Here is a 67,183-nt window from a genome sequence, read left to right as displayed (position 1 = left end):
CTTTTCTATCAAAGCTGAATAATAAGGTTTTGAACTGCCGTTGTAGATGTAAAATCATTAAGGGCGGAACTTCAATAAATGTTAGAAGAAAAAGGAACTACAATGTTCTCATTATTGAAGCCTTAATTGGGAGCATTTTTCACTATATGTTAGGTGATCCGCCCATATGTATCTGAAAAGTTTTGCCATTCATGTTGCTTGTTAAATAATTAATCACTATCTAAATATGTTGTCATGCCACATTGAGCTAATCACCAGTAAAAGAAACAATTCGTGTACCTATCGTAATCGCCATTCACCCACATAGTCGGCTGATGCAATTTTGCTTCCACATTGTATTCAAAACTGGAATAAAATGATTCGTTAGCTAAAACGCGCATAGGATCTATCATAGAAATAATTTACGCGCGTCAGCTCTTCTCTCCACTTGTATATCCTTCGATATAAAACACACCAATGAATGATGAACGTGAACAAAACACCGCATCTGGGATGGACAGAAAGTATGTCCGTAAAATATGTTTCTTATGTCTCTAAATAGGCAGAGTAGGGTTGACTCCAGGTTCGTGTAAATGTTTAGCGCTCGCCACAATAACAGCGCCTAAGTAAAGAGCTTGTGTGTCTACGAAGCCATAACACCCATTTCCTCCTGAATAGCAGAAGCCTCATGTTGCGCCTAGAATGAATTGCCTGCCCCTTCCGTCACCCGACGGAGTGGGCAGAGTTTTGCGTTTTTACGTACCCGCATTGCCCCAATGTAGAGATGGCAGGGTAAACCCTACAAGAGTTTGGCTATGGCACGTAATTGATGCAGCAACGTCTAAGGAAAGACAGTGTTCCTACTTACACAAAAGTGTATAATACAACAGCGTGGCTGAGGACACGTGTATTTGCAACAATGTGATCAAGCAGAGGACCCTGAGTGCCAACATGAGATACATCTGCCTTGTGCAGAAAGCTAATCTAATACGTGACCGTCTGTACGACACTGCAAATATTAACTGGGATGAGTGCAGACTTAAGGGTACCTAGCCGACCGTCTTCTTGGCGTCTCCGAATCTGACAGTGCGACTTAACCAAACAACATATATTGGAAGGAGTACACGCTAGCCCGACCAGAGCAAGCCCAAAAGCCGAGTTAGTTATTTCTGCAAAAGCGTGCATCTCAGATTGGTATGTTTGTTATTCATGAAGGCAGTCTATTCAGCGTTATTATATTCTTACAAAATTATTGGAGCTTCTAATTTTGGTAAAGAAATCAGGGATTAAATGCACCACAAATCTTACTCGAAGTGTTGAAATACTTTAATACTTACAATAAGTGTTTTAAATACTGCGGTTCTACCACGTAGATCAATTATTGTATTGTTTGTTTATTCACTTTTTTGTCGCGAGACGCGGCTTTATCATTTCCCTTATCGCAGAAGATGGTTCGAGATCTATTTTGAAAAATTACAGCCACGCCCATGTGTTTCTACAATGTTCCAGGGTTTGTTAGTCATTGGTTGCTGTTTTATCTCAATATTTTTACAGCGCCTTTAAATCTAACACTGAGGTGCAATATAGGCATTCCTAGTTGAGCGACCGACGAACACATTTGTTATTAACACCGCCACCGATTCGCTTAGTTGTTTTGTGGGCACTAGTCAGCCCATTGAAGAGTTTCATTCAAATGCTATTCCGTTGTCTTCATTTGTGGCTACTGGGCTTGTCACCACTACTTGATATCTGGTGGAGGTGGTGCACTTTGGGTTTCAGCCTACCACTTAAAGCGAAGACCCAGCATCGTTCCTGTCACCCTGGGGGACCAGCTTGTATGTCACCAAGCCAGCCGCCGACTTCAAGGACTCCAACCCGAACGTGGTCTGTTGCCGTACCCCGTTCGAACCTGGAATAAGGGCTTAACATTGACAAAGGCTCAGTCTACATTACCGGTCGTTTTCATCCAGCCTTGTGAGCCCCCCTGCTTCCAAGTACGACCGGATGAGGATGCGGAAGACTGTTTGAACACGTGTCAACTTATAACGCCTGGATTGAGAAAACGAGGCTAGGCAATTCTACTTTGCTCTTCACGATTTTGCCCGTATTTGGTTCGAAAATAATGAAACTGTGTTAAAGGCTTGGCGAACATTTAAAACGGAGTTCTTGACGGCTTTTACAAATGTCATCCGAAAACAGAGAGCCCCAGGCCCCACCTTCAATCTCGCATTCAGCTCCCAAATGTGTCGGTCCTGTCTTATATTCGAGAGATGAAACGTCTCTTTCACCGCGCAGAGCCCCATGTGAACGAGAAAAACAAGGTCAACTTCCTGATGCGTGGTGTAAAAAACCAACTTTATGCGGCGTCCAACGCCAGCCATCGAAAACCGTGGCGGAATTCACGTAAGAGGCGGCGATCATTGAAACAACTTTGACTTTGGACTCCCGAACCCGCCAGTACAACCTGCCGCTTTAAGCCTTCCCTGCTAGCCACTATGACGTCTCAACGTACATGCAGAGATAACCTGCGGTAACTTATACAAGGTATCGTCCATGAGGAACAACGACGACTGCTGCCATTGTCCCAACAGCCCCGGATAGCCATGTTTCTGGATGCCGTCCGCGAAGTGCAGCATGCACTGGGCGTCCCTCAAGTGACGGCTGTAATGGCTCCCTCGGGTAATTCAAGAGCCCACTGCCAAAATCTATGCGGGTGCTTTATGCCGCCCTAAGTTACGACGAGACCCGCCAAGCCCCCCTGTCAAGAGCAGGCCGCTTCAGAACTTCATTTTAATGTCATGTATATCGACAGAAAAGACACGTGTAAGTCCTAGAATGAGCGCCCATGACCCTCGAAACAATTGAACTGGTTTTTATTGCCACCGGAGGCCATATGGCGCTTTTTCGAAACATGGCTCCATCGATTAGTTGTGTGTAAAAAGAGAGAGAGTGAGAGAAGGCTTTAATGAAACAGATTTTAGCCGGCGTTAATGTTCGCTGGCATGCTACTCTGCATAGGGTGGGAGGTTCTGGGTATAAAGATTGAAGAAGGGTTAGAAAAGAGTGCGGTCTTTGATGATAGATGTATGGCTTTTGGATAAGACCGCAGTCCAGCAGTGTACTTTTATAGCGGAATGATCAAGTTGGCAGGTAATTTAGATTTTCTTTTACATACCAACAACATTTGAAAATGCCAATAAGAATGTTTTTGCGCGGCGCTGCTGTCTGTAGCAGCCTAAAGGAGGTGGTTCGTTCGAAACCCGTCGCCGAACACCCACCGGTTAAAATGGTACAAGCTTCGCCCGACCTGGCGCCAAGCTCTCACAGGTGTGTGTGCTTGGAAGAGGCTCCGCAAACCCCGCTGCGCTCCTTCTGGGTCAAACTAGTTTAGAACACTTTAATCTGCAAAAGTGGTTCGAGTTACCGTGTTTCATGGGGTTCAAAACTGAAAAACAAGTCGTGTCTTGCACACGCGAAAACTAAAAAAAAAGCCGTGAAGTTTCAAGTGCGAAACGCTCTAAACCAGCGTGTCGAAAGACGTAAAGATTCACTGTCACTGATGAAGTTTATTTCTCAGAGAATAACTGCAGTCCTGGGCATGTCCGGATTTCCGACTGTCTGACTTTGCGAGAAGTGCCACTTTGAGCGGCGCTTGGGTGTTAGACTACATGCGTTGTTTATAATGCGCATGTACATGGCGTACGCATGACATTCGCGGAGAGTATGGAGTACAGTCTCAATGGAGCCGCAGTTGTCACAAAACTTTGCTTGAATCGGGGTCGTAGACCGTCCATAAATGCAGCATTGAGACGAAGACGATAATAAATTATTTCTAGCTGACGTCGAAGTCCGAGTGGTAGTCTTGATTTGAGATGTGGGTCAATGGAAAGGAGAAAGGGATAATGACGACTTGGCAAGTTCCTGAGGGGGTTCTTCTCATTATGGATGTATCGCATGGCGAGTTGGGACGCATCTGATTTTGTGAAGTAGGTGTGCTTATAGTTGTGAAGTAGTAGACCTTTTCAGGCCGCTTCGTCTGCTCTCTTGGTCACCAGGATGCCGCAGTGAGCCGGAATCCATTGAAAAATTAGAATGTGACTTTCAGTAACAGCCTAGTATGGCAGGTATCTAATGTCTTTAAAAATAACCTGGCAATTTGTTCTCTTCAATATATGACACTAAAGTAGTACCCTCTGGTGCACTTCTGTGCGATCTGCTTCCTTGTCAATGGCTGCACATTAGAGCTACAGTCTTTTACTAGTGGCTACGTAGATGTATCTGACTTGATGTCGATCTCCGTCGTGCGTGAAACATTTTCGCGCCTGTGTATACGTACATAGTGCCTGGGCTGTGCAGAAGTCCTGAAAGCACAGGGCTCTTGTAGTGGCCCAGCTAGGATTTACACGGTACTATTGCGATTAACAGTACTGATGCCACACTAGTTAAGGCCTGCTGAGTTTCTTAGGTGCAATATATTCGCGTCCAGATTTTCGGACATGATAAGCCAGTTACAGCATCCTGACACCTGTGTTAAACGGCTTTTTTAAAATGTCCTTGAAAATCTTGATTTCAAGCTCTCATCACTAGGAAACAAAACAACGTATACAAACGTTTAAAACTTATACATATCCGCACCCAGTTATGGTGAACCACATGTTCCCTGAGGCCAGAAGTGATAAGAGCAATATTTGTGGGGCCAGAGGGAATCTCAACCACAAAATATGGGAATGCCCCTATTCTCCAAGGAAGACGCACAATATAGGCAGTAGAGACACTTGGGGTACTCTGCTGCGCAGCTCGGACCCTGAGTTCCAGCTCCTGTTCGTCCAACTGGCTGAAGATGCTTATGGTACCCAAGACCTCCCAGCCTGCATCTGAGGCGGCGGCAGCAGCCCTCTGACCTGCGTGTCGGGGGGTGGGTAGATCACCTTATGCGTTGGATATTAAGGTTTAGTCTATCTATCGCTATGAACAGTGGCTAGCTGGACTGTTGCAGGCATGGATGACATCTCCAATTGCTTAGTCACACGCTCGTTCAGAAAAAAATGCATTTTGTTTCAACATGACGCAAGTGAATGTTCTACATTATATAAAGAAAGACAAGCAATCAAGCTACGAGTTAACTGCGACATAGCTATATAAAAATAAATCGTTAGATTGTGGGCTGCTCCCTGCGTTGGATGTTCTCTCCACCTAGAACTATTGTTTGAGCCACCCGTTGCACAAGTGTGCTAAAAAGAAACTGCGTCCCTGTACACTCAGGAAACATTGTGTGGAGCGCGTAATTGATGATATATTAACCTTTATATTAAGCTTGTGATCACCTTCAGGTGTATAGCATGTTCTTATTCCAGAGTGCAGATGAAAATCAATCATTAAGGGAAACGAAGCAAGCCGCTGATGCCTAAATTTTGTCGATTGCTAGTCCAGAGTAACTCGTGTGATCTCCAGTCATGTCACCAAAGATTCTTTCGCCGAGGTCGAATGCCGATACTAGTATTTATTGGCAACCAGGCCAAGCAGGTACCATAAGCTTGGGGGACGCCTTAAAATGCTAGGGCAGTATGTACGCAGCATGTGCTCGTATGAGAGACGACAAATAACGCATCTTCCGTACATCACAAGGCGCAGTGTGACGAGATTTGTTATCTACTTTTTTTGTTTTCACCTGGTATTGCAATTAGTAAAACTGCATTGCCAGAATAAAACAGCAAAATGCATTCACAGCATGCAGTGCCTTACCGATGACTTATCATCGTAGTCAAGGTTGAGCTCCCCCTCCCCAATCAATAAGGCATTGCTCCGATAGGCTCCTATGGTAACTTCAAAGCTGCGAGTCCGTCAACGAGGAATCATAAAGAATGCCATAGGACCAAAAAATACAGATTTTAGACTACAATTATGAGTTTTATAAAATACGGCCTTATTTAGGTCTGTTTTCGAACTAGTTCTAACCGGTACATAAAATACAGGGTACAGTAAATTATTCCCCGCACGCGAAATGTTGGAGAGCGAGGGAACCTTAAACAGATTAGCTATAGAGCGCTTTCTGTAATTTCTCAAGACCGCGTTACATGGCCGCCAAGTGTTGCAAAATAAATGTTACTGATACTCTGTAAAATACCAATTTTTCTGTGACTGTTTATACATATCACTGGTTTTTCGAGCACGCACCTTGCAAAAGCGCCAGGGTTTTACACAATTTATTTCGGCGCACTTTATAAGTACAACGCTTTCCACTTCCCGTTTCCAAGCGCCGAATACCGTCTGAGTAGTAATAACGCTTGAGAATTACAGGGTTGTTTACTGAGAACGCTCTTTGTCGAACGGTGGCTCCAAGGTAGAAGTAGGAGGGAAAATGGAGAAGAGAGGTCGCAGCTAATGTGGATGAGGAAAGGTGAGGGAGGAGAGATATGTGTCGAATAACAAAGGTCTTAGACAACGCAACAAAATAGCTCCATATTGGGAATGATTCGGTAAAATAAGGTCGTACAAACAATCTGTGTTGCAACTTCTTCACTGCATAAAAAGTGCCCCTCTGGCATTTCTAAAGATGGCCCTATTACCTTTGTTTTCGCAATATTACCAGTGCGCTGAATAGCATTTTCAAATGATAGCTGTCGATTTCAATGGTCTATTACATAGTCGCACAGACTTGAGCGTGATAATTAGAACGATGACCCTGGCTGTGCCCTGTTACCTTCATTATGCCAGATGAAGTTGGGAAGAAACACTTCTGACTGTTGCCTCCGGCTCTCCTATACTGTCAATGCTATTTCTAAACAGTAGCAGCCCTAGGCCATCGTTTGTCACCCAGTTTTGGACTTCTTCAATAGCAACGTTACGATTGTGTAATACAACCACAATTTCACAATGCAGTTTCATTTTGAAAGCGTTGCGCGCGCGGTCGCCATCTATAGTTTATTGATAGTTATAATTAATTAACGTCGCGTGAACACAGAGGAAACGGAGACAGCCAGATAGGGCGGAAAATATACCATTAAATTATTTTCTGAAAGCTCTCGCCAATCCTTGAAAAAAAAGGAATAGCTGCTGGTTAGGCCCACAGGAAATGAATTGCGTATAGCTCAGACAAGCTACTTACCAAGGAATTTATTTCTTACCTGAGGTGTGAACGCTCAGCATTCATGCAGTGGTGCTTGCCTGATTTATGCGCATAATAGCGCTCATAATGATTGATGAATAAGATTCCTTTGATAGCATTTTTAAACTATACTGGCGCGAGTGCATCCGAACCATCAATAATGCGCTTCACCATAAAATATGCACTTCCACATTGTTCAGCGACCGTCAATGTAGTAGAGGAGCTGCACCAAAATTAATGGTTTCTTGAGAGTGTTTTGGCTCCTACGCAGTTTCAGCGACGGTTAGAATTAAAGCAAATATTTGGGTTTCAGTCATACAAGTTGTACGTGCGCTAAATATGCGGTCAGATTCACAAATATAGACAATCATATTATAATGGATTCGTGACTTGTGTACCCGGCGCCCTTTGTTAGCATGTTATGGTATCTCGGAATCATGTAAACAATTTTTCAACCTGCTTATGGGATCTGACAGAGATGCGTCATAGTACCACAACCTCCGATGTGTTACACTGTGGATATATTCTTACGCAGTTAATGATATTATTCTTGACTTTACGCTGTCTAGAACTAGTGCAATCATTCTCCCTTGGTCTTACTCACGAGGGTGCCTTTCTTCAATTGAGTTCCACACTTCACTGTCTCGTGTGACATTACGGCAGGCAAACTTTTTCTCTCCATCAGAGTAGTCTCGAACTGCACTAAATGTACGCAAAGAAGTTCGCGAAAAGACTCTACATGAATGCATGTTCGGGTAATTATCATAAAAACCATATCTTTCACGGCTTAAAGTTTGCTGCATAGTGTACAGGTGAAATGGCAGTGAAGTCATGAAGGGCCAAGGTAAAAAAATCTGTTAAGCTTTGAAACACACCTTCAAGACACGCACAGTCAAGCTGTGCTCGACTAAGCCAACATGAGAGATGAAGTTCGGCGAAAGGCAGGTGCATTTTGGGTCTTCTTACATAATAAATGGACTCTGTCCAGATAGACAAATAATAAAGTTTGCCTCCAAGCAAAAGCTCGCATCTTAAATTTCGCGATGGTAAAAAAGTACACAGAGTACAATATAAGTTGGGTTCCTTCCTGCTGCATAGCTGCAGCTTAAGAAAATGCGAATGTGCCGTGCTTAATAGTCCTGGCATCAAATTACATTTGATCCAGGTTAGCGTATTTTGTTTTTCACACGCAATGTTGTCCTAACCGTGGTGATTTTTGTTATTTGTCGCAGCTCACAAGTGAAGCAAAAAGCGGTGTTTTCCTCTCTTTTTGTGTAATACGTAAGGATTGATACACTCATATTTCAACACACTTTGGACAAGCTGAATATATGTAGGTGAAAGGTCTCCCGCGCAGCAACGGCCGATTCAAAGAGGTCCACTTCTTTAGGTCACGTTGTGTATGAGCTGACTAGGGCATACAGCAGGAGGCACAAAAGTAGTTTCGAATCCCTGGCGCTAACTCGACCAGCAGATGAATCCTTCGCAATCTGCCTCGTATCCAAAATCCCACTTTTTCTGCTTACTCGGAGAATATTTCGCTACATGCCTCCCTTAATGCTCTATCATTTGTTATCTCACGAGTTTCCAGGACACACAATGACGACCATAACGACCAGTTATTTTGCTGTGATACAATCGTGCTCGGCGTTTTCAAAGAAAACTGCCCTCTTCTCAAGTTTGATACCTGCGTATATGCAGATCACTCGCAACTCGGCGTGACAGTAGCCAGTAGCAAGTGCAGCTGTGATGCTTCACCACTCGACTCTGCAGTTGACAGGCATGTCTAGTGGGCTGTTCCCAATTTTTCAGCACACAGGGGTGGAGTGGACAGGACGTAACCTTTATCGAGCATGTAACCGCCCAAGCGGCGAAATACCGGCGTTACGCGAGTTTGCATGTGCCCTTTCTTTTTGAGCCGGTCGTCATAAGCAACCATGACTTCTTTTTTGTTGCCATGCCCAGCCATTCCATGCAGGGGCCGAATAATAGGCATGGCGGCCCGGTTCAAAAATTTAAGAAGGCCCGTGCTTACCTTCCCTCCCCCCCCCCCCCCACGCCTGATCGAAGTTAATAAAGCTAAGTTCCCTTGCCGAGACTTTGGCTCTACTTGCGAACTGAGACTGCCCACCCACTATCCTTATTAAATGCTCTTTGACAAAGCGTATCAAGTTACCCCACCTGCCCCTCCCCACCCCCATACCACCACTCTACCCCACCACCTGTTTGTGATGTTTAAGACTGGACACGCTCTAGAATTTCCTACAGGCACACGCCGCTTTTGCTCGGACATTCTGCGGATTCTTTTGAACATCGCCTTAACATATACTTTCCGTAGAGCACGCGGAGAGACCGGCATTAGACAAAGCCAGTCTAGAAAATGACTGGGCACGCAACAACCCCCTTAAAATCAAAACACGCATTATTGATGGATAATTTTTTTTAGGTAGTTATTTTTTGGCGGATTCTACATCGCAGGACGACTTGCTGCGTGTGAGCACAGACAAAGTATACAGATGGGACTTGTTCATAAGGAGGAGGAAGAGCAAGATGAGGAGGAAAGGCAGGGAGGTTAACCAATAAAAGCAACCGGTTTGCTACCCTGCACTGGGGGAAGGGAATGAGTGGATATAAAAGTTGTGAGAGAAGGATAGTTGAAGTTATTATAGTCACATAACAGACATGCCACATCACATCCCGTGACAGTCATGTCATAGCAAACTCCTAGTCTTTCCATTAGGCCTGTGCTTCTCATAAAGCGGAGCATGCATTGCCTGGGAGGCCTTCGCCACAGACGATCGCCGTGGCCAGAGACTTAAAATCTTAGTTTCACTCAATGGGCGTCCATCTAAATGCTCCAGCGAACGGCACATACACTTCCTTTCCTCACTGTATATCGGGCACTCACAAAGAATGTGGCCTATAGACTCGTCGCATCCACAGTTTGTACATGTAGGGCTGTCTGCAATGTCTATCATAAAAGAATATAAAAGTTGTGAGAGAGGGATGGGTGAAGGCAGTACAGTCACATCACAGACATGTCGCATCAGTCACATCAGATCACGTTACAGTCAGATCACGGAACATAACAGCAAACTCATAGTCTTTTGATTAGACGTGTGCTTTTCATAAAGCGGAGCAGTGCCTAGGAGGCCTCCACCGCGGAAGATCGCCGTGGCCAGGGACCTAAATTCTTAATTTTAGTCATTGGGCGTCCAGCTAGATGCTCCAGCGCATGAAGTCGACATTGTGTATCCTCACTCTATATAGGGCACTCACACAGAATGTGGCCTATGGACTCGTCGCACCCACAGTTTGTACATGCAGGGCTGTTTGCCATGCCTATCATAAAAAATACGAGTTTGTGAATGCTACACCAACCCCCATTCGGCCAGCAAACTTCCTTCGCGTCGGGGTAGGCCAGGTGGAAGCCGGAGCTTTAGGTCAGGGTCCACGGATTTTAAGCGCCAGTTTGCAAACTGGCGAGAATTCCACAAGGAGAGCGTGTGTTCCCGCGCAAGTGCGCGAAGCCTGCCCGCTGCGTCTGCCCTGTTCCGCTGCTTTTGCCGCTGCGTCTGCCCTGTGTTTGTGTGACCTCGTCCGCCCGAAGATTGCCCGCTATGCCGCTGTGTCCTGGAAGCCATTGGAAAATGATGTCATGTCCTCCATTAATTGCACAGTGATTAATTTTTCGTATTTCCGCAACAAGTTGTACATGGGCTCCACGGCGAAGAGCCGCTTTTAAAGCTTGCAGGGCTGCTTTTGAATCGCTGAAAATAGACCCCCGCTGGGGCTCTGCTGACTGATATGCCTAATTGCGACACGAAGAGCGGTTAGCTCTGCAGCTGTTAAAGCAGTCTGGTGAATTGTCCTAACTTTTATTTCTGTAGTAGTTGCGGGTATGACCATGGAGCCTGAAGAACGCACGGCATTCACTAAACCATCGATGTATAGACGTGCAAACGATTTGCATGGTACTCATGGAAGTATTCAAGAGTGATTTGTTTCAGTTCTGTTGTCGATAGCTCGACCTTCTTCCTGATCCCGGGTATTGAAAGAAGCACGTATGATTTATGTAGGCTCCATAGTGGAGAGGACGGTCTAGATGCGGGTGTAAACTGAGACGGCAATATTGCGCGACGCGCATCAACGGTCTTTGTAAACGATGTACGCGGCCTGGTAATGAGAAGACTGGCCGAATGATGACAGGGAACCCGAGAGATGTGTCGGAAATGTGCCCTCAGGGAGTCAGCTGTTAGGTAGGTAGATATGGAATGCTCCTGTGCAATTAAAATGGTAGCAGCCGTAGAGGTACATTTCGGCAATCCCAGGCAGGTTCGCAGAGCTTGAGCTTGAACGCTCTGTAGAATTCCTAAGTTGGTTTTTTTTTATATTTCCAAGTGCAGGTAAGCTGTACCGAAGAAATCCCATAAATAATGCACGGTATAGTTGTAGCATCAACCGCACGGACGCTCCCCATGACTTTCCCCCAATAAAGGCAAGTACGTGAGTAATTGCTGTCAGCTTCTTTTTTATGAATGAAATATGGGGAGTCCACGAAAGATTTCGGTCGATGATAACTCCAAGAAAGCGATGGCTGCTTTCGTAGGGTATCGTTTTTCCATCAATGCGTACGGTGTAAGGTGACAGGTTCTTTCGTGTAAATGCAACTAGCGAACACTTTTCAGTTCATATTTGCAGACAAATATAAGCGGGTCAAAACTTCTTGCCGCAATTACGCTACCAATCATTTAATTGTTTTGTGAATTCATCCAGCAACACCAATCAAAGCTCACATAAGGCAGTGTTTCTGCAGAAACGTCGATATCGTATTTTATATGCTGACTTAATGTACGGCAAATGATGTTTTTTACTCCGAGCTCTGTCATAACGCGGTAACTAAATCTTTTCGAAATGATGGCGCCTGTAGAGAATGACATAGCTGTTGAAATGTCGCGAAATAAAATTTTAACATGTTGAGTGTTCAGTAATATATGATCTCATTTATATTTATTGTCCACACTTATGAAGAAAGTATATTTACATTTTACAAACAATTGCCACATTTAAGAAATAAGGACGCATAGTTGCATCGCACGTGCTTTCTGCTTTCACTTAACAAAACAAAAATTATATTTTGCGAATAAAAACCTGTGCAGCTCGTTCCATCGAGAAGCCACCGCTGCCGCAGACGAGTGTGGACACTTAAGCTCTGTCCATAAGTGTAGTATGGTAGAATGTGTATGGCTCCTGTTTGCCGGCTCCCCATTCAGATCGTCGGTCACGTACGGCCCCTTTTCTTTTAATGTATAGGGTGGACACTTTAGCCCTGCTTTCGCGTCTAGTACAAGGCAAAGCTTAAGCGCCCTCTTAATGTTTTACAGAATCATTACATTTTTACCCAATGCAGAATATAAATTTAAGTATTTTATAGGATTTCAACTTTTGAATAGGGCGTGTATTCGTATAACATGCCTTTTTTCATTCCACTTTTAAGCAAGTCTATAAAGGCATATATGTTTTCGAGCCCTTAGCTGGGAGAATTTCTTAAGTGAGATCAAAGTTGACCAGCCTGAGAATTTCGCGTCTCCATTTCCAACAGCGATAAATTACTGTGGCAGCTGTCAATTATAAGCAGTCAATCTCTAACTATTAATGTATTGCTTTTGTCACAGCTTTCACTGATTACGCTTAGATTAATAAAACACAAAACTAACCTCAAAAACAGTAAGGACAGATGTCAGTTAGTTTACCAGATGGTACAAACTCACAACTGACAGCCAACTAGAACCCGTTCATTCAATTTGATCGCCTAGTGGTACTCGCTCACTTTTAACTGGTAGGCATCAGGAGCCAGTTAATCCTAGTTTAGCGTCAGGTTGGACAATGCCAAACCATCTGAAACCAGTTAAAACCAGTTAAACCATTTTATTTCTTTTTATCTATTTTGGCATGTACAATGTTTAGTACTCTGACTGGCAAAGCATCAGGCTGACTTTAGGATTAAGTGTACGATACGACGAAGAGCTTTTGAAGCACTTGACATTGCAATACATAAGATTCATTTTGAATCATGGCAAATAAGAAAGAATATGATTTGACCACTTTTAGAACAAACTTCATAATTCGCCATTTTTTTCCATCGCTAGAGGGGCATCTGAGAAAGGAGGGCCTGGTTGATTTGAACCTTTTGAACCCTGGATAATCCGTCTCTTTGTCTACGACGTCTATTGAGAAGATACTCGTAGGAGCAGTAGATGATAACTCATCTTCACGCCATTTTGAAGAAGCCTGAATTGCGAAAAAGAAGGGACGTGAGAGACACACAGATAGACGTCCCCATATTTTTGAGCACCCTAGCACAGAGCCAAATAATCAGCCTTCATTTTAGCCAGTATTATAGACGCCCGACAATGACATAGAGTTTATTATTTCAGTGCAACCATATAACACCAGTCACCTTGTTGGGAATGTGTAGTAAGAATAATAAGAGCCGCACTGTCCCTTCAATTCGTAAAAAGAAATAAAGACAATATAATCAGCGCTCAGAAAAAAAAAAAAAAGCTCAAGGCACTTTCAAGCCGTTAAAGGCATTGGAGTGCAAGCAGGTTATGTCAATGATTACGTGTGTACGCCCCAATGACCCTTGCTTTGAAGGCGCTCAAACAACACAGTTAAACCTATATGTAAGAAACTTGAAATAACAAACTAGAAAACGATGTTTTAGGTGTATGTAATAAAATGACTTCTGCAGTGCTGATATTGGAGGTAACACTTAAGGCAGAGTTCATGCCATACGAAGTCGTTTTTATATGAGCTTCGTAGGAAACAGAAATCAACTTTCCCTCGAACCAGATCAAAATCCAAGTCTTCGGTGGCTAGTGCGCTTCCACACGTTAATTAAGCGTCGTCCGCTGGATGCGACGGCAAGCGGGAACTGCGGGTAATACCTTCAAAAACTAAAACTGCAATTTGTCTGACAATATCTGAGCTTTTCTTTCCAAAACCCCTGCATTGTTAGAATAAAGTAAAAGAGTGCAATTTCTATTAACTTCTCCATGCTGGTTCATAAATATAACTGTTGAAGATTACACTGATGCACATAAACACCATAGCTATTAGGGGTGAAAAGCATAAACCTCAATGAACCATCTAATGAAGTTCACTACACAAAGAGCACTGGTCATCGTCACTGGCCAGATCAATTTCACGTCCTCGAGGGACACAAGATAAAGAAGAAATCGAAATAAATCTTGAACGTTTTCTCGCGCACTTACGAAGCACTGACCGGCGTCCCGAGGTGTCGCTGCTGATCCGACTTTGTGGGGAAAGCCGATTCGTCAGAAAAAACAACTGCTCTCCAATCTCCTGCAGTCCAATCGGGGTGGCTCGTGGCAAAGCCGAGACAGAGTTGTTCATGATGTGCGGAGAAAAGTGGTCTTCGAGAAGATACGTGAATATTAAGTAATCCTTACTACAGCCTTTTTTTAGTCGTCCACGAAGAAACTGGCTGAATGCTCAATTCTTCCTATACCTCCGCATATGTAATATAGGAGCTGCGGAAGGCAGCGCCTATGATCGGCCCTTTTCCTCCTAAGCTAGGTCTCTCGGACGCAAGCTACGCTAGAGGGATCTATTAAGATGAGGTCGAGCTAAGCTTGTCACCCAAGTCGAGGGCAGCTCCTTGAGACCGGAATAGCTACACCCCACACTCTGTAGGGGGTGAAGGAATGTGAGCACTATCCAGCTGCACATCGTTAATAGATATAAATATTATGACGCGCTGTGCCACAGCTGACGTGGAAAAAGTGAAAGCGGTTGTGTGTTTAGAAGAGGAGGTTGACCAAGTGCGAAGGACATTGGCCCTGCTACCGTTTCTGCCTCGAGTCCATCACCACATCATCTTCTCTCATCATCTGTGAATAAACTCAACCCTTCCGTAACAATTTTAATGAGTAAAGGCAAGAATCAAATACGCTTTGTTAGACGGCGACAGTTTGCTGAATTACCCTTACAGAGGAATGGAAATGGTTGGACACTCAAGTTATCAGTATCTTCGTCAATTTCAGTGCCCCGCGTTGTCATTTCGGTGGTGCAGTGATGCGTCACATGTGCTAACCTATTTTCCTCGCAACTATATCATTCAATATGGCTAGGTTGCTTGCCGAGCGGCGTTGCAGCATCAAATAGCATTAGAAAGACGAACATACTAACATAAATTCGTGCAAGGACAAGCTTACCGTATATGTATTGAACTGCGTAAATATTCCTCAACAGCAGCATCTGTTCTTGCGTCCTAGAACATCACCGCCATCATCATCATCATTATCATCAACATGACTATACCCACTGCAGGGCGAAGGCCTCTCCATATTTGTCCAATTAACCCGGTTCTGGGCTAGCTGCATCCACTTGACCCCTGCGAACGTCTTAACCTCATTCGCCCACCTAACTTTCGGCCGCCCCTTGCTACGCTTTTTTTTTCCCTGGGAATCCAGAGCATCGTGTTACCAGAGAATCTAAAGCATCGTGTTACTAAAAATATTGGTGTTGTCACGATAAACATATTCAGTATTTCGCACATTTCCTTGTCACCATCACGCAAATCTAGTGTAGGTCACGTAATATATTCGCGAAAGTGAACTGTATCACGCCTATATTCCATCTCAGTTCACCTCTTCTCAAAAACCCTGATAACCCATATAAACTATACGTAATCTTCATGTTGCCCGCTCTGTACACCAAACGTTTAAAATCAATGACATGTCTTATAAATCCTAACGCCCTGGTAATATTTACCTGATTGAGAATGAAAGTACGCCTTGTGATACCTTCTGTTGAATCATCGGAAAGCTCGCAAGCAGTAATATTTTCACTTCATCACAAGATATTTTTAGCGCCACGCAGACTCGCAACACGCACCTAGTTGGATACTTCTGCACATTACTTCATGCACTAGCAAGCGACAGACCGCACACCTGCAGATATCTACTCTCACTAAAGCTGTGATGACATTTTCTAAGGATCGCTGATTACTTTCCATCAGACGACAGACAGAAACATTAGTCTAAAGCCTAATGGTCAAACAGTTTGGACAGAAAGCTAGTTATGTGACGTGCTGCTCTTTGCTATAGAAATTTGAGAAGGCGAGAAAAGGGGTCTTGATTGATGATGATAATTATGATGCGATGAAAAGAGTGACCTGCACATTTGTCGTGATTGCGATCAAGTTTAGACTGCCGTCTATGTCATACGTCGTTGAAGCGCTCGCATTACTGGCGAGCTTTGCAACTCGCCAGCCAAGCGCCAAAACAGTAAATCATCCGAGGTAGACTAGCTTTGAGAACAATAAAGCAAATATACCAAGAACACGACGCGCACAGATATGTACACACTTCTTAGCGTATTGTAAACGCAGTATTCACAAATTAATACTCCAGAATATGCGGACACCCTGCAAGGTGATCATTTAGCTGCTACCGAACTAGGCTCTCTCCAGGACAGAATCCTGCGGTGGGCATAGCTAAGCCTGCTTCTCCACTATGAATCAAATATGCTCTATCTGACCAGGAGGAGTGTTTCACCAGGAATGCTTTCCTCTCTGCACGTTTGCACCTGAAAGACTGGGACCACAGAAATGAATTGGATGAAGGGCAGAGCTTGTTTTCCTGCATTTTAGCACTAACTGCCTCAGAGGTTGAAGCGCGTGCAGTAGACGAGAACACAAGGAAAGACGAGACGCGCGAGTGCTGACATTAAACGATTTATTTCAAACCTTGTTCGATTTGGCTGAAAGAACGCTTTAGCTAGAATTTTATGAGCCATAGTTTTCATTATCGGTCAGTTGCATTGAGAGTGTCTTTTTCTGATGCTACCACGTTATTTTGCTTTTCGATTCATGTGCTTGACTAAGCATCCCACATTACTTCCTGGTTTAGGGGCGGCAATATTTTTAATATTCTTGCCCGGCAGCTTACTGCGGCAGAAATTAGAGTCAATAAGGCTCATTGTTTGTTGAATTTATGGATAATATATGAATATCGCAAAAGATATTTTAAACATACTGGAAAGAACCAGAACCTGCTTTTCCCTTGAGATGAACTATTCTGTCCATCTCTTAAATTTACAAAGTGCCGCATGAGGTGCAAGGAAGTATAATTCACAGATGTGCAAAAATCTTCAAATGCGAATAATGCTCAGTGCATTTATAGCCGGCTACTGTCGAAGCAAAGAGCAAGGCTCTGGAATTCTGCTTGAGATTCCTCGCCCAAATGTTTTCCATTTGAGCGAAACATTCTTTTTTTTTTCCAAGAGATGCTTTCAAAGCAAGTGGTTCATCGCTCCTCTGTTATTCAGCCAAGCAAATATACGGCCCGCTTGGAGCTCGAGCAGTGTATGGGAAATGAATATGAACAGAAACACGGATGAAATCAACGGCGCCATGCAGCCCAGAGAGTTTAATGAACTCTTGAGAAAAGTCGTTTCAGTAATCTGATCTTTGTGTGTTGCGAGAGTTCAGAATTCATCCGAGCGTGGTGATTTGCCAAAGGAGAAAGAACAAAGATTAGCAACAGTGATAAGAACAATAAAGAAAAATAAAACTGCGCGCCTCTACAAATCGGAACCATGCACTTGATTGCCTTTTCGATCTTCATGCGAACGAGAGGTATGTGAATGAACAGAGGACAGGATAAAATGCTATAGTTTTGAGTGCGAGCAATGACAAAGGAGGTAGTGCGAAAAAAAGAAAAGATCCAACTGTGCAGGGCAGCCAGTCCGTTGGCCCTGGCAGTTAATGAGTTCTTTGTAAAGGGAAAGGCATGACGCGCCTATAAAGGATGTGCTCTATTTTAAATCAATAAATTTCTTTCATTGAGTTTCAATGTAGTTATGCATCTTAAGCTTTTTACAAGAAATTTACTTCCTGATGCGTGATCTTATCGCCAAAAATGAAGCCGCTTTCGAATAAATGATACGAGGAATACTAAGGGCAGTCGCATGAAACGAAATGAAAACATAAAAGTTGCCTACATTCATAGGCTAGGAGACTGCGTGAGCGCACCCTCGATTGATCTAACAAAACGGGGAGTGATATGTGTGACCAAGGCGCAGTTAAATTTGGTCACGCTGCTTAATTTTGAAACTGTAAGGTATCTGATTCTGGCATTGCGCTTGTAGCTCTTTTTCGCCCGTTTTGTTCTTGTTTGCTTTTTCACCCCTCCTCTTTTAACATCCCACGTGGGCTTTCAGGCAACAGCCTTACTAGCCTATGTTGGTGCCGGAAGTGTCCAAAAATCTCGCGCCACAAGTTGATCCCCTCGTGATGTCATCAGGCACTGACGTCGTATTTCCTCACACTTCGTGTGACCGGAAAGTGCGTCCATAAACGTTCTTCGCATTGAATCTTAAAGAAAAAATTGCTTGACCGTCTAGAGTCAAGCCAAGATCTCTCCGAGTCACACCGAGCGCTATACGGCAGGCTTGTTTTCTGTACTGCATGAACTAATCAACACTTAGTGCTTCAAACCCGACTTAATCAGGTAAAATCCCTCAAACCATCGTACATAATCACATTAGCATGCAGCTCTCACTTTGCCCATACATGAAAAATTTAACAGACATACACATGCATTGAGTAAAGGCAGAGTAAAACCAAGTTTGTTTGCGTCTTTCTTCACTACTTCAGCGCCTCTTAGAAGGGGTCTTTCATTTAGCATGGGACGTGTAGTTCGCACATAGAGACACGAAGGACGACGCACTTGCGGCAACAGACGAATACCCTTATGAACAATAACAACACGAAGTGTAGAAGTCATTTAAAAAAGACAAAGACGCAACTGTTCTGCAAGTGAGGCTGACTGAAAACAGAGACATTCCGGGAGCTGGCATGCTGCATGACACTCGAGCTTATACCTCTCCTACTCACAACTTCGCTATGCAAGGTCTGCCTGCTACCGCTGTCGGAGCGTCGTTCAGAAAGAGCTATCGCCACGCGGCGTCGTCAGAAATTACCGCCACTGAAAATCCCAGAAAGGGGAAGGGGTGTTGAGGGAGATCACGAACACTGCAGCTCTCCCGAGGCTAAGCTCCTCTTTTTCGGCCCGCTTGAAAACTTGGAAATATCAGGATACCATGTTCTGCAAGCGCAGTCTTCTCGAAGTCACGATGTGAAGGATAGGGCCTCTGCGATGGGATGTATGCGTCTGCGAACGTTCCTTCTCGCCTGCACGGCAGTCGGGATTGCGCGATGGGACGCACTTTCTTTTCCGTGCGTCTAAATGGTTCCACGTGCGTCGAGTTCTACGGCGGCCGTGCCTAAAGAGATAAAGAAGTACCACCGCGGCCTTGCAGGTAGTAACGTCGATCCTGCGCGGCGTATAGCCGTCGTATCACCGCGCACCTTTCTCTGAGCAGAGATGTAGATGAACGTGGTGCATTTGCCTGGTGATATGTCATGCGGCTCTTCCAGAGGCGAAACGGTCCGATAAGCATAAAGCGATCACAAGGAAGTTTAGAACTTTTCACTTTAGGCAATATCTTATACTATAGGGGGTAATATCAATGCCCTTTTTGCGAGTCCGCTAAGAATTTCCTACCTTCCCTCCCCCCCCCCAAAAAAAAAAACAACAACAACAAAAACAAGAAAACACCCCTCAAGACAATATATAAAGTGGTGACCTATAATTTCTTGATGCTGACAATACTTATATCATGCCCCATCAATGTATATTATTACCTACATTATTGGGGACACTTAAGCTGATCCTTTAAGAGTATGATTTCGAAAGCATAAGCTACCAGCCTGCACATACATGAAAAGGGTACAATGCTGCTGAACGGAATGCGGAGCGAAAGCATTAGCTTCCGGTGACCAAGCGTTCCTCTTCTTCTCCATTTTCATCTTCTTCTTCTTCTGAAACCTTGCTAGGCAACGGCAAAAACCGCGGCTACGGCCGGTGCTACGCGACAAGGCGAAACCTGGAGTAGTATTGTTAAAACAATAATTTATTTGCGGCCACGTGAGTGTATAAAGGTTGCACTAGATTTATTACACTGCTGTCTAAAAATCAGAGGTAAGCCTGCTAATACGTCGATACGTCTCAGTCAGTCAGAAATTTTGTCATCTTTCTACTGGATAGTATAGGTATTCTAAGGAGAACTGTAGAGTGAGGGGAATGTGTCGGAATCTTCCTTAAAAAAAACACTGAAAGGCACCCCACTGCTATTACCAGTAGGTGCTACACCGCGCTCGTTAGCATGGTTAAGCAATTGTCCTTGTCTAGTTTAAAGACTACATAGGGCACTGAAAGAAAGAACAGCAGCACAAGAAAAAATCTAACTAAAAAAAAATTTTCAAACAGTTGCTGGAGAGTCAGAGTTGGTGCAAATCGCATTTATGTTGCCATTGATTCGATTGTTTATGATTTGGAGGCTATGCAGAACCGCGCCGGTCGTTACATACTTTCTAACTATCACAGAAAAAATAGTGTAACTTCCATGAAATCAACTTTATCCCTTCCATCTCACCAAAGGTAAGTAGCATCATTATGCCTTTTTCATAAAATGTATTCCAACAGCTATCTGAAAGACAGATTCCTAACAAGACCATCTTACATATCGACACGTATTGATCACCACCATATATTTGGGGTTCCATCTTGTTACATAAAATGTATTCATGATTCCTTCATACTCCGAACTTGTGTCATGAAGATAGTACCCAGGTGCACGGGTATGTGCAGGTAGATAATGGTAAAGAACAGGCGGCGGCAGTGGCTACTGGTGGAGAATGACAAGCGACGGACGCGTATGTATCGGTGGGCTCTCTATGTGAAAAAACAATGGAGAACTTTGGATAAAGGACACGTTGTATGTCTTCGCGGACAGCCTCCAAGAGGGCGCAGGGTGCAGTGCCTGCAGCAGGCGGAAGCAGCTGCCAAGGCTTGCCTCGGAACAATTCGCGGATGATTTCGCACAGGTGTGCAGTGTCGAGAGAATCAGTCGGAAAACGGGCAGCGGAGAGGTCCGAAACACTGGTAACTCCAGAACTTCAGCAAGGCGACGATAATGATTCGTCCGCGTAACGAAGGCTCGGTCAATGTTCTTCGCCTCTTTTACGAAATCTGCCGCTGTGTTCAGTGCATCTCTAATAAGGCCACCGAAAAGTTTATTCTTGGCTACCCGCTTTAGGGTGCGCACCCTTGTTTCTCGATGGTTCGGTGGTTGGTCCGAGCACTAACTCGCAAGACATATTGAACAAACCTTGTCACTGATTCATTAAATCGCTGGACGCTATTTTGCAGGTTGTCCCCAGCTTCTTGTCGCTGATATTGCTTGGCGAAAGGCTTCCGTAGCTTGTTCTTAAAACCGTCCCAGGTTGTGAGAGAGGTCTCATGGTTTTGAATCTAGAGACGAGCAGTACTGTGCAGGCAAAAATACAAATTTATTGGACAGAGTTCGGCAGTCTAACCACGGGGACGGGACACACGTTCGTACTGCTCCAGCCAGTCTTCCACATCTTCGGAGGCATCACCATGGAACGTAGCATCCGAACGAGGAGTAATCGATTGACCACCCATGGTGCGAGAGAACAGACCGTCTGCTGACATCTGGTCGTGGTAGTCCAGGCGTATATATATCTTAGCGAATCGCTCTTGCTTAAGTACTGCAAAAGGCCCTTGAAGCCGCCGGCTGGCACGTATCTCAGGCGCCTAGTCGTATGGGCGGCGGCTGAGCTTGGGAGCGGACAAAAGCAGACGTTGAGGAGATGCGCTAGTTTAGCCTGCACCTCCACCATATAATTAAGGGCTTTTTCAACTTGCCGAGGTGGCAGGCCAAATAAACGTGGTAAAAGGATATGGCCGGGACATTGGGGTGCAAAAGTCAGAAACAGGAGCTGCAAGCAGGCAAATCAGTGGAGGCCGATTTCACACGCACTCCGCACGATCTTCCTCTCCATTCTCTTTATCGCCGATCCGCCCTATGAAGGCCGTATTAACTATTCTTATCGCGAGTGACAATATGTCAGCTTTAAAGGCTACCCTTAGCAAAAAACAGGCACACTAAAAATGTACTTCAAACGCATTGTATTTATTTCGTATTAATTTCGCATTTTTTTGTCCCAATGCCATACAAATATGTTATAAATATACTAGGAGTACAACACTGCATATCTTAATATAAATATGTTTAAAATATGCTTTTCGCCTATTGAGCATATTTCTAACATACTGAAAATGTACTTTCTTCAGCTTGGCAGGGTTCACAAAATCTTCCACCGATAGACTGACAATGTACTTTGAAAGTATTACTAATGTACTTGACCTATTTTTCATGCTGGGAGAAAGTACCCTTGGAATGGATTAAAAATATATGAAAAATAAAATGCGCTCATATTTTTTGGAGCATTACAAATATGTTGCAGTTATATTTTCCAAACCAAGAAAAATATACTAATAATATACTAAAAGCATAAATTTATACCATTCTCGGAATGCACTAAAAATACATGAAAAATGTGATGCGCTCATATTTTTGATGCATTACAAAAATGTTGCAAAAATGCACCAAAAATATAGCTGCCAAATGCTGAAAATACGTCCGACATTTTGAAAACTAGCTACCGAGAAACATAAATGAAGGGCAATACCGACAAACACCTCAATGCGACATTTGTGTCCATTGTCATGACCCTTTTTCATGCTCCTTGGTTGACAGTTTTCAAAAGTCAATGTTACTTAAGCTAACTTACCGTTATTTCCGTCCGTATTTTACCCACCCAGTCTGAATATATGTGACACAACTTCCTTTATATCTTTATTTGAAGCATTTGAGTACAATGACCCACCGTGGTGGTGCTGTGGTTAGGGTGCAAGACTTCTGTGCCCGAGGATGTGGGATCGAATCCTGGCCGCAGCAGCAACTTTTCGATGGAGGTGGAAAGCAAGGCGCCTGAGTGCTGTGCAATGTCAGTGCACATTAAAGAACCCCAGGTGGTCGAAATTTCCAAAGCCCTCCACTATGGGGTCTTTCATAGTACTCGCAGCAACCAATTTCGGCCATATCATATCACACATTAAATCACAATACAGTCCATGGAAAAGAAATACGCCTATGCCACTCAATATCTATTTACAGAGTTTAATTTTCAAGAAACAGTGCTACAATACACCAATATATAGAGTAACAAAACATTGATCTCGTGCTAAACGAAAGCGAGTAGAAAGTCCGGACCGCAGATCTGGATAGGTTCCAGACTTTGGACGCAACGTGGACTGAAAAGGAAGAAAACAAGACACAAATTAAAGTAGGCTTTTTAACATTCCAATTAACAATCATATACTGCTACAAGAACAAGCTTTAGAAACCAGATGGTTCGTTCCTTCTTAACATGGTTATGAATGATGACAAAACAAAAGTAAAAAAGCTGAGCTGGAGTTGGAAACCGCAATGTCTGAAACGCCGTATTTGAAATGTAGACTATGGCAAAGCCACCAACCTGTAATGGAAACCACAATAGGGCATTCTGTTTTTTTATCTGATCCTGACATGAATATAATAGTTCCATTTTTCAGAATAAAGGAGTGCGGGTTAGAATCTTGGAAGCATATTTTTTTTTTTTTATCAGAGAATGAGAAATGAAACATACTTCCCGTTTATGCATGAGGTTCCATAGCGTGCATCAAAGAAAGGACCGAACACGAGCGCTCGTGTTCTGTCCCTTCTTTAATGTGCACTATGGAACCTCATGTAGATTACCCACTAGCCCGAACCCTGACCCTTCCTGTTTATGATTCTTTACTTGCTTTCTTCAATGCACTCGCTGCATTGTTGAATTTGTGACGCAAAAAACTCTGGACCATAGAGTAAGGTAGGTGGGGAAATTTTGACATCGCATGAACTGAAGAGGAAGGAAACAAGACACAAATTAAAGCCCTCTTTTTTAACATTTAAAACAATCAAATACTGTAACAAAATAATAAATACTGTAAGCTGTAACAAATATGGCAGCCCCTATTTACGCAAAATAAGTGAATAAAATTCTCAAATGCAGCCCAAATCTGGCCAGGTTAGATATACCAGTACCGCCCTTCTAAAAGCCGGTGTCATGATCACAGCTGACCGCATGCTTTCGTTGATTTATAAATGCAAGAATGGACAACTCTCGCAAAAAAAAAAAAAAAAAAAAAGATAAATGTGCCGCTTCTTAACATTCGCATCCACCATAGCTTATGCTACTCCGCACGTTCAGACGACAAGGACGGTCGACTCTGGCAAAAAAACTAGAAAAAAAAAAAAATCTCCGCTTCTTAACGTCCGCCCTAATCCATCCTAATTTACAACGAAATTTTGTTTTTACACAGCAGCATTTATATAAAAAAAAAACACTGTTATATTACGAACTTCACTGCATGAACAGTTTGTCTTTTAGCGGTGTAGAAAATACAAAACCCAAGTTTTCAAACCCTTCCCTTTCCGCTTAATCTTGAATGCATGCATTTGCGACTATAATACAAGCGAATTTGGAAGAAACAGCAAACGAAACAAGTAAAGCTTTGGTAACATACAATTGCATACCTCAAAATATCAGTACAGTTGAAATTTTCTGTGGAGCCAAGCTGCTCCAAACAGGTGCTCTACCATTAATTTTGCCCACAGAAAACCTTTTGACCAAACTTGGGACATCTCAATTAAAATCCTGACTGACGGCTGGAGGTACAAACATTGCCATCAAAAATTATCATGAGCTTCATGTGTTGATACAACTGCCATGAAATGGGTGCTCCCACTCAATACGAAACCAATTGGCGCTGTGAATGTTTTAACGGTGCCTGAAAGCCTGCAACTGCATTGCAGGTATAATAGGAATGGGATGTGCAAACTGAAAGTCTCTGCAATACAGACCACCAAGTTCAGTTTGATTCTTGTATTATAAGTTCTCAATGGTTTTCTCACATGAATGCAAACTAGCGCCCATATTGTAAACGTGCCTCGACTCGACGCTCTACCACCAGTGCTTGGAGTGGAGAAAACAGCCACTCCTCCACTTCAGGGCCAATTAGGATTCATGAATCCAACTCGGCATTTCCTCTGACAAGTTCTCTCTCTACTCGAAGCAGCGCAAATGGCGTATGGGGATGAAATTAAGGCGTACTTTTGGCCCGAAAACTGTGTGCTAAAGTAGCACGCTTAGTTTTTCATGTTGAGTCTTCAACAACCTTCGCAAGCAAGTTCGATGTTAAGAGCATAGTGGAACTTGTTTTGTGGGCTAGATGAAAAGGGTGGCTGTGAAAAACTACCAAAAATGCTTTTGCGCCTGGCAACAGTCGCTGCTGGTGACAGAGTTTTATTTGTTTGGTGTGAGATGTTCTCGCCCTTTGCTGCTTTGCCTTTTTTTTTTTATTGCCATGCTTTGACAGACATCAAAATACATTTGAAAAAAAAAAAAAAAAAGTAAAAGCCGGCACTTTCTATGAACATGGCTTTGGCCTTCAGAGGGCTCGGGGGCAAACGGTGAAAACCTTCATGCTGCTTCACAGTGCGTTTCAGCGCATACACACTGAATTCGGAGCCCTAACTGAAAATGTGCTTGAAGAGAATGCCTTTGCTGGCAGCGAATATCCTTCCGTAGGACAAGCACACCAATGCACTCCCTCGACAGTGCCGCGCGTCCGAAGACGCACTACGTACCCTCAGGTGACAGGCAAGCCATTGATGCGTGGGGTGCAGCACAGATGTCCGCACAGCCCCACCGCGCCTTCGGTGCACCCCAGCTTACTGCATGCGACATGCTGTTCCCCCACGACAAGTTTGCCGCCGCTCATCAGACAAGGCGAGCTATGGAAGGAGTGCGCCTCCCCCACAGCTCGAGTCCACCTGCAAGCAAGCTCACCATTAACCGTGAAATGCGCGCCTCAACTCTGCACTCAGTAGGCTCCGAAAAGTTGTTCACTTCATCGGCAACGACTTGAAATGTACCCACACCACAGACGCATAATGCGATAATCAATTACAGTACTGGTACCGGCGGCTGATCACAGTTATAAAAGCTCGGCACGGGCAGCAAGAGGCTACGGCCACACCTGTAAAACTATAACGTGCCAGATGTCCTGGGTCGCTGTCACTTTCAGCCAATGCTTTAGAGAAAGGTTTGGTGCATCCTCGTCATATCCACTTTCGTGAAGTTTGGTATACCGGTAGAACAAAGTCCACACAGCGAGCAAACGATGTGATGTCCTCAGTGTTTACAAGTGGAGTGGTCGAGGAGCGGCGCCAAGGCAGCGGCGCTGCGGACTAGAGATTCTTGAGAAAACTCGAGTTCTCTCTGCCACTGTTGGGAGTTATTCGAGTGGAGGTTGTTTTCTGAAACGAAAAACGGGCCTCGGGGGCCGCTTGGAGTAGAAGTTAGAGTGAAGGCGCAGTCGTGAATATGGCGGTAAGACTAACTGCCACATTCACGACATGCCTTCACTGCAACTTCTACTCCAGGCCGCTTGGAGCGGGAGATCTGTTTTTTTTTTCTTTTTTTTTTTTGCCAGAGTCGACCATCCTTATAGTCTGAACGTGCGGCGTAGCATAAGCTTTGATAACTCTGATCAGCTGCCGGTACCAGTACTGTAATTAATCATCGCATTACACTTTTGTGGCATGGGCACATTTCAAGTCGTCACTGGTAAGCGAAAGTTTCGTGGCTTGCCCTGCGCGATGGCTTCCCCAGACGACGGTGGACTTGCAGGGAAGCAGTGTGTTACATGCAGTAAATTGGGGGAACTGGAGGTGCGGAGAAGCTGTGCGGACATCTGTGCTGCACCCCACGCATCAGTGCCTTGCCCATCGCAGTCGAAGAAGCGCATTCATTTACTCATCCTACAGAGCGATATTTGCAGTCAGCAAAGGGCATGGCTTTTCAAGCAGGTTTTCAATTATGGCTCCGAACTTGTCCGAAAGAGACTGGGCAATCAATGAACAGAAGGGTAAATGAACATCGGGCAGACACAGGCAAAAACCTCCCAAAAGCAGCTTCCCAGCATTTCAATCAGATGGGCCGTAAGGTTATTGAAATTTATTTATTTATTCTCCATGTTGGGCTTTAAATCTTCAAGGGACACAAAATATAGGGTGGCATATCTAATCCATAAATTTAGAAGATTGGAACCAACAGGAGCAAATATTGTTACGTGGAAACTATGTATTTACAGTATATTTACAACAGCCTCAACAAGCATAGCCGCGAGCAGCAACATGGAACCAGGCCCACTTTGTTGTCATCTCCTTGTCCCTTCCAAAAGGCAAGTGAAGGAAACACTTCGTTGTCGTTATCTTGCAACAATATCTTGAAAGAAGCATTAGTATTCCTTAAATATATTTCCTCTCTGCCACAACTAGTCATGACAACAATTCCATAAAGTGTAAATAGTACACTTTGTTCATAGCATATGTACAGGCTGTTTCACACTTAGGGGAAAACTCGGAGCGAGTGGCATCGCGAAACGGCGAGCGCTGCAATCGGGAGCCGCCAGCAGCTCGAGCATGCGCAGACGCTCGAGGGGCGGAGTCTAAGCCGCGTCGTCTGCTACGACGCTCGGCGCTCGCCGGGAAGGGCACCACTCTGGGCAGTGCGCGGTTTTCGTTGTTTTGCGGCAACTAAGCCGATATGCTGCACTAAAATTTTGCGACGCCAGCATGTAGGCCTTCATTGCCAATAATGGGCCTGTAAAGACTTCCCTTCAGAGCATGTGTCACTTTCTCTTTATTAGGAGGGCAAGGGTACTAAATGCGAGCAGCCCTATCCCCAGTGTGCGTTCCCGTAATAATCCAAGAACTGACACTAAACTGCGCGCAGTGCGTTCAGCCTTTATTGGACCACGAAATGAAAAATTACTAAACGCAAAATAGCCCATGCGGCTGTACGAGTCTAATACAATGAAACGATCTGATACGATTGAAAGAAATGTCTAGAGGAAGATATGGATGCTGACGGTGCTGCATCTCGACAACACTTTATTACCCCCAGACAGCCGTGCCCGCCGGCCGGAAAACGCACACGTCACGCTTGGAACTTCACTTAGTATATCTTCATGTCCCCAGCCACAGCGATAACAGTGCTCATTCTAGAAGGCAGCAGTGTGTAAATTGTCTCCGTCAGGGACCTCAAATCAAAGTACGCGCCATGAGGTATTAGTGGTGGACCTACTGGTGATTTTCGTTTTTTAAACTGCTTAAGGTCAAAAGAAATAGTGCTGAAAAGCCAACAAGCCTCGTCATCTTCCTTCAGTCACTGCTGCGAAAATACTGGCGTGACTCGATAAAGATACCGGTAGCTTTAAAAGATTGAAGACTGCTCTCGGCGCTCATCTTCCCTGCCTCATTCCAGCTTTTTTATTTGACAAGAGCGGTACTATACCGTCGGCGATCAGATTTTGTCTTGTGCACATGGCCCGTATTCCGGAGAAAGAGCGATTCAAAATTGTAGAACTATATTGCAGGGACTATACTCAAAAAAAGATAGCTGATATTATGGGAAGATCTCTAAAAGCTGTGAACAGGATTTTACAAGCATACAAGAAAGAAGGACGCATCAAGGATGCTCCCCGTGGACGTCCGCCAAGGGCCACAACAGAAGATGAGGATTTGTGGATAGTTGCGGCTGCTGCATACGCCCCCCGCGCATCACTTCAAGAAATAAAGCAAAGCTTGAAGCTGAAGGCATCGAAGGCTACCGTCAGGCGGAGACTGAATGAAGCAGGCCTGAAGAGTAGAGCGGCAGCTCAAAAACCTCTGCTTCGGAATGAGAATAAGGCAAAGCGGCTAGGTTTTGCAAGAGAACATGAGAGGTGGTCCATTGAAGAGTGGAAAAATGTTGTCTTCAGTGACGAATCCACTTTTACGACCACTGGTGACGAAAGAGCACGAGTGTGGCGCCCTGTCAAGACACAGTATAGTCTTTACTGTATACCCACTAATTATTCATTTGCTAAATCTTAAGATTAACATATAATATTTACGTTTTTCTAAAGAGGTACGGCTCTAGCCTTATTTTTTCAGCATCCGGCAGATGAATCATAAAACGTCAGAAAATAGTCCTTGGTCTAACAAATATTTAAATATATTTGGTTACTGGAACTGCTTATTAAATTGACCTAAAGCGCCGCAATGCATCACTTATTTCAGTCTGTATTGCAATTTAATCACCGAGTCTACGGAGGGTGCATGAGCTTGTGATTTGAACCAGCACTCGCAACGGTTCTGTGAACATGAACCAGTAAAGTGAAGCTAGCCCAGATTCGAAGAAGGGTTGAGGCATGTGGTTTAAAATATCGGAACTCAATGGACGCTTTTTCGCTTTTTTTTTTTCAGCTACATGTCTCAGTATCTGCAACGGGTCGCGGCGAGCGGGCGTACAAGTGTCAGCGTTTGGGCATGCATCAGTAAAGATGGACTTGGACCGCTAATACGTCTCGAAGGAAAGTTCACCGCCGAAAAGTACGCGGGAATTATAGGCGACGTTTTGATTCCTTACATTCTTGACGGCCCATTCCCAGAAGGCGACTACATATTTCAGCAAGACAGGTCGCCCATCCACACCGCTCGCGTTGTGAACGAGCTGCTCGAAGAGCGCGGTGTTACTGTGCTCGAGTGGCCGCCCCAGTCACCGGACCTCAACATTATAGAAAATGTTTGGGGATCGTTAAAAGCATCTTTGGCGCGCCACGCTCTGCATGGGCTGTCCGAGGATAGGCTCTGGTCCACAATTATCGCCGAATGGGAAGCGTTGCGCATGAACCAGTCCCTTACCGAGTCACTTTACGCCTCACTGCCATCCAGAATGAGCGCTGTCATTGCTGCTGGTGGAGACATGACGAGATACTAAGTTAAGTTCGGAGCTTGACGTGCGCCTTTTCCCGCCGGCGGGCACCGGTGTGTGAGGGTAAGACAGTATTGCCGAGACGCAGCACCGTCAGCATATGTTTCCTTCATTCGTATCGGTTTGTTTCATTGTGTCTTACTCCTACAGCCGTTTGGGAACTGTTTTTCATTTATTAAATTTTTCTCTCGTGATTAAATAAAGACTGAGCACACTGCGCACACGTTTCTGTGTCTCTTTCTAGTCGCGGCGTATTACTGCAGCAGACACAGTGGACAAACACACCTGCTCGCGGTCAGTATCCCGATGATGAAAAAAAAGAAGCATGCTGTCAGGGGAAGTGTGCACAACCTCAGTTTCGCAAATGAAAGCCAAGAGGCTGGCGTCGCAAAATTTTAGTGCAGCATATCGGCTTAGTTGCCGCAAAACAACGAAAACCGCGCACTGCCCAGAGTGGTGCCCTTCCCGGCGAGCGCCGAGAGTCGTAGCAGACGACGCGGCTTAGACTCCGCCCCTCGAGCATCTGCGCATGCTCGAGCTGCTGGCGGCTCCCGATTGCAGCGCTCGCCGCATCGCGATGCCACTCGCTCCGAGTTTTCCCCTAAGTGTGAAACAGCCTGTACATACTCTGTATCCCCGCCCCCCTCCTGTAATAGCAAAAGCTCCAAGTGTTTTTTCAAACATGTTAGTTTCTCATTACTTCTTACTTTGGTTCCCCCTTGAATCGTTTCAGATAATGCCATGCTTGGCAGGTATAGTATACTCTGATTTGTTGTTATTTTAATTTTTTTTGTCCTTCTCTCCCCTTTCCAAAACCTCTTGATAGCTGTTCCCATGCAGCTAGCTGTATTGCTCATCAGGTCCCTTTGGAATGCTTGTCCCTTTCAATGTATGAAGGAGCACTGAACAAGGGTAAAAGGGGTACAAGAATGCTGAATTGGGTGAGTTGGTGCGTTTGCATTTGTCCTTGTCTTCTTTGCGCTACGTTTCCTAAAATGTAAAAGGGGTACATCTCAGTTTGCAGGTCGAGCCAACGTTTCGACAAGTGGACTTGTCTTCGTCTGGGCAAAGCGATCATCAGTGGCAGGGGTTTAAATACGCTGTTGCTTCCAAAGAAGAAAAGCTGTGGAGGTGAAAGTGGGTGAGAATAAAGCAGGTGAAGGAGTGGGGAGGGGAGGATGAGTGAGAAGATGAGAAGAAAGTAGGTCATGGAGTGAACAAAAAAAAACATCTTCAGTATGTATTTCTCAGCCTGGAACCAGGGATCCTGTGGCCAGCAAAAGAAGTAAAACAGCATACCAGGAAAAACTACAATACCGGGTAGATGATTAGTCACCACTTAAGAGAATCCCTTAAGTATATTCCCTATGCAATATAACTATTCGTGGAAACAATCCCACATAGCGTTAATTGTACAGTTTATTCACAACGCATGTACAATCTATTCCCTTCTGCAATAGCATAAGCTGTACATGCTTCTCCAAACACATTTCCCCCTTATCACTTGTTGCTTGAGTTTGTCCTCAAACTTTTTCTTTTGCATGTCATTTGTGGTTCACTGTGCAGTTATTATCCTGTGACTTTGTACTAACCTCCCCCCCACCCCCCCCCCCCCCACCACCACCACCAGCTTTGCAGAAAGTTTTAAGAATTGGCCCCCTTAGATATATTCCTTATCAGGGCCCTTTGCAAAGCCTGTCCCTTTGTCAGGTGTATCTGCACCAAACCCTCTTAAGTGGTGACAAATCATCTAACCGGTATTTTAGTTTTTCCTGGTATGCTGCTTTTACTTCTTTTGCAGGCCACCCCAAGATCCCTGGTTCCAGGCTGAGAAATACATACTGAAGATTTATTTATTTTTTCACTGCATGACCTACTTCCTTCTCACCCATCCTCCCCTCCACACTCCTTCACCTACTTTCTTCTTACCCACTTTCCCCTCCTAATCTTTTCTTCTTCGAAAGCAAAAGAATATTTAAACCCTTGCCAGTGATAATCACTTTGCCCAGACGAAAACAAGTCCACTTGTCGAAAAGTTGGCTCGACCTGTGATCTGAGGCGCACCCCTTTTACCCTTGTTCAGTACTTCTTCATACCGGGTAAACCATCTTCCTTTCGTTCTACCTGTCCCCTTTCAAGAAACACGTGTCAGCATCGAACCTGCTTTAGGTGCTGACAATCGTTTACTTTGCATATTAAATTTTCTTGCTGCTGCTGCTTTTCTTTTTTTTTTTTTTTTTTCATGCGATGATGAAAGCACTGGTTCCATGCTCATAGAAATTCATACCCAAGGAAACATTCTTTCACTTCTCGCCCTGCTTCTTTCTCCCCCCCCCCCCCCCCTCCCTAGATTGTCTTCTTCGGAAGCAAAACCGTATTTAAAACCTCCACTAGTAATTGTGCTGCCCAGACGAAGACAAGTCCCCTTGTCGAAATGTTGGCTCGGCTTGCTAACTGAGGCTCCCCCTCTACACTTGTTCAGTGCTCTTTCATCCTACAAGCGAATTCCCTACTTTGATCTAATAGATGTGCCACCTTCATGGTCCCAACAGCGCAACAAACATTGTTTAGACTTGATGTTAAACTCTTCTGTTCATAGTAAAACTGAAGGTGTATCTGGGCCGATTAGATTTCTTACTGCTTAGACTGTGCAGCTCTGTCAGGTCAATTTTCAGTGCCCCAATGAGGCATTTACACTACCCAACTTGACACACAGTACTTTCTGAGAGAATAATGCTTAGCAACGGGTATAAAAAAATAATGCAGAATAGGTGCCTCTTATAAAGGGCTACAGGTTAACTTAATTTTCATTGCATCAGTTGATCAACACTTACAGGACAGCCAAAACACTCAGTACCTCCAGTATTTCCTGCTGCTGCACCAGCCATCCCAGAAGTATTGAAGACGTCAACAAGTTCTGGCAACTCTATAAAACAACAGAACATTACAGAAAGAAAACATGAGCAACACTGCACATTGGAGCTTCAGATGGGTGAAGTTTAAATTTCGCAAACTTATTTAGCTACCGACAGCACAGAGCAACACAAAGATGCTACTCAGCTAGAAATCATTTGCACTACGTCGTGCAGCAACCAACAATGCTACTGAGTAAAACTTATTTGCCTTTGTCTGGGCCTTAGAAAATAACCTTCTTTTTTTTTTTTTTTCATTTGCTCCTGCACAAGGTCTGCAGACATAATCAGAAAGGTATCACTTGCAGAGTTTAGAAATCGTCCTTGAGGTGGCACCACAAAAGGCAGCTATGTATTGTACAACCAACGCCGAATGAGCTACCACTGCACAGCACCAACTATAAGATTGGAATGCAAGGAGGCAGTGTCCATATTCCAGTGCACATAAAGCAATACCTACAGGAAGAAGGTGTGCCTACATACGCACCCGCCAGCTGCTCGGTTAAATGGACTCACTTGCTCAAAATAATGCGCAATGGTCTCAACTGCCTCAGATGAAACAGACAAAGCGAGCACTCAGATTAAAATATTCAAGGTGCATTCTGAATGAGTGAGCCCAAGAAAATTTGCACTTTTCTTTCTAGATGCAAGATTTCTGGTTCCCAATTCAACGAAAATGTTTGTACTCTAAAAAAGTAGTCGCATACAGTGCTAAGTCTGAACGACAAGCACTGTATCGCAACAGTGCTCAGATAACAACATTTTAGCGCACATTATTTGGATTACATAACTGGTATCAAAGCCTCCCTTGACCTTCACCCACTGGAAATTCTGACGGAAAATTGCACAACTTTGTCCTCATTGACCAAACTTGCTCTTAGAGTTGCCACTAGGCACTTCTTGTTGCCATTATAATTCAATGAGCGTTCAGAGTCTTCATGGTCACACTGATGCTTTCAACAGGTCCTTTTTTCCTAGACCAATTGCAGCATGGAATAAATTATCCGAATCAATAGCCTCCAAGCATGACATTTAAATTTACGGCTATACTTGCTGCCGATCTAAACGAACAACTACAATAGTTTCCTTTCTGTGCAATTTTTATTCTTTCGAGTTTATGCGATTGTGGTCTATGTTGCATTTGTTTTTGCTCTTATACTGCCATAGTCTGTTTTAGGAGTTTTTGAATTGTGCTCAGGTACAATTTATGGTATTCTTGTATTGCTGTTGTATTACTGCATTGTAGTGCCTGTTCTCGTTTTTCATTTCCTGACCGCTGATACATATGTTATCGATCCCCCCCCCCCCCAGTGTAATACCCCACTTGGGGCCTTTAAGGGATAGAAAAGGATGATGATAATGATGATGAGACAGACTATTTGGCTGGCAGAAAATGTCTGCTCCTTTCCAGCTCTTCAACACAGTAAAGGTTATATGAACGCATAACTTTTTCTATCACGCAAACAAGACAGGCAGTCTTGTGCTCGTGCCAATAACTTTGGCATGTAATTATGCAACATAGTACAGCTAGAAGCAATATAAGAGAGAACACAGGAGCACGTGGCCTCCACACTTTGCAAAGTGCTGCCACCGACATGTGATCAGAATCAGCAGTAAAGGCGCACGCAAAGTAAGCTTGGACGGCTCCTTTTTCCGAGGATGCCCTTTACATTATTTCTTTAAACAAAGAAATAAGTGGTCAGTGGTACCATATACTCATGGATTGACCCATAATTTGATGAAGATTGGACACAGACATGGCATCCGGATTGTGTCCTGCGACATAAAACAGAGCCAAAGGCAAGTTTGCTCGAGTGAATAACCAGGAGTTTAAGTCTAGATGCCAAACTGCGCACCAGACAAGGTACTCCGATTGTATCCAGGGGATTGTCTACCAGATTCCCTTACATTGTGGGAAGCAATACATTGATTAAAAATTCCTGCTGGGCGAGTTGGTAGTTCATCTTGATGTAGGGTTGTTTTTTTTTTAGCGCAAACGTCTCGCCTTTCTTGTCTTTATTTGCGCTAAAAAAAAAAAAAAACCTACATCAAGCAGTACATTGCACAAACAGGAAGATTCATTAATGACAAAATTAGAGAGCACGCTGCAGCAATATCGGAGAAGTCAGACACCAACCTCGCAGTGCACTGCAGAGGCTGCTTTATTTGTATTTGCAAAGACCAAAAATGTCCAGCTGACCTTCACAATGTGAAGGTTTTGAGAAGGAATAAGGACAGGTTAACAAGGAAAATTTTCGAAGCACGTGCAATCAGGAGCTCGGAAGACCAGTGTGTTACCACGCCTTCAGTGGTACGGTTGAAAAAGGAATCAGATTACGCTTGTTGGCAGGATGTTAAAGATAAGGAATAAGTTAGCTGCAGAGGTAAAGTGAAGGGAGAAAAGATGCGCGGGTTCAGATCAATATAGTTGTCAGTGCAGCGTTGTCCTTGTGTCTGTGTGCGCTTCTTCGGTTTTGTTCCCCTGCTCTGCTGCCTCCTTCCAAGATGTTACACCAATTAGCTCAACATTCTACTCTATTATTGTTCAACTGAGTGATTTCATGTGAAAACCAAAGCCTTGAATGTACACGGCATTGCGCTCCACTGTTTAGGGCATTTAAAAGGCAATAGATGAGAAATGTATGTGACAGTCAAGCACAGCAAAACTGAACATGCCGCGCCTACATTTCTTGCCATCACTTCCTTGTGTTTCGCCCTGCAGCTCGGAAATTTCTTTCTTTCCCTACTTCTTGCTACGCTTTTCCGCTCTTTTACTTCTGAGTGAACTGCACCACCTTCCTTCCATATTCATAGCCACCTTTACTTTTTTTATCCTATGCACTGCATTCTTTCCTTCACGGTTCTAAGGCTTATGTAAAGTTGGCTCCTTAGTGTTGGTGAGCCTGATGATAAAGCCATTAAAAAAGCAGTTTTTTTTTTTTTTTTATCTGCCCTTCGATTCTAAGTAGTGCGTGTGCAGTGATGTAATTTCAAGGGAAGTACATCCCCGTGGCCAGGTGCACTTTACGACAACTGATTGTTACCAAAAATGTTTTTACCATTTAGGCAAAAGATGTCACTTATGGAAGAGGAACTGGGACTTCAGTTTCATTTTACTATATCCGAGTTTACTATACTGGGGTTCCACTGTATTAGCACTGCGCTGCGTGTTCGTTTATTGTTAGTTTCGCTGAGCTAAGACAGTGCACTCTTAGACAGGCCCTCCAATGGTTAACCGGCTTCAAGACATAACAATAAATGAACCAGCTGTGAATGGACCCCTTTCTAAGTCAAGCCAGAGCTTTGAAATCAATACTGGGTTGCAGGCAGTCACAAATTTGCAGTGATGGCAGATAGGACTGGGACAGGCATTGAAAAACATTCCTCATCATATGTCTAATTCTGCACATGCACCATGCCAATCATTTAATGTGCCAGAGAGTGCCATGTAATGATTGATCACAGGCCTTTAATTGTGACACTCAATTGTACCATGAAAATCCTTCCCCATTTACAAAAGTAATCATTAGCTGTAACATGACCTGTAGAAATTGACACAGAGAGCTGAGGCTGTGTGATCACTACATGCATAATATGATGATGCATTCCCAGGCCATTAAAATTGCAAACAAGCCATTCATTTCTCCAGTAGACACAATATGAAAAATTTTTGACTGATTTTAACTTATTTATGTGGAGGATCATAATATTGCAAAAGTGTATTTAAATTGCCAATGACAATTTTTTATTCAATATGAGTTATGCATAGATAAGCCTTCTAACTACTTCAACATAGCCAAAAACATGTAGTTGCTTACCTTTTGATCTAATTCCAGCCTAAGATGCTGTCTCCCCCTTTCCTTTTCCTGGCTTCTGTTATACAAAAAAGAAACACCATAACTTTTTTTTCAAAAATGAGGTTTAACTGCTTAAACACAAACAATTTAGAACTGATTCCTAGCTTTTAACAAGCAGCAGTCATTCATCAATAAGAGGCCTGGAGGAATGAAAGAGACTAATGGTATAATGAAGAATGCAATTTGAACATTATTTTCAATAGCAAGCTGTGGTACTTAAGAGAATAGTGAAAGCTTAGCATCAACACTAAGGCAACAGGTGATGCCACCAAGCTGCCCATTAAAGCTCAGAAAAATAATTTATTTTGCCAATGTACTGCATGTTAAACTCGCTGAAATTGGTGTGCCAGACTTACTGAATAACATAAAAAGCTTTCTGCTGAATAATTTGACAATCTACCAGCTCCAAGATGCTGTGGAGCTGGCCGATACACATGGGGTTCACGACCACCCTGTACAGGATTTCTGGCTCAAACAGGCTTCTGCAGCACACTGCTAACTCGAATAAGGAAGTTGCTACATGATGATCTTAAAACATATCTTAATGGCCCGCAGATCTATTTAATTTCTGACTCTGTCTCAGGGATTAGATTGCAAACGTAAGCATTTTATGCTGTTGTCAAAGAAGGAAAACAATACATTTTTACAGAAATCTAAAAAGCAATACAAAACATTTTCTCATTATGGCCTATAACACACGAATGGAAGGTACAGAAGACAGAAACCTTGCTGGTCTTCAGTCGATGGGCATCACCATATCCCTCCTCTTCCTCAAGCATTGCATTCAGTAATATTTCCAGATTGCTGCGCACAGCTAGGAAGAAGAAAACCTATTAGCAGACATTCTCATACCCGTCTTTGCTTCACTCTATATTATGGCTTGTGAATGACATCACTTGCCTTAACATACAAATGGCACAGTTCAAAATTGAGCTCTTGCTCTGAAAAAGCAATGACTACGTTCATATTTGTTTTTACATATCGAACACCCTGGGCGGGGACACTTATGTCCCCACCCACGGTGTCCGATATGCAAGAACAAAAATGTTGAAGCCGACATTCACCACTTGCTGTGGGACTGCCCAGCACTGAAATTGACACGAATCCGGCACTTGGCGATAGCTAGCCTACCAGCAAACAATCCTGCCTCGTATATCACTTGGACGGAGGGACATCATGCTCACTCCTTCACTTCATAAAATCACCCAACCTTTTTCCATTAATTTAATCATTTCTTCATTCTTCACCTCATACCCTACTGATGCCCTTAGGCAGTAAATATCGTTAAAAAAAAAAAAAAAAAAAAAAAAAAACAGACGGCACAAGCAGGCAATGTACTTTCCGGTTCTAACCAAAAAACATTGATAAACATTCGCCGGTAAAAAAATTACGGCATCTGAAAAACCCAATAACGCCGGTTTTTGGTATCTAGGACCAGTTCTTGACGAAAAACTTTCCTCTTCCGTCCCTTCAGAGTACAGAAACAAGCATAAAGTATTTTAACCATGGCTCCACTTGTTTACGTCACTGCAAAATCCGGACACTGCGATATGTGCCAAAAGTCTTTCTGTGGCGTGACATCGTATTTTTTTCTCCCTTAATACCAACGTTGGGGAAAAAAAAAATTACTGCACTGTCGACATGTTGAGTACTACGTGCATGCCCCTTCTCCCCAAGGAGGGCCGTAAATATAAATAACCAAAGAACCTGGGAGACCCTGCACAGCTCTGACCCTGAGACCCAGCTGGGCGCGATCAACCTGACCGAAGAACAACGCGCACCAGCCAGCATCCGAGGCGAAGCGCCAGACGCGGGTGGAGGAGATACGCGAAGTCTATTCCTCCTTCTTGATAAACATGCATGCATACCGCCACAGCGAAATAGCAACGCTATCTGGCTCAATGCAAGGGCGCCAGTTCTACATCTGCAAAAAATACAATAACAGTCTGTATACTTACGGTTGAACTTGACAGCTTGCGCGACGAACAGCTTTGATGAGCCAGTTGCCCGCCGTTTTTTATCCTCTCGAGCCAGGCAACGTTTATCCGATTGACCTTCTGTGAAGGGCCGCTGAACGTCGGCAAGGTTTTTGAGTTACGTTTGACGACTGCGTCGTGCCCCTGAATTACATTAACATACTCTACAGCAAAAGACTCATCGGGAAATTGGAACAGCGCGAACTTGAACAAGGTATCACATGTCACCAATGGATCCCAAAATGGCCTAATCGCACGTGTGTCGCACCCGCCACCTATAAGGAGTAAATAATGTTTCTGTCTCTTCTTTTAGTAGTAACTCACACCATTTAGCCCAAATATAGCCCTTGTTATTCTATTTTAACGATCTTTTTCCTCATTTATTTTTTTTTCACTTATGACATCTTTTTACCATGTATACAAGCATGGCCTCCGAGATCACCAAATGGTGATCTCGGAGGCCGTAATACAAGCAACCTTTTTATATATTTATTTTTCAAATTTTATAGGCCTACACGACACATTTTTGTCTCGCTTGACATTGACACACACAATGTTCTTACACAGCTCCTTCTGCATCTGCTTTTGTGTCTGCTTAGGTTTTGTAACGCACCATAATGTGTACAGCTTCATATACAAAGGCGTAGCAATTTCATTATCAACTCCATTCTTATTTTATTTTTATTTTTTTGTCAATTAGCGGTCGCCGTCGTCAGACAAGTCGTACTGCATGTTGCTCCTTTTGCCCGGAAGTTAACGAAGAACTCGCCCGCAGCGTTAGGAGGACGATTGTTCGAGAGGATAACAATTCGGCTTTCTCGCTGTCTCGGCATCATTTCACTAAACTGCTAGCTGAGAGGCGCACACGACCACAAAACATCAGTCATGATGTATGTGCACCCCTCGAATGTATTCAGGAAAACAAAAGGGACGCAGGAGGTTTAGGAGGTATGATCTAGTCCTGAAAGTGGTATACGTGAGTCCCTCTTAATCACTTGAGTAAGAGACAGAGAAGATCGGCATCGTGGCCATCGTGGCCACGGACGTTCCGCCACGCTACGCTCTGTGGCCATTTCAACGTGTTAGCAAACACATCGCAAGACATCGTCGCTGCCGTATTCAGCTGATTGTAGTACATATGTGAAAGAGCATATGTGTGATCCGTACTAAGCTCGCCATACGTGTCTGACACGACGTCCCGTATATTTGCTTGTGTTATATACGTGATCGGGATTGGGGCAGGGGGTCGGTAGAACACTGCATGGGAACGGACCGCGGGCCGGGGCTTTCTGTGTATACAGCTTCTTTCGGAAATGAAGGAAACCTGCCGCTGAATTTGGTCCAGTGATTTATTTGACGCCGAATAAAAGAAAGCGTATTGTAGACAAAGGAGTAAAATGTCTTCCCAAAACTCTCCCGACGAAACCTTTGCTTCTACAGATACTACTGCCCTTAATTCTCTGTTGAGAATATTATTACTGTAAGTTTCTTTTTTTTTTTCTCATCTTGGCTTATTTTTATGTACTGGCGGTAAGCAGTACATTTTTAAGGCGCCTGCGCATGCAGACTTTGTCGGGCCTGGGGCGGGCCTATATTGGAAACGCGGGCCAGGTACGCGCCTGGTTCATGTGTGCATGGGCCAGGCCCAGTCCCGGGCTTGGAGTTATGGGCCCGGGCTGGGCTCGGCCTTTAAACGGTGGGCATGGGCCGGGCCCGGACCGGAAAATCAGGTGCAGTGCTCTAGTCATGGGGTCGAGCGTGTGTTAATGCTGGAAGCACGTAGAGCATGAAAGCTTGCAGCGCGAACCCAGGACCCTTTTTGCAAGAAATTTCTATTAGCCAGCCAGATATACCAACTGGGAATTAAGTTCTATAAACAAATTAGACCATGCAATTTACCATGGGCAGTATCAAATAACTATATATGGTCCTTGAAGAAAAAAACTATGGCAATTAGACCATAATCGTTCAGCGGTTCAATTGTGCAAGTGCGTTACTGCAGGAAAACCAAATTCAATTTCGAGCGACCCGGGAATTAATCTTGTGCCCTGAACGTCCGTTTCAACTTGGATACCGCGGCTGCGCTCATGTACCCATGCATGCGTGTTCAACGGACAGTCCTTCACGCTCTTCAGCGTTTGAATTTTTATGCCGAGAATGAAAACGAGTGAATTAAAACGATGTAGGCCAAGGATTCTGTGGCTTAAAGGCTACTGTTGCAAGGTAGTTTTCACAAAATACAAAAGGCAGGTGGCGCATAGTACCACTTAATTTCAGTGGTATGTACATTTACGTTCATGATCTACACTATTCACCAGATATGTGGCAGTTATCTATTTAATCACCACACCAACCACACCAAACCATAGATCCATAGAGTTAATCGACAAACACACACCGCTTTGCCAAGGGAAGGCCTAGGCCTAGCTGTAAAGGCAGTACGATTTCTGGATACGTTTTATTGGACTGATTCGTCGATGTGCGTTCTGTGACAAAAGGGGGACTGTGAAACCTGTGGAACGACGCGTGCTATGCCTTTAAGGTGCAAACGCCACCTTGAGCAAGATATGTGCTCATGCACAGAAAAACAGAAAATCGGCGGTTCAGAATGCACATGGCTGCCGAGACCTCTCATGCCTCTTCGAGCGGTGGAGCTTCTGACTTCGACGCCCCCAGCTTGGCGAGATCTACGACGACGACAGTTCTACCGACCACTCTGCAGTAGTACAAGGCGGCCGGAGAGGTAAATATATACGTTCGAACTCGGTTGGCTAAAGACGCGCGGACAGACTTTACTCAAATCTGGGCTTGCTTTCATGGTGTTAATTCATTTCATTTGAAAACATAGAGCCGAGTCTAATAATTGTTCTGGGGTCGGAAAGCGCGATCTTTGAGGAGCGCCTCATTTGCATAAGTGTGTGCGCAGTCGAGATCTCTCGTAACAAAAAAAAAAAAAAAGAAGTGGCGGAGGGGGGGGGGGGGGTATAAGTACGCCAAACATCCCGGAAGTTGCTACTTTGAATCTCTCACTGCCTGGGCGCTGGACATTACACTGACGCCATGTTTACTGACCTTTTACAGTAATTGGCACGGTATTCCGTACAGCACCTTCATAGACTAAGTGTCATCTTAAATAAGCTCTCTGCTCCCAGTGGGCTGCAACCTATGAGAGTAGGAGGAGGGGGAGGGAGGGGGGGGAAGGGACTTTGTTTTAAGCTGCATCATATATGCAATCACAAATAATGGAACTTCCAGCAACAGGCACTTAGAGAGAAAACCAGAACACCGCATAATCTTTGTTTAGCTGTTGAGAGACCTTGTCGAGATGCAAAAACAGGATTTCTAGGAGGTCCCTTTTTGTGAGGTGATCTGCACTTCCTTAGTGACTGGAGAAGTGATTTTAATGGTTTACTGTGAATCTCACAGTCCTGTGGTGATAGACAACATTGAAAAAATGGAACTGCACAATAAATGAGATAATGAGGAAAATATTTTTCTGCCACCACCGTCACAATTACCCTACATCTCTCAAATAGTTCCATCAATGTTTTTCTGCCGCTTTGGAGGAGGAAAACAGGCCATATCAGTGTGAGTCCAGGACTAGTCTTTTATGCATTACCTCCACGTCTGATTGTTAAATAGCTTGTGCTTGGATTCTGTGAGCTGAAATTAAACTAATGCATCACCCTTGCCCTAACTCTACTATTTTAGTTCCATGCGGTTAACATACGAACCAGGATATATTATTTACATTATTAGATATATAGCATAGTAGGAAGGGCCGCTGTGTGTGTGTGTGTGTGTGTGTGTGTGTGTGTGTGTGTGTGTGTGTGTGTGTGTGTGTGTGTGTGTGTGTGTGTGTGTGTGTGTGTGTGTGTGTGTGTGTGTGTGTGTGTGTGTGTGTGTGTGTGTGTGTGTGTGTGTGTGTGTGTGTGTGTGTGTGTGTGTGTGTGTGTGTGTGTGTGTGTGTGTGTGTGTGTGTGTGTGTGTGTGTGTAAGGGGGGGGGGGGCACATGCACTTCAGCATGTTGCATAGAGCTCTGCATTCGAAGCTTTACTTGAATGTATGTTAACGGTGTGCCCGATGTTTCATGAAGTCGGCTGATTTAATGTTTAACATCTATGCTCTTTGTTACCAGGTTACACAGAGCATTGATGAAGACGAGGATAGAGAGGTGCCCCTGGATTGATGCCAGGTATGAAAAAGGCTTTTGGCAGAGAAAGAGAATGCTCATGGCACAAAGTTGTCAGTGTTTAATTACATATTTGTTTCAGTTGCCCCCACTACAAGGAACTTCATATTCGCACAGTACGAAGTTTCTTGATTTATAATCTGGTATCTAATTTTCAGCACAGTTCAAACTAAGCACAGTTAGCATAGTTTACACATGACATCTCACACTGCATTCTTTCCTTGATGGTCTTTATTTTGAGATGTTTCAAAATACCTTTTATTTCTCTGTTGAGAAACTTGGTGACCTATTAGAGCTGCCACTAAAAAGTGATAAATGTGATAACCAATAACCCTGCCTTTCTTACACCAGGCCAAAGCAAGATATTGCTTGCCAGTAGGCACAGATGTGCATGACACTCTCCTGGAGCAGCCGGCAACAGCGCATGTAAAATTGTAACATTTTAGTTTGGCCTGTCCCAGAATTTGTTATGGAAACGTTACAGTAGCTCTTGTGCTTGTTTTTTTTTTGTTTGTTTTTTTTGTAACCTATTGTGCTGCAAGTAGAAAAAAAAAAAGAAGATTGAGGTCTAAAGATCTAAACTAAAACTGCAACCAGGGTCCAAGATTTCAATTTTTTTTTGTCAAGTTTCAAGTTTATTGCACTTCATATATGATAGCATTACATACATAATAAATACAAAAGGAGTCCCATAGTGAAATGTACTGTACTGGGACCTCCTCAGCTAATTAAAACGAGTTATGAAAGGGAGCAGTGGTTACAGCAAATGTACAAAGTAAAAATATAGTATGTTATAACAATAATAATGTTTTCCCTTGCCTCTATAACAAATAAATGTTATAGAGGCAAGGAAGAAAAATTCATTCTGAAATTATAGAATGCCCCACAAAGAAGTAGCCGTAGACAGAACGACAAGTAGTATCATATCATAAAAAAAAATGAAAGGAAGAACAGCAGCATAGCGTAAAGTAATACAAGAAAATACAAGTATCCATTATTCAAATATTAATACAAACAAGTGAACATGTGCAAGAAAACAAGTTTTAAAAGTAACTTTTTACGAAGTGTGTATGAAGTATTTCATTAGTTGGTGGCACTGAATGATTGAAGAATTGAAGAACAAAATGAGCGCCATTAAACAAATGTATCAAAAGACTTGATTTGATGTCCGGAGGTATGTTATTCCATGCTTTGACTGATGTGAATCCAACTACGGTAATTAGTGCACACTCTTGGCAGGAGAAAATTACTTCTTGATGAAAATCTAATGGTATTGGGGTCAGTAAGATCTTGACGATATATAAACTAGAGAAGATTGTTGTTAATAACAAAAAAATATGTGAAAGTGCCTAAGTTATACGTGAGTAAGGCAGAGATGGGAAGAATGTTAAGTTGCTGAAAAAACTTGGGAATATTGGCACGGTATGGGCTGAATGTAAATATACGTAAAGCTTGGTTTTGTACGTGTTGTAGTGGTGTGATGTCACGTGTGAAGGATATCTGAAATCCCAAGTCGTAATGCAGTAATTAAGATGACTATGTATGAAAGCATAGTATTATGCTCATATTCATGGAGAAAGGACCAGGTTTGCAGGTTTGAAATCCATTTATCGCTCTGAACACTGATAGCCTCAGGCAAGAAACAGGAATTAGTGGCTGAGTTGCTGCTAACGCAAGGAAATGGCTTGACAAAAGCTGAAAAATGAGAGCACCTGTAGGAGGACAGGGTTTCCAATGTCACCAAGTTGCAGTTTCCAAAATACACAGTGTTATCAAGTGTGTTTACCATGCTTAGGGGACACCCTATCTGAGGTTGGTCATCAATAAATATAAGGTCACTCACTAAAGTCTGTTAATTTGCTTCTGTCAAGCTTTATTGATGACTTTAAAATCATAATTTTAATGCCAATGACACCTATAGTTGTATGGATTTACTGAAAAGTCAGTGGCTCTTCAGATACTTTTTATTTTTTTCTTTCCCACCTTTTATTACCTGACCCATATCACAAAACAGCACTTTAAGCCCTGGTCACATTGTTGCATAAACAGGGATGTGGCTTTGATATGCACCACGCTGAAGGTTTTTTAGTTTTCTTTCAGCTTGAGTGTCACTCGCGCTACCAAGAGTGAGATTCTGTGATCAGTAATGCCTGCGATAATTATGCAAAAAGCAGTTCAGTGTCTTGGAGAGGTATGTCACTGTGATTTTGGAGGGAAGTGGATAAACAAAAATATGCTTCAAGGCTTAGTCAGGGCTTTGTCACCTTCTATGCATCAAGATTGGTAGGGCCTGAATTACTCTTTTCTCCTCTAATTTAGCAGCTGCGCAAGATGGAAGCAAAGAATTGCTAAATATATACTTAAATATTGTTTAGCAGAATCAGATCCATGTACGTATCTAGCCTGACCATTAGGAGGAGCCATGTGTGGCTCTGGAAGAAGCAAAATCATGGTCAGTCAGTGCTACCACGTGCATCTTCAAGTTTTTGCTGCAACAAGAGCACGCCATAATTACCCCTCGCTGCACACAATTACTCGTGTCTGCCATAGGATGCCACAATGTTAGGAGACTCAGGTTATCATAAAAGACATAAAAGATGAGTGCTTGACCTATGGCAATGTAGTTGCTTAAGATTTACACTTTTCCAATGTACATTTAGTTATTTAAATGTTTAGTTCTGGAGAATTGCTGATTTTAACTCTAATGCCGCCAAGACTACTAAAAAAGGTGCTCTTCCTGGCTGAATATCGTTCCAGATACTGAAATTACGAACACTTTTTGGCTTGCAGTTGGCAAGCGGCCATGTAGCAAACTTGGTCTTCCAGCGTTCACCATGTAGCATTTCTCCTTTTCCTTCCATTGACTCCCCTTAACATCCAAAGTGTTTACATATACGGCTTTAGGTGGGTGTTTCAATCAATTTCAGTTATAACAGTTGCTTTTAAAATTATAATTGCCATATGAGCGCTTAAGCCTTTCACATGCAAGTGAGAACTCCAGCAATTTCTGCCGGAGTAACTAAAAAACTTATTTTGATTTAAAAAGTAATTGAACAAATTTTAGTTAAATAGGAAACTAGCAGAGATAGCTATTGTCTCTTTAAACGTTTATCGAGCCTCATAAACTGATTATAAAAATGAATTGCATGTAGTGGCCATCCTCTCTTTTTTTAAAGAATTGGTTCTGTTGTGTCCACTTTTCTGCTCCCCCTCTTTGGTTTAATGAAACTGCCATGCAACATTGATTAATATGCTACTGTCATATAATAGTTGTAAGTGGCGTGCAGTGCTGTTCATGAAGCTTACCATGATATGAATATTTTAAGCTTCAGTAATTTCAGAAAGGAAAGCTGGGCTAAGTTCTTATTGAGTGAGGCAAGATTTTCTCCTCTGGACTCACATTTTTTTTTTATCAAAGCAGGAAGAAGTGCCAGTACCTTATCCTGTGCCAAGTGATGCAGACAGCTCAGGTTCTGATGAAGACTGAGGTCCTCAAGTGAGCATGTTTCTTTTTTTCTGAAATGCTGAAGATTTAAATGCCAGATAATTCCATCTTGACACCAAAAGCTTTGAATCAAGTGCAAATGTTAAGCATTTTGGGCAGATAACCTTTCTCTGGCTTGCATGTTCAGTACATGCTCACCTTTATGCTGACCCTAACAAATGTAAAAAAATGGAATTTATCATGCAAGGAACCATATCGCACTGTTTGTCAGTAAAATACACCTGTCATTGTATCAGTTAGACTCTGCTATTTGGCACTTATGTATAAGTGGACTGTAGGAAAATTTGATGTGAACTAACATTTTCCTCCAATTAATATTTGTGGAATATCTCATTTATTTTAAGATGCTGACTGCAGAGCTCAACAAAGTACTTTGCAAGTTGCTGATGAGAGGACACAAGTTGCAGCCCTTCTCATGTCCTATGTGATGCACCATAAAGTCAGCGACCAGGGGGATGACAGACCCGCTGGACCTGCTGAATATCATCTAGTACCCAGGAAAAGCTCAAAAAATTGTAATATACTTGCTTTTCAAAGCTTTGGGTGTACGCATTCCTGAAGCTGAGAACCACTTCTATTGTCTTGATTGTACCAGGTACGTGGGTATTACAGCTCAGATTGAGATTCACTGCGAGAACTGTGAATGGGATATTGACATAGCCTTTTGCTCTTCCTTTCTTGTAATTCCTTTGAAAGAGCAGCTTCAACGAATTCTTGGGCAGCAAAACTTGAAGTTGCTTCCGCAAAGAATCAGAGGAAGTGTGATGACGTAGTGGATGACATAGAACATGCCAGGCTGTCGGCTGATTTTTCAACTAACAATATTTCACTATTGTGGAATACAGATAGAATTAAAGTGTTTTAAAAATTAACGTTTGACATCTGGCCAGTTCAGTGTGATATTCTTGAGCTGGACCTTGCAGTCTGAAAGCAGAACAGGCTTATGCCTGCTATTTGTTTTGGTTTTTCAAAGCCAAACATGACCACTCTTTTTACACTCTTTGCAAAGGAGCTACAGAAGCTTTCCTTAGGATTTCCATTAGTTAAACATGGAGAACAGGTCCAAATAAGGGTATTTGCAGCTGCATATTCAGTGGATGCCATTCGTTCAGCAGTCGGAAACTATAAACAATTTAATGGCTTTTATGGGTGTGGCTGGTGTTACTACCCCGGGGGCTCTTCGTACGAATATTGAGATCCTGCTCCAGTGTGCAGGACTGCTGTGAAGCATATTGAAGTGGCTAGAAAAGGCACATCTTAAGTGCCTGTTTATTAATAGAGTCAAGGGACCTTGCCTTGCCGTGACCTCGTTTTGATGTGGTGGATGGTTTCATCCCCGATTACCAGCATTGTGCCTGCTTTGATGTCATGTGACAGTTACTCAAACTGTGGCTAGAAAGCGAGTATGACTGCCCTTGGTAGAAAAGATACAAATTGACTCAGCTAAATAGCCTGGTGTTGACCATCTCACCTCCAATAGAGATCACCTGCACCCCAATGAGGTTTGAAGACTGAGCTAGGTAATTGGAAGGTGTCAGACCCCCTGCAGACACCCTACCATGCTCTGTACAGAGGAGGGCTCCTGCTTCTTTGTCGAGCAAATAGGTACTTTGGGCATACCACTTCTTTCTTTTTATTATTATTTCTTTTATTTTCTATTATTATCATTTTTTTGCTGGAGGTGCTGCGATGTGCAGGTCTGAGTTACTCCTTTAGACTGAACCAGCTCTGCTAGATGCTTTAACAATAGTTCCACGAGTTGTGTCGATACATTTCATAACTCCTCTGTGGTGCACTGTTATTCACTGAGGCTTGAGCTCCAGAAGCCTGCAGTATTGGTGCAATAGGCATTACCTTTAGTAAGTGTCGGTTTCCTCTTTCACTCCTTGTTTCCACTTGTGCAGCTTTATGCATTTTGGAAGTTTTCCAGTCATGGATGCTTACTGAGTTTTTTATTGCCTTTACTTTTACATTTGTCATTTTTGCTCATTCTTTTTCCAATTGTATACATACATATATATATGTACATTTTCCTTCTCCCTGCTAAATGTTTTGCCATTGTTACAAGTAAGCTTGTTTTTTTTTCCTGTCATGTGGCTTCTATGAGGTATGTATTTATAGTTGTGCTTCATTTACCCTTTCATACATCTTTCCTAATTTTGCCTGCTTGGCGAGTATTTGGGTACAGTTTAAACCTGATGTAGTGAAGGATGTGTTCTCTGTGCATCTTCTTTTTCCCATTATTTTTTGTCTCTATATATATATTTTTTTTTTCACTTTCTGGCCTTTCATTTTTTTTTTTTTCTTTTGCACCTCTTACAATTGTAGTCTAACGGGCCTGGAGGAAAGTGGTGGCACATGGAGCACTGAATGCAGGGCTCCACTTGGGAAGAAAGAGATAAATGAAATAAAAGTTGTTCCTCCTCCTAAATCTGCTACTAATATATCTTTGTCAGTTAATGAGAGTGGGCACGTTCCAGATATCTTGTCTTTGGTGAAGTGAATTCCTCGCTGCTGGCTTACTCAGGCACATTGACAAGATCTTGCCTTTATAAGAAAAAGTTGCTTGCCGAACTGCACTATAAGCACTTGCTTCCACTCTGATCAGCTTTTGAAATGGTAATGAAGGCTTGGAGCATCATGCTTTGAAAGGGTGATATAAAACAGGAGAGAGGGGGGCAAGTGATCTGAAAAGGCAAGCTGTTGGGTATACTTATGTTCATCTTGACATCTATTCATTAATAGCTTTCTGTTGCCATTGAAAGTCACAATCAAGGAGTCCAGCAAGGTCATATAACATTCACTGCTCTTGTGAATGCTTGAGGCAGCGAGGCTTGCCGATTCTGAAAGTCGACAGTTGGAACTTGCATGTTCTGTGCAGGGTCGGTGCCAAAGTTGGCTAGAGCTGTTGTGTCAGTGACAGAGTGGCAGGGTCAGTTGGCGGCAATATCAGTAAGAATATTGTAGATTATTTCGTCTTCATAACAATATTGTTCAGCGATTACCAAGCCAGCGGCTTCCTCCCATTTGTTGAGTGTTATGGCAGCAGTAATGGGGCAAAGGGGGCAGGTGGGCATCAGCTTCTTAGGCTTTGACTGTCTAGGCTTTTGGCAAATATGGTCAGCTACGAATGGGCAGGATGCTTTGAAGTTAGTGTCTTTTATTGTGCCTTATGTGAGCATGAATGTATTTAGCACTAATCCAGCGGTTCAGGGCATAGCCAAATTGTCTAATGCTTGTGTGTCTGCTTGTAGTGCTTTCACACTAAAAAGAAACAATGGGGACATAGTGGATTCAAACCCAGGAATTACTCATGGGAAGCAAGTATGAAGTGCTGTAGCTATAACTGCAGTGGATCCCCCCATGTGCAGACTGCAACACACTCTTGCACTGTGCACTGGATGTCCTCGTCTCCATCAACTGCCACCTGTGCACAAAAGCTTTCGCACGTCTTACTCGATTGTTAAATTTTTTTTTTTGATGCTCAAACAACTGGGTTACAGGGAACTACATAGGATGGCTAAAACAAAGGCTCATAACGCAAGATGAAGCCGTGGTTGTCTCTGGCTTCGTGAATGGGCTAAGCTTATTGCTTTGACTCCATTGCTCTTCGGGTGTCACTTGGCTGATTCTAATGGATGGCTCGTATTCTCACTCATTTCATTTTGTAGAACAGGTGCTGTTATATTTTGATTCTATTATTTTCTTTGTGCAGTCACCATTCTTTGTTGGTTTAAAATGTGTAATAAATTTTTTGAATGTCTTGCAACCTTCGTGATTATTGTCCTACAATGATACATACATCACTGAGCAGCTCATAAGTTGCAAAGGGACACATGAGTCATGATTTCCACTTTTTCTGTGCTTCCATATATCCGTAAAGTTTCAACACATAGTTTAAATATGATTTCAGCCATGCCTACTTGATGAAGCAGCGAGTCTAGAGCTCGAAACTTCACAGCTTTTTGCAGATTCATTAAAATAAAGATGCCAGATAAGAGATTTCCTTTTTTTTTTGCACAGAAAGGAACAACTATAGATTGCAACAAACACTTGTTTGGAAAGTTAGAGGGCATAAAGAAAAGCTGTTTTCTTTTACCATGATGAAAATAACCACATTTTGCTCAGCCTGACTGGATTTTGAGCGTGAATTTTCTGTCTTTTGCAGAGTTAAAAAATAGCCCTGGGCTAAAGCGCTTACCTAGACCCCCCCCCCCTTTTTTTTTTTTGTCCTTACTCACTTTTATCCTACACTTCTGCAATATGCCCCATTTTATTCTATATGTATTAAATTTAAGAAGGACAAGATGTGATTATTGCAATTAGTGCGAGAGTGATGCATTAGTTTGGCACCACACAGAACAGAAGCAAAGCCATTAACAGTCAGACATGACTAGTCCGGCACTCACTCTGACATAGCCCATTTTCCTCCCCTAAAGAAGCAGAAAAGAACAGACAGAACTATTTGAGAGATGAAGGGCGATAGTGATAGGGATGAAGGTGGCGGTGTAAAAAAAAAATTACTTGCATCAGCTCTTTCAATTACATTTTTTTTATGTAGTCCACTGTCACAGGATGGAAACCCGTTATACTTTGTGGCACGGGCAGAGGCTCTTTATTTTTCTTTCCTTTTGCATGCCTCAACATAATGTCACAGGATGGAGGGGAAACTATTAAAACTTCTGTGATAATATAAGCAGGTGCAGATCACCTCACATGAAAGGGGCCTCCGAGAATGGTGGGGAATCCCTGCTTTTGCAGCTCGACAAGGTCTCTCCTGTTGCTAAACAAATCAGTCGGATTAAGCAGGGACCCCGTCTCATTCTTAGTTTTCCTCTTCATACCTGTTGCTAAGTTACGTTATTTGCCGTCCTATATATGAAGCAGGTTAGAATAAATTGGCCCTCTCCTCCTATCTTCGGAGATAAGACCCTGGGCCGCAGCCTCCTTAGCCCACATCTTAATTCAGCGCTGCTTGGCCACCAGCTCATTAATGGCCAGACATTAAGACCCGCAGTAGCAAGAAGTCCCTTTTAAATGAAAAAATATTGGGAAAGATGGTCAGCTTGATGAATGTAGCTCATTTTGACATTATCAATATTTAAAACCATGCAAAACTTGGAAAAAAAGTGTGTTCCAGAATGAGTAAAAAGCCCGACCTGCTCGGTCTCACTTTGTGCAAGAACTTTTTGGCAGTTTCTTGGAACAGGAGCTTGTGGGTAAATGCAACATTGAATGGAAGGAAGGAACAGCTCAAACGGACCGGACATAGGAAGGCGAGACAGGCACATGAGCAGCTCATGTGTCTGTCTCGCCTTCCTACACGTCCCGTCCGTTTGAGCTTTTCCTTCCTTCCATTCAACATGAACCAGCCAGCCCGACAAAGCTCTCTTCTTGAAATGCAACATTATGTCTTTTGCTTGTCACCATACAGTGCAATAGCGCCTATGTGTGTGTCAATTTTTCTGCTGGATTAAAATTTCAGAAATTGTTGAGCACTCTTTCTGGGAATGTAGCTTTGTTGCATATGCAAAAAATATATCTTTCATTACCTTTGAAATAATCCACAGAAGGAATTAAGGGTTGAGCAATGAATATGGGTTCTGCACACTATTCGAAGCACTGTTTTATGTGTTTAAAAAAGCTCGCGCGGTAATAGGTAGTGTAATGTCTGTGATATTGTTAGTGGCCCCAGGTCCACCAGGAGCCAGAGACAGCTTGAACACACATGGCAATGTAGTGGACCCACGGACGGCAATGAAAATGACAGGAAAACAAAACAAAAAGAGCATCCTACATGAATGGCATTGTTTAATGCCAATGGCTGGCAGCGAGGTGTGGGACAGCAGCGTGCGTCGCCTGCATGTGGCTTGGAGCACTGAGCGCTTGCGTCAGATAACATACGGGCTGGCGGCTGGCAGGGTACCATGATGCGTTGCCGAATGCCACTCTCACGCGGCCACGTTACCTGACCGTTCCAGCTAACAACGGCATCACTGTTCGGATGCGCACGTGTGGCCAGTCCGCACGAGCTGTCATCCACATCTACATAATTACAATGCATTTTTATTTGCACAAGGTTTAATGATCATTAAATTTAGTCCCCAGTGTCCGTTTATTAAAATTGTACTTTTGACAAATTAAATACACATTTGCAGAAATACATTTTTAGTTCATTGCCAATATGCTACCCCAAATATGATTTTGAGCACTGATCTTTGAAGGCAGCTTGAAGTGTGCTTGAAATATATTTTCAAGGAATACCATTTTCATAATTGAGGCATACTTTAGGCGCATTGCTTTCACATTTACAAAAGTACATTTTAAATTCATTTTCAAGATGCTGCCCCAAATATGATTTTAAGCATGGTTTTTCTAAGGATGCTTGAAGGGTGCTGCAAATATATCTTCAAGGGCCACCCATTTACTATACCTGAAGTGTACTTCAGACAAATTTATTTCATATTTGCAAAAGTACATATTTAATTCATTTTAAGTATGTAAAAAATGCCTACATATCTTTTCACCTATTTGAACTATACTCGAAATGTACTTTAAGATACGATATTTTTGACACATTTTAAAAATACATTTTGAATATTCAGCAAGGAATTTGATGAACATATTTCAGACATATTTTGAGCACATTCGTGAATACGAATTACATTTAAAATGCGTAAAAAATATGCCGCTGTGTATTCCAAACGTACTTCTTTTTGCTAAGGGTAGGCTCGCTTCATTCGTTGGAGACCACCGCAGAGCTCCGTTCGAAGGCGTTTTTAAAAAGATCTAAAGGCTGTTCGCACTCAGTATTGCGTCTTTGCCGTACGCACTGCTGAAATATTTTCGTTCTGAACATTTGCTCATTAAAACAGCTCTTAAGGGAGACCGCCCCGTCCTCGGCGGTCTACCAAAGGAGAGAGCACTAACCAGTGCATATTAACTTCCTTACTGACAATTTTCGGCGTTTATGCAATTTAGGAAAAGAGGGCTCAAGACGCGTCATTCTCGCAGTGCCTCAGTGTAGGACGACTTCATATCATACGGCGACTTCTTATCAGCCCGTCGTTTTAGCGCGTAACAATCTAGAGAAACTATTTGGCAAGCAATTCACACCAAAATTAAAATGGTTTCTGTAGAATCTTGCTGGGCTATTAAGCTCTGTCGTCACCATGCTCGGCTAACTTGAATGCAAAAACAAACAAACGCCAGCATTTCCTGGAAGCAAAATGAGAATTGGGCTCTAGTCTTCATCCTTCGCAGCCCCTTTTTTCGCTTTGTTTCCGCGTTACGTCCAACGGATAATAATTAAATTCTGCATTTATAGCCTGCGAAATGCTTACGCACCGCACCTATTTTAAGCAAAACAAGCCCAACATTTGACGGAGTTTTACTGAGCCTAGTATTTATTGGGGGTGTGTATTAACCTCTGTTTCTTCAATTATTTCCCTATATAACTCATGCGTCTCCTAGGTACACGACAATCTAGTAATACTACACACTTTGAATTAGATGCATTGAATATACCACACAAATGAAGTTTAATTTTGTATACTCATTTTATACGCTCACCATAAGTCGCTTGTTTCTTACAGTTTACAAAAGTGCGCCTGAGCTAGTTTTTATCGTGCGAAAATCTACAGTGATATTCGTCAGGAGGCTGGTTAGATTCTTATTTTTTGCAGTAGTAAAGGTATGCTTGGGACGATCCCAACGAATTACTACTTTCTTTTTTTACATCTCAACCTAGAATTCCTTTCTGTACTGACAATTTGTGCTAATTTTGGGTTCGTCAGAATAGTATGATTCTGGTTACCAGGAATCATATACATCGCGAGCATCTATGATGTTGGTATAAACTTTGTAATTAATATTTCACACACTTAGGCCTCTAATTTCTTCAAAGGACAACATTGCTCTCGAACTGGCAATGCGATTCACAAAGAAAAAAAACGATGCGGCAGTCTATTCTTCAAACTTAGCTTTCTAGAAGCAGGACAAAAATCACAGCGGCAACAAAAAAAAATATGTAAACGGAATCCTGCCGGAGAAAAGCCCCGCTGTTTTCGAAATCCGAAGCCGGCGCAATTTGGCATAGCATGTTGACATCTTCTTACACTCTCCAAGGGTGGGATAACAGAACTCTGCCGACCTATTTCTTATTTTCCAAGAAATTGAAATCAACAGGTTTCGTTAATGGCAAAAATCGAGCTTCATATTTTCTCGCGAGGCTGGACTATAGTTTGCTTTTATTGATGCCAAGACGACAGAATGATTGCGGTATAGTTTGCGTGTTTTTCTACAAGTCAATGACTTCCTTCCCGAATCGTACAGAATCGCTAAACATAAAAAGAATCATATTATGCTTCAATGAAAAACACATATATGCATACTTCTTTAGAAAATAATAACTTGCAAATACTTGCGATGAATGCACAATGAGGAGCTTAATGATGTTGTGAGTGCCTTTTCTTTTAGCTAGAGACTGATAGCGTGGGCTGATTGAAGAGCAGTTTCATTCATTCTTTTTCGAGGGCTATTTTGAGATTCACTACGTTCGATATTAGGCTAATGGAGGAATATGACAGCTAAAAAGGCGAGCAAAACAAAGAGATTATCAGTTTCGTCACAGATAAACTAGATTCCCTTCTTGAAAAGTGTTGAGATTTGTGTTTTTAAGCTTCTTGTTTTTAGGCTTCTTTCAGTAAATACGTTCGACAATATGTGCTTCCAAACAAAGCAGTTTATAGAGAAATTCGCAATGGAAAAGAGAAATTCCGCACCCAAGTTACAGAGCTGAAAGCGAAAAATCGCATAACGAGTGACTAAGAGTTAATGTTTGGAAAAAAGGAAGAATGTGACAATTTTCGCAAAACTACCGAAATTGAATTTCACATTTAAATGGGCCAGATCACATATCATGGCGGCAAGGGTAGGCATTGGAATTGTCGATGGGTTTAAAGAACTGTAAGATGAAACAGACGAAGCTCCAAGAAACAATGTGATTGTTGGCGTATATTGCGATAACATATAGCCTTAAAACGAGGATTCATTGCTGACTTTAGAGGACGGAGGTTGGAGGGAGGTTGGTAAGGAACGCTGGAAGAAACGATCAAAGGTTAAAATAGCTGTCCTTGAAAATCTGCAACCTCTTGCAACTATCGTTCTGAAGAGAGTGATTGCTCTTGAAAACATTTCTTTAAAAATGTTCAAATGCTGTTAGAGCCAGCGGAAATAAAGTTACCCTCGTGCCTGACAAGCTGCGCCCTGATGGCGTCCCGTATGTGTCAGGTGTCATCAATAATGACTGCAATATCATTAGGAAGAAGTATACCCGCGCGCTCCAAGACATGATTACTGCTTCAATCATACAGCCAACATACGGCTGATTTTGAAACAGTAAACAATGATTATTTGAACTCAAGCGTCAAAAAGCTTGCCTCCTGTATAAAAGGAGAAGATGAGTCGGCGGAGCTGTAAATTGCTATTTTATTGCACCTGCAATATATAAAACTCTGTGTGTCGGAATAATTGTGTAAGGAGATGCTGCGGGCTTTTTTTTTTTTTTGGAGTACAGACCACCACATTCGGCACTTGGCATTTCAACATAACATGCGCACGAAAAGACTCAGTAGTCTGAAGCTTATTGTGGCCGGATATTTTAATCTTCCTTGTATTGATTCGAGGCTTTTAAAATCGGGCTTTCTTTCTGACAACGTTCTGACAAAACCTTTCTCAATTTGTTTGAGCACAACCCAATGCAACTCTCAATTCAACCAACTCCTGTTACTTCTTTTCCATGCTTAGTTCTTAACATTTTATTTATTCATCAATCCATAATAAATTCGATATCACGATCGATCCTAGCACATCACGCCAATAAATTTCTTCTGTGACTTTCCCCCTGCATCAACAAAGAAATGCAGGAAAAATAAGGGGCTTCGTTTGACACGGCTGGCTGCCTTCTTATGTTTTCCATTGCACGACATTCATGCGATATTATGCCCCCTTTGGTGAAAAGTGTAAGAGATGACACTAGAGCTGACAATGGAAGCATAACAATTCACCTTAATTCGTACATCGATAACTTCGCTGGTAACGATTTGTGCTTGTTACGTAGCAAGGTTTGATGTTTCTCTCTTGACCTATTCATGCTCGACAAAGGTTTTTTAAGAAATTTGCTAAACGCAACGCAGGCACGACTAGAGATTTACTATATCTAAAGGAAGCGGGACGTACATTCAATAAGCCTGAGGTGCACATCATTTTACGAAAATTCGCTCGGCACTTTAAATGCCTTGCATTTTACCTAATTTTATTAATTAAGGTATAAATAATTTTGCAAATTTTGTGGCTAAATAACCAATTCCTAAAAACCCGCGTGAGGGTGCGATTAGCTCATCCTGAGGAATTACACTTCGATCGCTATTTCAGCTGCCTTTTCTTTACTAAAGCAATCGTAAATACACCACCTGATACTGCTGGCACTAAATTACGTGTTAAAATGGAGTTGTTAACATGAATTTCTGATTTCAACTAAGCCGCCCTAGAACAGTACGGTATTCCGAATGCATTTTTGTGGCGTTACACGAAATAATTAGCAAGGTGCATTTTAATATTTAACGTTTCAGTCTTTCCTATGCGAATACTGCAAAATTAACGCTAGTAGTGCATGCTCAGAAAAGGCAGCCAACTGAGTGTTGTCATTACATCATTGTCATTCCTTTATATCTTTTACCAGGTAAAGGTGTTCAGGATATTCTGAGTATTCTCATCACCGTTAACTTAAATCAGCACTGTATTTGGTCTGCTTCCGAGCATGGCTTCGAAAAGTGGTTATCGCATCACCATTTATCGATGTACAATAGTTCGTCCAATGTTCAACCGATATATGTTATATTTCTTCACGTTAATAAAGGTTTTTATTATATTCCTAATTCCAAATTTCTGTCCCCTATAAAACAAGTCGAGGTTGAAAGTTTGCTGATTGCCTGGACTTCCACGTAATTACCCGATTGTTCCCAGCATATGCATTTTTTCAGCTCCAACTCCGCCTTCGAGTGAATTCCGTAGTTTCGAGGCAGTTTTTAAAGCTGCGTCATTCGTGACCTTTTAAAATTTAATTTGATCAACGACATCAGCTCAATTTGGGCGAATACGCAGTTCGCTGAAGACTACCTCATATTTAATTAAATTATGGTATCTGGAAATCAAAATGCGCCTAATAATGAGCGAAGTAATGTATATTTAATTAAAGTAAGGCATCTGAGAACAGGCATGGCTTAATATTGAACTAATTAAAGTCGTTGATTGATGGCAGATGGGGAGCATCCTACGCAACCGAGATAAATCTTACGCATTTCGCATAACCAGGAAAGATATCCAGTTCTGTTGTCTTGTACTCTTATTCTATCGATGACAGCTGGGTAACCGAATTTTGTGAATACAAGCGTCTTGGAGCCAGTAATATTACTTACTGTAGCCAAAACTCAAACATATTTGAATATCATCTTCAGCCTTTCGCAAACTATGCCTACTCAGCCACAAGTTCAACGATGCTAACGCTCATATTATGCTCCTAGCATGCACAACAGTTATAGGGACTAAACTGGAATATGCTTGTTTTCTATGTGACCCCCCTACAATAGACAACGCAAACGTTCTTGTGAAATTCAAAGGCGGGCCGTGCATTTGATTTATTCCCATTACTGTCATGTCAACTGAGTACTCGAAATAATAGATGATAATGATGTCCACATTCTCCAGGCATACAGAGTACTCCTACGACCAAAATTTATATTTCTTCCACTTTATCGAAACACCCACTTGGACCTTAGGTGTGAAGCTTACGTATGCTCTCTCACTACCAGACAGATAGATCACTTCCATAGGCTCTCCTTTGCTCATCACTTTACAAAGACCACTTATCAAAAAGGTTTTCGGTTTCCTCCCATGAAGGCTCCATACTGGCACAGTCTAACTGATTCTTCTTTCTTATCCTGGGACATAGTAGTATCAAGCGCATAAAAAGTCGAGAATGCTTATCTGCTGCGTCTTCTTGATTGAAAATGTGATTCATGTCCAAATCAGTACAGTGTATTAGCAAGTTCCGGCACAGTCCACTTAGATATGTTGGTGTGTTATTGTACAGTTGTGTGTTTCTTGCTTTTTCTATTTTACATATCTAAATTACTTGGCGCTTAACCTGCAGTACGCTGTATATAAATAAATAAGTAAAAACCAAGCGGCATCATGTTCGGCATTCATTATATGCCGACGGCATCGCTATTGATACGGTAGACGACTGGTGCCGCGAAATCAAGGATCGACCGCGAGACGTCTCAGCCATCGTGCAAGCTCACGCATCGCCATGTAGTCTCACCCACTCTATGAGAAAGAAAAAAAACCCGCAGTCGTTGATCGAGCTTCCGCCCAGTAAACTAAGTTGCCTATATGAGGCTAACCTGTCTTAGAAAAAGAGCATAACCAAGCAGAACAAAGCTTTCCTTGGTGTAACCGGGCTTAGCTCAGCTAAGCGGCACCAACCTATCTTTAGGCGACTTCGATGGTGGCTGCGCCAGGCACGATATCTGCTGTGCGCTTCCTTTAGTCCGTGACCAGTCTCCAACAACAAAAACTTTCGACGAGTTGGGTACTAAGCAAATGTGCAAACTGCAAACAATATTTCGGATTATTCTGGCACCCTTCCTGCTCTTTACGGGTCTCTCTGTCCGTCAACACACACGCGTCTCAGTGAGGCTCCTAGTGTTTCATCACCGGGCTCAAACTTCAGGAAAGGCTGCTTGCGGGGTATTGCAAATCGAGTGCCCCGAGTTTGGTGAGTCTATGGCCACTGGAAGACTTGTGAATGTATGGGCATAATTATACCATGTGATGTCCGATTTAACTGATTTATTTATAGGAAGTGTCGCGGCTTTATCCCACCGCTGCCTCCAGTTGTCGTGACGCTGGGACTAAGTCGACCCGGCCTTCACTTGGTAGCGTGCAGAGACTCGGGGTTGAAGTAGGATTGAATCTTCGAAGTTGGTGAAATATGTACAAGCAGGTTTAATGGCACTTTGAGAAAACTTATTTACAATATTTACACGAAAAAGAAGGGTACATCAGCAAAATGGCAAGCGTTAAGAGTTCATAGCGAGAAGCGACTGGATGAGCCGTTTACCCAGGGCTCAGAGCGACATTTCGTGCTCTGCAGCGTCCTTAAAACCCCCCTATGTCCAGCCCCTCTCTGAAGATGTTGACCAACCAAATCCAGGGCACGCCCCTCAGGTATCGGCATCCAATCGAACACATCACTGCACTGATGGTCTGAAGCACTGACTGGTCCGGCATTCATTCGTTGGGCGTGATCACTTGTTGGCGGGAAAAGCTTGGGAACGGCGAGGAGAGGAGGTACATTTCTATTCTTCAGCAAAGAAACCACAGGCTGGTTCTGACAAGGGGTTTTACTTCTCAGAAACCCGAGTGCACGTGGCGCCGCATAGGGCTCCCAACATTGTCCCTTTTCGACAATTGCAAATCTTTCCTGCATTCCCGGGAAATCACTTAATGGCCGTATGAGTCATGCTCCTTTCTTGTCCTGCACGTCAGCGGACATGTCGCTCTGTCGTCTCCTTTGGAAAGTAGGCATTCCTCACTGGAAGATAGGGCTTATCGACTGGAAGGGTGAACAAAAGAAAGAAAGCACTTCCTGCTATTTCCCGCAGGGGGACGTTTCTTTGTGTTTTTCCAGACGTTCTCTTGACAGGGTCAATTTGGCATTTGCAGGTTGTCCACAAAGCAAAACAGGCTTACAAAACAGGATTCCTGGAAACAGGCTCACTTAGAGCCATTGGACCATCACCACATTTTCACAATACTTTTCCAGGCCCACAGGCGAACAATAGAGCGCGCAAATGCGGATGCTTGGTCGTAACAGCCTCCTCCCCCGCCAGAAGAGTCTCGGAGGGCAGCAGTCCCAGCTGCTGCATGAAGAGACGACTTAATGGCCTGCACGTGAACGCTTGAAGCTCGCTGTTGCTTGTCGCGTTGTCTTGATTGTTGTAGGCCAAATTGCTCGAGCTGTCTGAAACTCAACCACATGTCGAAGCAAGCACTCGGCTCTCGTCTGAAGAGACCAGGTTAAAAGAAAACTGCCATTGTTGTTCGAGAAAAGCCCACTCTCAAGACGTTCAGGACCCACGTATTCCTAGAAAACCAAACGTGCTGCTTTACATAGCCACACATATACAAGCGCACGAAAAAAAAAAAAAAACCTGATTATCAATTTGGATACATGGTGAGGAACATCTCGGACCGCTTAGAAAGAGCGGCTAAGCGCGTCCGCATTCCCATTTAACTTCCCCTTTTTGTATCTTATTTCAAAATTGTACTGCTGTAAAATCAAGCTCCACCTAAGAAGGCGACTGTTCTTCGATGTCGCAGTTTGCAGCCAAGCCAGGGGACAATGGTCCGTCTCTACGGTGAATTTGGCCCCTCCAAGATAGCACTGCAATTTTTGAATGGCCCATACAATGCAAGCGCACTCTTTCTCTGACGCGCAATAAGCCCTCTCTCTAGAACTCAGTTTTCTGCTCAAGTAGAGCACGGGGTGCTCATTACCGTCGTCATCTCTCTGGCAGAGAACAGCACCTAACCCTCGATCACTGGCATCACACTGGACCGTGAATTCTCGGCCATAGTCTGGAGCTCGCAATACCGGACGGCTAATCAGCACAGCCTTCAGGTTTACGAAGGAGGCTTCCTTTTGTTCGTCCCAGACTACATTTGTCGGTTCTGTCTTGCGGAGAGCGTCGGTCAGAGGGCTAGCCAAAGCTGAATAGTTAGGGATGTAGTGATTGTAGTACCCAGTCAGACCCAGGAATGCTCGAATTTCCGTCTTCGTGCTCGGCCGCGGGTAGTCTGCTACCGCAGAAATCTTAATCTCGCTGGGTTTCCTGAAACCTTGACCTACATTGTGACCCAAGTAGTCCACGGTCGCCCTTGCCAGGCAACATTTCTCGGCCTTTACGGTTAGTCCAGCTTGACGCAAAAGGCTCAGTACAGCTCTTAGATGTACCATATGGTCCGCCCATGAGTCGGAAAAAACCGCAATGTCGTCTAAATAAGGCACCGCGAATGTTTCACACCCCTTTAAAATCCTATCCATGAGTCGGGAAAAACAAAATGGAGCATTTTTGAGCCCGAAACTCATCATTGTTGGCTGGTAGCTGCCCGTCGGAGTGACGAAAGCCGCGTATCTGCTGGCGCGTTCAGTGAGCGGTACTTGCCAGTATCCTCGAGTAAGGTCCAGCGTAGTCACATATGCCGCTCTACTGACCTGTTCTACTCTCTCCTCAATATTCGGAATAGGATACACTTGATCCCTGGTGAGAGAATTTAGCTTTCGGTAGTCTACCACAGGCCTAGGGTCTTTACCTGGAGCTTCTACTAAGATCATAGGCGAAGCATAATCGCTTTCCGAGGGTTTTATTACTCCTAATTCCAGCATGCGAGTTACTTCCATATCCAGAATTTCTCTTTGCCTTGGAGAAAATCGGTAGCACCTTGATCGCACTGGCACGTCTGAAGTCAGCTCAATATCGTGCTCAGTCAAATCAGTCCTGCCTGGCCTGTCCACGAAGCAGGCCTCAAACTCTGTTATTATTTCGCCCAGATCGGACAGCTGGGATTTCTTTAGTTCTCCTCTCTGCTCCGTCTTTCTGAGAAGCTCCTGAGCGTTGCTTCCTTTTCCGCTGAGGCAAATCAAGTTGTCCCCCATCTCCTCGGGAAGGTTTAACGTTAGATTTACCACGGCTTCCCTCATAGCTAAGTCCTCTCGGTTTTCACTTAAAAGTCTCGTTAGATTACTAGACGCTGGCGGCAAGAGGTTACTCCCAAGGACGTCCTCATTCCGCGTCTCATCAAGCTCACTTTCAAGTTGACTTATCTGAGATGCCTCGCTCTCAAAGTTTTCTGACCTGCTATCTTCCACATCGACCACTGTTTTAACTGCCGTTTCTTCCGCTGTGGAATTTTCTGGTATGAGCAGTGTAGCTAGTTCTCGCGCCCTTGAACGTGTTAAGGCTTGCACAACTCTGTCTCCGAACAGGATGCCCCTCTTTCGCAGTAGCATGTCCGATTTGTTGGAGAACAAATACGGATAGCACTTAGGAAGCTTTCCTGAAACGGCAGCCTCGGTTGTTAATTCGCCGAAAGGGCCCTCGATGACCACGTTCGCGATCGGCAAGCACACACTCTGTTCCTCAACTACCTGTCGGATCCACGCACACTGTCCTGTATAGTCGGAAGGCGACACATACACCGGATGGACAACATCCATCGTTGCGGCCGAATCGCGCAGTACCTTGCAAGGCTTCCCGTTGACTACTAGGTCATGCATGTAAGGTTCCAAAAGCTGCATATTTTCATCGCGGTCACTGACATACGAGAAAACAAACTTTTCTTTCCGGCAGTTGACGGCAATGTGACCCTGCTCATTACACCTAAAGCATGTGAGCGGCTTCCTAGCCCCAAGCTTGTTCTTTGTGTTCTGCGCGTTGGTCACTTCCCCACTTTTCTCACTGCCGTCCTTTCTAGGGCGTTTGCCTGAAGAAGCCTTCCTTTCTTCGTTTGCAAATCTAGCAAAGTGCCTTTTCTGACGGTTATTTACACTCAACTTGGGATTGCGGAGCCTATCCACTGCTGGGTTGCTGAATTGTCGGCGCGAAGCGTACTCCTCAATGACTTCGGCAGCTTCAGTTGCCGACTTAATGTCGCCTCGGTCCTGTAACCAATTTCTTTCTTTTTCTGGGAGGCAGTTATAAAACTGCTCCAAAAGAATTCGCTCGACTACAGCGTCCCTATCACTGTAGGAATCAGTGCTCTTTAGCCACTCGCCCAAATTTACTCTTAAATTGTACAGGAATTCAGGGTAACTCTCGTCCCTGGACTTAGTAGCGTTCCGAAAACGTTGTCTGAACGCCTCGGCGCTAAGCCTATACTTTCTCAGAAGGCAAGCTTTGACCTTCTCGTAGTTGTCCGCGTCCTCCTTGCTTAGCCGCGCGACAACCTCCGCTGCCTCGCAGGGCAGAACTGTCAATAATCTCTGAGACCACGTGTCTCGCTGGAAGGACAGTTTTTCGCAAGTTCGCTCAAAGTTAGCCAGATACAGACCGATATCCCCTGATATCACATATGGCTGCATGTACTTTGACATCTTGAAATCTGCCTCCTTGTTGAGACGAGGTACCGCTAGCTGGGGACAATCGCCCGACCTCTTGCTCAACTCTAGTTCTAATTTCCGGAGCTCAATTTCTAGCTCCAGCCTTTTTGCTTCTCTTTCAATTTCACGCTCTTTCTGCTGTCTGAGCTGTTCCTTTTTTTGACCGATGAGGTTCCATGCTTCACTGAGCTCCTCATCATCGGTTCCTAGATCAGTGATTGCCTTTATAATCAAGGGTTTTCGTGCCAAACCACTTGTATCAATTCCCAATTCCTCACACAATAGCAACAGGTCCGGTTTCTGCAGCTTTTGTAGGTCCATGATCGCTCCGAGTGTCGGCTACTTCCAAAACAACTGTGCAAACTACCAAAACCTAAAGGCGTTTCCACACTCTTTTTACCAGTTCTAAAATCTAACCCTGTTCTAGAACCTGGTCCACATCAGAAGAAAAGCCAAGCACTCACCCACACATGCGATCGATGTTCCGAGCTGCTCTCTTGTTGGCCGATTGTTGCGCCTGCTTGTTGCTTGAGATGCCACCTCCGATCACCAGATGTTGTGGCTTGCAGATCCAGATCCCACCTCCAGTCATCAGATGTTGTGGCTTGTAGATTCAGATCCCAACGCTGGTCACCAGTTGTCGCGGCTTTATCCCACCGCTGCCTCCAGTTGTCGTGACGCTGGGACTAAGTCGACCCGGCCTTCACTTGGTAGCGTGCAGAGACTCGGGGTTGAAGTAGGATTGAATCTTCGAAGTTGGTGAAATATGTACAAGCAGGTTTAATGGCACTTTGAGAAAACTTATTTACAATATTTACACGAAAAAGAAGGGTACATCAGCAAAATGGCAAGCGTTAAGAGTTCATAGCGAGAAGCGACTGGATGAGCCGTTTACCCAGGGCTCAGAGCGACATTTCGTGCTCTGCAGCGTCCTTAAAACCCCCCTATGTCCAGCCCCTCTCTGAAGATGTTGACCAACCAAATCCAGGGCACGCCCCTCAGGTATCGGCATCCAATCGAACACATCACTGCACTGATGGTCTGAAGCACTGACTGGTCCGGCATTCATTCGTTGGGCGTGATCACTTGTTGGCGGGAAAAGCTTGGGAACGGCGAGGAGAGGAGGTACATTTCTATTCTTCAGCAAAGAAACCACAGGCTGGTTCTGACAAGGGGTTTTACTTCTCAGAAACCCGAGTGCACGTGGCGCCGCATAGGGCTCCCAACATTGTCCCTTTTCGACAATTGCAAATCTTTCCTGCATTCCCGGGAAATCACTTAATGGCCGTATGAGTCATGCTCCTTTCTTGTCCTGCACGTCAGCGGACATGTCACTCTGTCGTCTCCTTTGGAAAGTAGGCATTCCTCACTGGACGATAGGGCTTATCGACTGGAAGGGTGAACAAAAGAAAGAAAGCACTTCCTGCTATTTCCCGCAGGGGGACGTTTCTTTGTGTTTTTCCAGACGTTCTCTTGACAGGGTCAATTTGGCATTTGCAGGTTGTCCACAAAGCAAAACAGGCTTACAAAACAGGATTCCTGGAAACAGGCTCACTTAGAGCCATTGGACCATCACCACATTTTCACAATACTTTTCCAGGCCCACAGGCGAACAATAGAGCGCGCAAATGCGGATGCTTGGTTGTAACAGAAGGGAAAGGCGCGGTAACTGTCTCACTTGTTTTCTGTGGACACCGCAACCGCGCCGTAAGGGAAGGGAGGAAGGTGGGAGTGAAAGTGGAAAGAGAGAAAGAGGCGCCGTAGTAGAGGGCTACGGAGTAATTTCGACCACCTGGGAATCTTTAACGTGCACTACCATGTGATGTCAACTGCCACAACGTACACAGATAGAGAGTAAGGAAGAGAGTTTCAACATATCGCTAGTCTGCCCTGCTGCACCATTGCACGATGTGTTTCTGGCTTGCGCACTGCCACCGCTGCAGTTTGGCTTAAAGGCATCGGAATTTTTACGTGCTGCGTGACAAAAGCAGCCGATAACGACATTTATTCTTAAGACAAAAGTCTTTTTAGGCTCATGGAACGAAATCCGATGCGCGAGACTTATGCGCGAGATCTGTCATATTCCGCGGGATTCCGCGAGTTGCGGTGTTGTCTAGCGTTGCTGTCATCTGGAATCCCACACTCGAACGCGCGCCAAGAACGCCATGCGACAGACGTAATGGTGCACCGCCTAAACTCTTGCTTGCCGGAGACAGTGTGACAGACACCGCGTCTTTCGTTTCCTGTAAACCTATTACAATTTTATGTAGCACTGCAACGAACCCCGTTACCAGGAAACAATGAGAGGAAAATGATAGGAGGAGAAGAGCAGGCTTTCGCCATTCTTCTCCTAAAAGAGATGTAAGAGACGTTCTATTTTTCTAGAAGGTTATTTCAAATAACATTTCTTAAAAGGTTTTGCGTAAACTTCGTTCAAGCCATCCTCAAATGCACGTCACGGTTAGTTCACGTAATGTGCAATACGAAAAGCGAATGACAAAAGACGGTCCCAGGGCCGGAGAGCAGCATCAACTCGGGTGTTGTAGGTCAAATGCGTGGCCTGTTTCTTTATTGGTTTATTATCTTTAAGCAGTAGCTTAGAAGAGGTAGAGAACTCAGAAAGACACACAAACTAGAGTGCTCGTGTTGTTCGTCTACATTTCTGTCCCCTCAATCCGATTGCTTTGCATTATAATTTGTTTGCCAACATTTTAAACCTTAGTCAATATGGAGCGCGTTTTTCCAGAGTGTTCGGCCCACATGACGAATAAACTCTGCAGTGTCGCCGGACTTACCGCATGCATGGCGAGCGAAAGATGCGGGTGCGGTAAACGCCTCCTATTGAGCAAATTCGCCGCCAGGCCGAAGGAGTTCCACATGCAGAATAATACTACTCGGATAAAATACGCTGCACGCTGTACAGGCTTAACGTAATTTGATGGTAACCACGTCGTGCGTTAGCTTTTTGGATTAAACTAGTTCGATATGATCTGTTCTCGAAAGAACTCTCCAAAGAATATGCCGACTTAGGCAGTCGAAGGACTCATCAAGTTTGTTGGTAATCAATGAACCAGCACGTTAGGAAAAGTTTATTCGATAGTTTCTGCCGGAAACCATCTTCATAACATTGAAATCGCTTTAGACTATGAGTACCTGGAGTTTGTGCAGGCGCGTGCATGTTCTGGGGGGCACGCGCGTCAATTTTGTCCGCTGCCACATGAGAAGGGGTAATAAAATCATCGCGATCTGTCTTCGTTATGCGTGACATGATTATTGTGGAAGCGACATCTCTTGGCGTCTCTTTACTTTGGGAGGTCGCAAGGCGGACGTGAGCTGAATTACGTGAGTGAATAATCAACAAAGCGCGCAAGGGGGGCGCTTATCTTTACACCTCACGGAGTGCTGTAGGGAATCCCTGTAAAGGTCTTCTAATGTCACAGTTTGTGTACAGCGCCTGATGGGGGCGTAGTCGAGTGAAAACGGCGACTGTTAACCGGGCTCCGTACATGTTCACGCTCGGGGTGCAATCACGCCCTGCACGGCTGTACACTTTCATCGCATGGTTTCG

General features: G+C 43.6%; 1 protein-coding gene and 1 long non-coding RNA gene across 9 annotated transcripts; one reads left to right on the top strand and one right to left on the bottom strand.

Moving 5' to 3' along the window:
- Positions 1–23,301: 23,301 nt before the first annotated feature.
- Positions 23,302–39,079, bottom strand: LOC146200203 (uncharacterized). Of its 6 annotated transcripts, XR_014705208.1 has the most exons (6): positions 38,676–39,079; positions 37,443–37,531; positions 36,679–36,733; positions 32,783–32,874; positions 25,775–25,960; positions 23,313–23,358 (listed from the first exon to the last, which is right to left on the bottom strand). It is a non-coding gene; the product is annotated as an uncharacterized LOC146200203 (long non-coding RNA). The 6 variants fall into 6 exon arrangements; XR_014705209.1 differs by lacking the exon at positions 25,775–25,960 and having other exon boundaries at positions 23,302–23,358; positions 32,806–32,874; positions 38,676–39,050; XR_014705206.1 differs by lacking the exon at positions 25,775–25,960 and having other exon boundaries at positions 23,310–23,358; positions 38,676–39,053.
- A 1,196-nt stretch (positions 39,080–40,275) lies between these two features.
- On the top strand, positions 40,276–50,160 carry LOC146200202 (uncharacterized). Of its 3 annotated transcripts, XR_014705205.1 has the most exons (5): positions 40,623–41,436; positions 42,833–42,889; positions 46,305–46,382; positions 46,736–46,906; positions 48,720–50,160. XR_014705205.1 is itself a non-coding variant. In XM_084595420.1 (4 exons), the coding sequence occupies exons 1-4, from the start codon at positions 41,225–41,227 to the stop codon at positions 46,740–46,742; spliced, it is 351 nt and encodes a 116-aa protein (XP_084451546.1). In that variant the 5' UTR covers positions 40,276–41,224; the 3' UTR covers positions 46,743–50,160. The 3 variants fall into 3 exon arrangements, 2 of the variants coding, with proteins under 2 accessions (XP_084451546.1, XP_084451545.1); XM_084595420.1 differs by having other exon boundaries at positions 40,276–41,436; positions 46,308–46,382; positions 46,736–50,160; XM_084595419.1 differs by having other exon boundaries at positions 46,736–50,160.
- The last annotated feature ends 17,023 nt before the right edge of the window (positions 50,161–67,183 follow it).

This window comes from Amblyomma maculatum, chromosome 2, assembly GCF_055883805.1.
Source record: "Amblyomma maculatum isolate TAMU_Amacu chromosome 2, ASM5588380v1, whole genome shotgun sequence".
NCBI lineage: Eukaryota > Metazoa > Arthropoda > Arachnida > Ixodida > Ixodidae > Amblyomma > Amblyomma maculatum.
This window is presented reverse-complemented; position numbering and strand designations above follow the sequence as displayed.

What these genes read in the sequence shown, in the direction of transcription:
- LOC146200202 (XM_084595419.1), top strand. Translation starts at nt 41,225, where the DNA reads ATGCCTTTAAGGTGCAAACGCCACCTTGAGCAAGATATGTGCTCATGC. An exon ending in AGTACAAGGCGGCCGGAGAG is followed by an intron (nt 41,437 to 42,832) that starts GTAAATATATAC and finishes CTTTGTTACCAG; the next exon opens with GTTACACAGAGCATTGATGA. An exon ending in TGCCCCTGGATTGATGCCAG is followed by an intron (nt 42,890 to 46,304) that starts GTATGAAAAAGG and finishes TTTTTATCAAAG; the next exon opens with CAGGAAGAAGTGCCAGTACC.